Source organism: Sciurus carolinensis, chromosome 8 (genome assembly GCF_902686445.1).
Source record: "Sciurus carolinensis chromosome 8, mSciCar1.2, whole genome shotgun sequence".
Classification (NCBI taxonomy): Eukaryota; Metazoa; Chordata; class Mammalia; order Rodentia; family Sciuridae; genus Sciurus; species Sciurus carolinensis.
The window spans coordinates 6,888,144-6,960,232 of record NC_062220.1 but is presented as its reverse complement, the minus strand read 5'-3'; the positions used below and the strand labels follow the sequence as shown (position 1 = coordinate 6,960,232).

Below are 72,089 nucleotides of genomic sequence, written 5' to 3'. Positions count from 1 at the left end.
AATCAGCACCATTCACTGAGTCGAGAGAGAATAACACTGGAGCTCAACCTGCAAAGACCCCACGTAGGAAACTATTAGATAAGTCAGAGTATTTTACATGAGTGTGAACTACAATCACGTGTATGAAGTACAGTCAAGTGTATAAGTCTTTATGTACAACTTGATGGATTTTCACACATGCACACTTGTGACCACCTGAATGAAGACACCTTCCTTCTCTAGCACTCAGGGGCTCCTTGAACTCCCTCCTATTACTTTGTCCTCCCAGGACCACCCCCATGGATGAATTGCCCTGCTCTGCAGCTGCATCTCCGTGGAGTCAGACACTAGTGGTTCTTCTGAGTCTGGCTTCTTTCACCCAACATCATGTCAACAAGAGCCGTCCACCCTTATCCTCTCTGGCAATGATCTGTTATTTAGATTCCTGTTTAGTACTCTGTGTTATGATCAAGCATTATTGATTTATCTATCCTGCTGTAGATGGAAATTTCATCTCTGTCCAGTGTGGAGCTGTTTCAGTCAGCTTTTCCTCTCTTTGACCAACAGATCCAACAAGAAGAATTTAGAGGAGGGAAAGTTATTTTGGCTCAGTTTTCAGAGGATCACTCCATGGTCAGACCACTCCATTCCTCTGCACCCAACATGAGGCAGAACATCCTAGGTATGGTGTAGTAGAAGGAAGCAGCGTTGGACATCACACTCAGGAAGAAGAGAGGGAATCCACTCTCCAGGGGCAAAATAAAAACCCCAAAGGCACCCTACCAGTGACTGACTTCCTTCATTCACACCCTACCTGCCCAGAGTTACCACCCAATTAATCCATATAGCAGATTAATCCACTGACTAGTTAGTGCTCTCACAATCTCATCCTTCACTTCTCAACATTCTTTCATTGTCTTACACGTGAGCTTTTGGGGACACCTCTTAGCTATACTGTAACAGGGGCTATTGAGAAAGTCCTGCTATGAACATTCTTGTATGCACACCGATACCCTCTGAGGTCTACACATAGAGATATAGGAAGGAATAGGGTATCCATATTGCTAAGTAGTAGGGTTCTCATATTGCTAAGTAGTAGGTTCTCATATTCCTTAGTACGGTACTCACATGGCTAAGTAAGAGGTACTCATATTTTACATTGAAAATGCCAGACAGGTGTCTAAAGTGGTTACACCAGATTTCATTACCATCAGTAGGGTCAGTGTTGCTGTGGTCCTGCATCCTCACCAACATTGCGGAACACTGAGTTTTTCCCATTTTTACTTTTCTGCTAAGAATATGGTGACATCTTCCTGGCAAGGAATGCATTGTGGGCATTCTTTCACTTGCTTAATAGAGAAAAAGGTTATTTTGGCTCATTTCTTCATAGGTTCAGTCCATGGTGCACTAATTCCTTTGCTCTGAACCCAAGGTGAGGCAGAACATCATGGTGGAAGAGTGTGGAGGAGGAACGCTGCTCCATACGTGGAAGTCAGGGAGCAAAGTCAGAGGAGGAAGGGACCAGAGGGAAGATGAACCCTTCAGAGTGTCCCCACAGAGATCCACCTCCTCCTGCCTGACCCATCTGCCTACAGCTACCACCAGGCAGTCCATTCACCCAAGGATGGACTGATTAGGTTATAGTTCCTATGATCTAATCATTTTATTTCCTGACCTAACTCAGGAGCTTGCAGGGGATACCTCATACCTAACCCAAAACAATCCACTTCTTGCCCACAAAAACTTATGACCACCTCAAAGTGCAAAATGCATTTAGTTCATCTCTAAGGGTCCCCACAGTCTTTTTTTTTCATTTCATACCAGTAATTTTATTTATACAGCAAAAACATACAGGTATCTTTTATAAATATGCCAGAGCTCATCTCCACACTGTAGAAACTTCACACAGTTTAAGGGCAAACCAAGGAAGACTTGCTTTCTTTCCATAAGTTTCTTGCTTCTTTTTTCCGTTACACAAAATGTGTAGTACACTAGCAAGTGCATTACCATAGCATGTTTGTAAAGCTAACATTTTCAGTTTGTAATCTGTGCAACATGATTACAACATAATCTGTGCTGCAGAAAGGTGCATTGTGAATTTTTTTTTCCTTTACAAATTCAAAAGGAAACAATGATAGTCATCTGTCTGGAAAAAAAATCATGGGTGGCTATAATTTCACAACTGATGCTTAATGGTGACAAAAGTGATTTTGGTTTTGAGAGTGCTACTATTTGGGGAGCATGCATCCACTCTCAAGCTGGTGCTGTAAACAGATTGAAAGTAATACCATATGTCATGCTGATTTTAATTGTTATTTTATGTATGTATGACATCCATCAGTTACAAGACTGTTGTTTCTCAGAAAATGGGTGCAATAAGTTAACATACCATATCTTTCCTGCCAGTAAATCCTTCATAACCTGAAAAGAAAGTTTAATATTTGCAGTGTAAGTTTTACTTACTGTGTTTATCTGTTAGATGGAACAAGAGGTTAAGAATTTCTACATATCTTGAAATTTTTAATGTTGTAGTTCACACCAAGAGTCATCTGGCCAATTTTCACAAAATATATTGTGAACCTCACTCTCATGCCCTGAATGCATATATTCTATATGCTTTTAGTAGTCTGTGTGTCTGTGTATTTTTTTTAAAATAACAAAGTTCCATCAGCATTTTCATATTACTATTCTAATGTATTTTGTTGGTATTGGACCAAAAGTACCTATTACCAACAAATTTAAGTGGGGCTTTAAAAATCAGTCTATTTTAAGCAAATCTTGGATCCTGATGTCAGTGTCCCATTTTAGAGACGTATCTGAATTACTACTACTTTATTTGCAAAATAAGGGGAATTTAATTGTCATTGGCTCTTCTAAATCTGAAAGGAACTGGCCATCATTACTAAGTCTATGAAGTAATTCTAGTCCACAAGGTTTCAATGCAGAAAATTATTTTTCAGGTCTAAGTTTAATAGTTAATGCATTGGGTAGTGTGGACCCAGAAGTGGAAAGGCTATGTAACTACACAATATGTACCCTGCATCTTTATCACTACTCCAGATTCTCTTATGCATTCAGCTTTCTTATTAACACAGTGAAGGCTGCATAGATATTTAAAAACTAAATTGAAGGACAGGTGGAATACAGTGACTACGTGAGGAATTTGCCAACCCACATCTTTCAAAGCCAGGTCAGTTTATACAGCGCATGCATTATAAGTCTCACGAAATGTCTTCGTGTTTTCTTCTTGAAGGACTATTGCAGCAGCTTTAAGACTACTAACAGAGACTACACAGGTCATCTCTACGCACAGGCAAACTGCTTTGTACAACTAGAACACCAACAGTTCTTTAAATGAAACTGTCATGAGAAAGAGAGAGATTATATATATAATATATATATATATACACACTGTGAAACTTTAGAAACAGTCATTTATTATTTGAATTAAATGTGTGATTTGTTCTGTAATGCAGAGTATAGTTTTCAGTGTGTAGCCAATCTTTACATGAGCAGATTCATACCATTGCAATACACAGGAGTTCATAAATAAAATACACAGCCAACATCATCCTCCCGCAATTACCCTTTTTCTCAACCTCACAGAACAGGCTGAGACACCCACATTCACTGCAGGATCACATAGGTCATGCAGTCATGTGTACATGAGGTAATATGCCTGATTGCTATTTAAGACAAAAAAATTTCACTATGGTTTCAATTTCAATTTCAGTCTTCAACAGTTGTTGGATTATTCATGAGTTCCATTTCTTCTTGAGTTGATTTTGTAAAACTAAGCCACGGTGTAGACAAACATCAAAGATTAGGTATAAATAGAATTTGTTAGGGAGCAGTTGCAAACTGCATCATGGCACCTACACTTCCATAAATCATCCTTTATTTAAAGGAAACATTTCTTGGGCTGGACACAGCTGGACATATCCTAACAAGTCTACCAGAAGATACATCCCACCTCATGTACTTACAGTCAAGCTCGGAGGGACCACACAACAGTGGAAGACTTCTGGGGAAGGAAAGGCCTATCAATAGACAAGACAGTGTGAAGCTGGACCATCAACTGCTCAGGAAGTAGCTGTGCTAGGACCTCTGTCAGCTCAGATAGTGTATTTTCCATTGAACAAGATCAGTCCTACTAAACTAAAACGGATTAGTGAGAAGGGAGAGAGAAGCAAGATCTTCAAGCCAAGAATTTCTCTGTCTTCATGCAAATTATATTTTTCTAGAAATGTTTCTATGCCATCTAATATCATATTTCATAGTCAAAAGTGGCTTGTAATATCATGGTACAAGCATTTCAATGTCTTTGGAAATTATACTAATGTATCCTTTCTAAAGAAATGTCATGTTAGCTATGAGGGTTTCTGTTTTCACTTTGTTAATCTTGCCTGAATTATCAGTTTTATTGTTTGTTTCAAAGAACAACTTTTGCTTCATTAATCCTGTTTATTTTCCATTTATCTTTAATCCTTATTTTTCCTTGGTATTATTTTTATCATTCCATTTGTACCTTTGTTGAGATAAATGCTTAGTTTGTTTATTTTCACTTTTTCTATGTACATTATTGTAGGTGAATTAAGGCTATAAATTGCCCTCTAAGTAGTGCTGTTGCTGCAACTCACAAGTTTTAATATCTAGTGTTTTCATCACCTTCGTTAGTTCAAAATATTTCCTAATGCCTATTATAATTTCTTCTTTGATCCACAGTTGTTTAGAAGTACAATTTTTAGTTTTTAAACATATGAGAATTTAATAAATCTCATTTTTTCTAGTTATTCGATGTTACTCATTTCCAGGTTAATGCTATTTTTTTCTTTTCTTAAAGTTGGAGATAGACACAATGCTTTTATTTCCTTTATTTTTTCATGTGATACTGAGGATAAAACCCAGTGCCTCACATATGCTAAGCAAGTGCTCTACCACTGAGCTACAACCCTGGCCTCTAATTTTATTTTGTTCAGAAAATAATCTTTATGATTTTATTACTTTGGATATTCTAAAGCTGCCTTATCGTTCAGTAGAGTCATTTTGTCAATATTGCGTGTGCACTTGAAAAATGCATATTTTGCCTTTAAGCAAAAGAATAGTTATATTTTAATTAGGACAAGTTTACTAATCATGTTTAAGTCTTTGGTATCACCTCACAAGACAGGTATTTAATTAAGACCTCTCCTTAAGGGATCCAAATGAAATTTGTCCATTTCTCCCTTTTAGTTTGATTAACCTGTGTTCTGTGTGTTTTTTTTTAATTAATTTATTTATTTTTTATTATTGTACACAAATGGGATACATGTTGTTTCTCTATTTGTACATGGCGTAAAGGCATACCATTTGTGTAATCATAAATTTACATAGGGTAATGTTTGATTCATTCTGTTATTTTTTTCCCTTCCCCCCACCCCTCCCACCCCTCTTTTCCCTCTATACAGTCCTTCCTTCCTCCATTCTTGCCCCCCTCCCTAAACCTAACTCTAACCCTAACACTAACTCTTCCCACTCCCCATTATGTGTCCTCATCCACTTATCAGTGAGATCATTCTTCCTTTGGTTTTTTGAGATTGGCTTATCTCACTTAGCATGATATTCTCCAGTTTCATCCATTTGCCTGCAAATGCCATAATTTTATCATTCTTTATGACAGAGTAATATTCCATTGTATATATATACCACAGTTTCTTTATCCATTCATCAATTGAAGGACATCTAGGTTGGTTCCACAATCTGGCTATTGTTAACTGAGAAGCTATGAACATTGATGTGGCTGTATCTCTATAATATGCTGATTTTAAATCCTTTGGGTATAGACCAAGGAGAGGGATAGCTGGGTCAAATGGTGGTTCCATTCCAAGTTTTCTAAGGAATCTCCACACTGCTTTCCAGAGTGGCTGCACTAATTTGCAGCCCCACCAGCAATGTATGAGTGTACCTTTCTCCCCACATCCTCGCCAACACCTGTTGTTGCTTGTATTCTTGATAATCGCCATTCTAATTGGGGTGAGATGGAATCTTAGGGTGGTTTTGATTTGCATTTCTCTTATTACTAGAGATGTTGAACATTTTTCCATATGTTTGTTGATTGCTTGTAGATCTTCTTCTGTGAAGTGTCTATTCATTTCCTTAGCCCATTTGTCGATTGGATTATTTGTACTCTTGGTGTAGAGTTTTTTGAGTTCTTTGTAGATTCTGGAGATTAGTGCTCTATCTGAAGTATGATTGGCAAAGATTTTCTCCCACTCTGTAGGCTCTTTCTTCGCATTGCTGATAGTTTCCTTTGCTGAGAGAAAGCTTTTTAGTTTGAATCTATCCCAGTTATTAATTCTTGCTTTTATTTCTTGTGCTATGGGAGTCCTGTTGAGGAAGTCTGGTCCTAAGCCGACATGTTGAAGCTCTGGACCTACTTTTTCTTCTATAAGATGCAAGGTCTCTGGTCTGATTCCGAGATCCTTAATCCATTTTGAGTTTAGTTTCGTGCATGGTGAGAGATATGGGTTTAGTTTCATTCTGTTGCATATGGATTTCCAATTCTCCCAGCACCATTTGTTGAAGAGGCTATCTTTTCTCCATTGCATATTTTTGGCCCCTTTGTCTAGTATGAGAAAATTGTATTTATTTGGGTTTGTGTCCGTGTCCTCTATTCTGTACCATTGATCCACCTTTCTATTTTGGTACCAATACCATACCGTTTTTGTTACTATTGCTTTGTAGTAGAGTTGAAGATCTGGTATTGCGATACCCCCTGCTTCACTCTTTCTGCCAAGGATTGCTTTAGCTATTCTGGGTTTTTTATTCTTCCAGATGAATTTCATAATTTCTTGCTCTATTTCTGTAAGGTACATCATTGGGATTTTAATTGGAATTGCATTGAATCTGTATAGCACTTTTGGTAGTATGGCCATTTTGACAATATTAATTCTGCCTATCCAAGAACATGGGAGATCTTTCCATCTTCTAAGATTTTCTTGAATTTCTTTCTTTAGTGTTCTGTAGTTCTCATTGTAGAGGTCTTTCACCTCTTTTGTGAGATTGATTCCCAAGTATTTTATTTTTTTCGAAGCTATTGTGAATGGGGTAGTTTTCCTAATTTCTCTTTCTGAAGATTCATCGCTTATGTATAGAAATGCCTTAGATTTATGTGCATTGATCTTATATACTGCTACTTTACTGAATTCACTTATGAGATCTAAAAGTTTTCTGGTGGAATTTCCTGGTTCCTCTAAGTATACAATCATATCATCAGCAAATAGGGATAGTTTGAGTTCTTATTTGCCTATTCGTATCCCTTTAATTTCTTTGGTCTGTCTAATTGCTCTGGCTAGAGTTTCAAGGACGATATTGAATAGAAGTGGTGAAAGAGGGCATCCCTGCCTTGTTCCAGTTTTTATAGGGAATGCTTTCAGTTTTTCACCATTTAGAACAATATTAGCCATGGGCTTAGCGTAGATGGCCTTTATAATGCTAAGGAATGTTCCCACTATCCCTACTATTTCTAGTGTTTTGAGCATGAAGGGGTGCTGTATTTTATCAAATGCTTTTTCTGCATCTATCGAAATAATCATGTGATTCTTGACTTTAAGTCTATTGATATGGTGAATTACATTTATTGATTTCCTGATGTTGAACCAACCTTGCATCCCTGGGATGAAACCCACTTGATCATGGTGCACTATCTTTTAATATGTTTTTGTATGCGATTTGCTAAAATTTTGTTGAGAATTTTTGCGTCGATGTTCATTAAGGATATTGGTCTGAAATTTTCTTTCCTCGATGTATCTCTGTCTGGTTTAGGTATCAGGGTGATATTGGCTTCATAGAATGAGTTTGGGAGGGTTCCCTCCTCTTCTATTTTATGGAATACTTTGAGAAGTATTGGAATGAGCTCTTCTTTAAAAGTTTTGTAGAACTCGGCCGAGAACCCATCTGGTCCTGGACTTTTCTTTGTTGGTAGGCTTTTGATGACTTCTTCTATTTCATTACTTGAAATTGGTCTATTTAAATTGTGTATGTCCTCCTCATTCCGTTTAGGCAATTCATATGTCTCTAGAAACCTGTTGATGTCTTCGAAATTTTCTATTTTGTTGGAGTATAGATTTTCAAAATAGCTTCTAATTATGTTTTGTATTTCAGTAGTGTCTGTTGTGATATTTCCTTGTTCATTCCGAATTTTAGTGATTTGGGTTTTCTCTCGTCTTCTCTTTGTTAGTGTGGCTAAAGGTTTATCAATTTTGTTTATTTTTTCGAAGAACCAACTATTTATTTTGTCGATTTTTTGTATTGTTTCTTTTGTTTCAATTTCGTTGATTTCATCTCTGAATTTAACTATTTCCTGTCTTCTACTACTTTTGGTGTTGGTCTGTTCTTCTTTTTCTAGGGCTTTGAGCTGTAGTGTTAGGTCATTTATTTTTTGAGTTTTACTTCTTTTATTAAATGCGCTCCATGAAATAATTTTCCTCTAAGTACTGCTTTCATAGTGTCCCAGAGATTTTGATATGATGTTTCTTTGTTCTCGTTTACCTCTAAGAATTTTTTATTTCCTTCCTAATATCTTCTGTTATCCATTCATCATATAATAGCATATTGTTTAATCTCCAGGTGTTGGAGTAGTTTCTGTTTTTTACTCTTTCATTAATTTGTAACTTCAATCCATTATGATCTGATAGAATACAAGGTAGTGTCTCTATCTTCTTGTATTTGCTGACATTAGCTTTGTGGCATAATATATGGTCTATTTTAGAGAAGGATCCATGTGCTACTGAGAAGAAAGTGTATTCGCTCTTGGTTGGATGGTATATTCTATAAATGTCTGTTAAGTCTAAATTATTGATTGTGTTATTGAGATCTATGGTTTCTTTGTTCAATTTTTGTTTGGAAGATCTGTCCAGTGGTGAGAGAGGCGTGTTAAAATCACCTAGTATTATTGTGTTATGGTCTATTTGGTTTCTAAAATTAAGAAGAATTTGTTTCACATACATGGATGAGCCACTATTTGGGGCATAGATATTTATGATTGTTATATCTTGCTGATTTATGCTTCCCTTAAGCAGTATGAAATGTCCTTCCTTATCCCTTCTGACTAACATTGGCTTGAAGTCCACATTATCTGAAATGAGTATGGATACTCCAGCTTTTTTGCTGAGTCCATGTGCATGGTATGTTTTTCCCCATCCTTTCACCTTTAGTCTATGGGTATCTCTTTCTATGAGGTGAGTCTCTTGCAGGCAACATATTGTTGGATCTTTCTTTTTAATCCAATCTGCCAGTCTATGTCTTTTGATTGATGAATTCAGGCCATTAACATTCAGGGTTATTATTGAGATATGATTTGTATTCCCGGTCATTTGGTTCATATTTAAAATTTTATTTATTTATTTATTTTTTGACACATCTTGGTTCCTCCTTTATTTGACAGTTCCTTTAGGATAATTCCTCCCTTTGCTGATTTGCTTCTTTGTTTTTTATTTCTTCCTCATGAAATATTTTGCTGAGAATGTTCTGTAATGCTGGCTTTCTTTTTGTAAATTCTTTTAGCTTTTGTTTATCATGGAAAGATTTTATTTCATCGTCAAATTTGAAGGTAAGTTTTGCTGGGTATAAGATTCTTGGTTGGCATCCATTTTCTTTCAGAGCTTGAAAAATGTTGTTCCAGGCCCTTCTAGCTTTTAGGATCTGGATTGAAAAATCTGCTGATATCCATATTGGTTTCCCCCTGAATGTAATTTGGTTCTTTTCTCTCACAGCCTTTAAAATTCTGTCTTTATTTTGTATGTTAGGTATTTTCATTGTAATGTGCCTTGGTGTGGGTCTGTTGTAATTTTGTGTATTTGGAGTCCTATAAGCCTCTTGGACTTGATTTTCTATTTCATTCTTCAGATTTGGGAAATTTTCTGATATTATTTCATTGAATAGATTGTTCATTCCTTTGGTTTGTTTCTCTAAGCCTTCCTCAATCCCAATAATTCTCAAATTTGGCCTTTTCATGATATCCCATAGTTCTTGGAGATTCTGTTCATGATTTCTTACCATCTTCTCTGTTTGTTCAACTTTGTTTTCGAGGTTAAATATTTTGTCTTCAATATCTGAAGTTCTGTCTTCCAGGTGTTCTATCCTATTGGTTATGCTTTCTATGGAGTTCTTAATTTGGTTTATTGTTTCCTTCATTTCAAGGATTTCTGTTTGTTTTTTTTCAGTATCTCTAACTCTTTATTGAAATGATCTTTTGCTTCCTGAATTTGCTCTGTTAACTGTCGATTGGTGCGATCATTCAATGCCTGCATTTGCTCTTTCATCTCATTGTTTGCTTCCCTGATCATTTTAATTATGTACATTTTGAACTCCCTTTCTGTCATTTCTTCTGCCATGTTGTCATTGGATTCTATTGATGTAACATCTACATTTGTTTGGGGCATTTTCTTCCCTTGTTTTCTCATATTGTTCAGGAATCAGTGGGTCATTAAGATATTGCAGATTTCCTCTATCAACTTATAATGTCCCTGAAGATTGCTAGTATATCCCCACTTATCCTTCAGTAGCCTGAAGTCTTGGAGGAAGGTGATAATGCAGATCTCCACGAAGAACCTGCCTCTCTAGGGTGGTGACCCTCAGGTGGCGTATATTCCCTGCTAGTGGGCAGAGGTGCCTCCACTTGTTGACCAATGGTCATCCAACGGGGAACTAGGTTGCAGGCTGAGGCAAGGCCTGTTTGTGCCTGTGTCTCTGGTTTTACCGTCCCTGTGGGAAAACCTCTCCCGGCAGGGAAGACTCACTCGGTGGGGACGTCTCACTGGTCAGTTCCCCTCCTAGAGGTTCCCCTCAATCTACAACTACCACCTGGGCTGGGCTGTCTTCCTCTGCAACGTTCCCAGGGGCCTGGACCTACCTCCTGGGCCTGGGAGCCTCACCCTCTGCAGGCGAGTCTCCTTAGGCTGCCTCTCCCAGAGAATCTGCCCGCAGTCCTGGAAACTTCGCTCCGCCCCTAGGCGTGTCTCTGTGCGGCTCTTCCAGCAGGAAGCCACCTAACTCCTGGGACCCTGCTCTACACCTAATCACCTGGCTATGCGGCCCCTCCTCTGAGCCGCCACCTGGAGCCCCGTACAATACCTCCGATACCCAGAGACCCGCCACACACCTCCTCCTCCAGACAGCCGCCCGGTTTCCGACGCAGTCACTAGGAGTCCAAGCAACTCACTTCGTGTCTCCTCTTCCCGCCAACCGCCCGTAGCCCTAGGCAGTCACTCCAAGCCCAAGTGACCCGCCCTGTTCCTCCTCCTCCTCCTCGGGGCAGCCCCCCAGGTGTTCAGGAGCGGTGGCTCCAAGACCAAGTGACCCACCGCGCTCCTCCTCCAGGCAGGCCACCGGTGTTCAAGAGCGGTCGCTTTGAGGGCAATCAACTCACCACTCGCCTCCTCCTCTGGCAACCGCCTGTGGCTCTGATGCAGTCACTCCTAGACCAAGTGACCCACTGTGCTTCTCCTCTTCCTCCGGGCAGCCCCCCGGGTGTTCAGAAGCGGTCGTTCTGAGTCCAAACAGCTCGCCACGCAGCTCCTCCTCAGGCAGCCGCCCGGAGCCCCAGTGGTTGCTCCGAGACCAAGCGCTGTGCTGAGCCGCCTCCTCTACGACGATCCCAGTTGTCCGTGTTTACCGCTCCAGCGGGGGGAGGGGCGTCTCGCCGAGCAACTCTACTTCACAAAGTTCCCTGCGTTCCGGGGCTACCGCTCCATCCGGGACGCCTCCCCAACGGGAGAGACTCACCCGGCGGCCTTGAGCTGGTCCCAAGTCTCTCACTATCTCCTCTTTTGAATCCTGTGTCCTGGAGCAACATGAAATGCAGCCGCCCTCTAGGCCGCCATCTTGAAACCCCTGTTCTGTGTGTTTTGATGCTGTTATTAAATTCACCAAATTCAGAATTGCTCTTCCTTCATGGTTAGTTGACCTTTTCAACAATACAGAATGACTCTCTCTATTCTTAGTGTTAGTCAGTTTTCTGATACTGTAACAAATGCCTGAGATCAATTTTGTAAAGAAAAAATGTATTCATTCTCATAGTTTTGGAGTTTCTGCCCCTGGCAACTTGGTATTTTTGTTTTAGGCCCATGACAAGGCAACTCCTCATAGCAAGGAACACATAGCAGAGGGAAATCATTCATTTTATGGATGGGATGTGATGAATGAGAGGAAGAGGAAGGGGCTGGGGACACAACATCCCCTCAAAGACATACCCCATTACAGGAAACCTCAGGCTAAGCCTCTCCTATTAAGTTTCTACCACCTTCCCATAGCACCAATCTCAGGACTAGGACTTTAATGTGTGGTTTTCAGGGATACTCCAGATTCAATCTACAGCACTTAGTAATGCTTTTTGCCTCAAGAAGCTATGTTTCTAGTAATAATGGACTACACCGCGTGGTACATGTATCTGTCTTTTTATTTTTAACATGTTTGTATCCTTGATGCAGATGCGTTTTCAGTGAGGAACATACACTTTGTTGGATTTATTTTTTTAATATAGCAAAATTCTTTTAACTGGGACATTTAACATGTGTGTTATAGTATTTGGCATTGTTCTCAGTGCTTTCAATTCACACACACACACACACACACACACACACACACTATAAAGCAGTACTAATATTAGCAACTCCTATTGTAATTATTCATAAAACAGGACACTATAGAAGTTGGGCAACTTATCAGAAGAGATTAAACTCATTCACCCCAGTGACCATCTTGGTAGTTCTGCCACTTGGGTTCAAAATCAGACACCCCAAGGGAATCTTGGCAACATTCCTCTAACTGACAGAAGTGGACAAGGTGCAACTCATTCTCATAATCCTGAGCACTACACAAGGTTGGCACCTGCTCAGCAGATGACATTCAGTGAGTTTTGATTGTAACAGGAGGTGACTCTGCGGACATGCACATCCTCCTTGAGGTCTTCACCTCAAGCTGGTGCTTGTCCTTTAGCATGGCTCAGCACCATTCCCCAACATAAACCTGATGATTGGGGATCTGGGAATTCATAAATGCATCCCATCACTCAGTAGCCAGCTCTGGGCCAACCCATGCACCATTTCTCCCTGTGAGCATGGGATGAAGGTGGGGTGTGGAGCACTGAAAGTAAGAGTGGAGGTCCAGGGAGGTGGGAAGGGCTCTCCAGGTGGCTTCTGAGACCTACTGTGTGTGCACTGTTCTCATGAGTTGGAGGACTCCAAGTTGAGCTGGCTTTGGGTCTCTTGGGGATGATAGTGGGGTTGAAGAGGGGATCCTATACTAAAATGTATGTCAGTGTGGTCCCATGTCATGCAGCTCTGAGAGGGAGGCTCTTTGGTTTCCAAAATCCCCAATCCATTAATGGAGATCTTCCAACATCACACCTGGCTAGGGCAGCCAGGATGTTGACCACAAACACACTTTCACCATTCAGGTTTGAACTCCAGATTCAGAGGGATCTTGCTTGCAAAATTGTTCCTGGTTGGGTCCTAAAAGACAATGGATATTTAGGGCTTTATTTTTGACCCTTGATTCTTACTCTCCCTTCCCTATTTTTTCAGTATTTTATCCAGTAAATCTTCCTGCTAGAAATTGCTCTGTGATTTCTGTCTCTTGGTTGCAGGGACTGAGACATCTGGATGAACACAGTGCACAGGGAATGGAGAGTGCTGTTGCTTGTGGAGAGGTACAGAAACGTCTCCAAGCTCAAGGAGAGCACAAGCTATAGACACAGAGGTGATACACTGTGGAGAGGAGTGAGCATACCTCCTCCACATGCAGAGGAGGCACAACTGAAAAGCCAGCACAGTCTGGGGACAGTGGGGAAGATGACCAAAGATCTTTCTAGGAAGGAGACTGCTAAATCAGGAAGGTGGAAGGAGATACCATCAGGAGGCACCTGGATTTGAACCAGGGACCTCTTGATCTGCAGTCAAATTCTCTATCCCTGATACAAAACCCCCATTCTGAAAAAAAAAATGATAACATTGATAGCAAGTTCTGTCTCTCTGACCTCTGTACTCTCCTGTCACAAATGCCCCTCCATTAGGAAGTTTTCCTTGGTCCTTTGCATGTGTGGAACCCAATCCATGTGATGAAGTCAAATCCCAGGTAAAGCAGGAAGTAGAGCAGAAACACAACATGTGCTCTGGGGAAGAGGGGACAGATTATTTCTCTTTGTAGAGAGGAAGAAAGAGGTAAAGACAGAACAGCATGAGCATGCTGAGGGCCTCACATCACGTGGCCTTGGTCTCCCAAGAGAGTAAAGAGAGCAAAGAAGTAGGGTGATGCTCACCACCTGGAACAAAGAAAAAACTATCAGCCTGGCTCAGTGGGAAATACAGAAGCGGTGAATTGGAAAGGAATCAAAGATTTCTCATTAACAGAGGGTGCTGTGTGAGGACACACTGCCACAGATTTGCATGACACCACTTATCTGACTCTATCCTTTACTCCAGGAAAACGGGTGACCCCAGAAGGAAGACCACAATGGAAGAAATATTCACTGGCATTTCATCCATAGAAGGAGAAGGGAGCTGTGAGGGTGGCAGAGAGGCCACATGCAAGGGCTCCACAGGAGCCAGATTCATGACTATGAGGGAACTATAGGGTCCATAATGGGTTCACAAACAGGGGAGCCACAGGGTTGCCTACCATCATAGCCCAGACAGATATGGAGGAGATGAGGGTAAACACGAGGATAATGAATAGGTTTAGTAACAGCAAAAAGAAGAATAGGAAGAACTGAGGAGTCAGAAAAGACTTTGTTGGTTCTAAGATTGTGAGCGGGAACAGCTGTGAGTATGGATCCAGTGGGGGTTTGTGTAAGATTAGACTTGACTGTGCATGCTGAACACCCAAAGAGCCAAGAATCTACACAACACACTAACAAGAAATTAAGCTGGAAGTTTCCTTTTCTCCCACACAGAAGTTCAATCAGGTGGTCCAGATTTGGAATGGATAGCATAGGGTACAGGGCCATATTCCCTCTCTCCAGTTATTCTACCTCACATAGTTTCAGTAGAAAGACTCCTACAATGTCCAATGTGGTGCCTCCAAATTTAGCATCTCACTACCTTCCATGGAACAAAAAAAGAAGACAATAGACAAACCTGTCCCCGTAAGATGTTCTGCTAAAATGGATCTGGAGTGGGGCCTGGGAAATTTCACTTTGCTAGACTGTTTAGGTGATTCTGATTCATACTTGGGGCTCAAATAACCACAGTAAAATCTCAGCATGGACTGCTTGTGGCAAAAATAGTGTTTATTCTGGTGTGTACTAAAGAAGAGGAAAGTGAGGCATCTGTGTAGGAGAGGAGGTCAAAAGTAAGCATGAGTAGGGGTCACCTGGATTTGAACCAGGGACCTCTTGATCTGCAGTCAAATGCCCTACCCCTGAGCTATACTCCCCACTGCATAAGACTATGTAATAAGCACCTTAAACTTGGATGGCCACACCCAGGATGCTCCTCCTGGAGACGTCACTCCCTAGTGCTCTCCCATCATAAGCTTCCTTCCTGCGTGGGCATACCCCTTCCTGTCTACACACCTCTAGGGATAACAAGCACCCTCCTCCTCCTTAGAACCTGGCTCAGTGTGAGGCTTAAAAGTCATGGTTGTCTGCAGCAGGAACCTCCCTCACACTCAACTAGAGGAGCCAGAACACAAGAGCTGTCTGCTCAACAGACCCTTTGGAAGTGAGGGTGGGGCCTGGGATGGGCAAGAGCAAAGCCTCTTGCTTTCCCCTGGAGAACTCCTAACCTGACCCTCTGGGAAGGGACCCAGGGATCCCCTGTACCTCTAGCAGCTAACAGGTTTGGGCTATGGCTTTAATCTGGGCCTGTGTTAGTTATCTTCTCACTACTGTGACTGTTTTAGTCAGTTTTTCATCACTGAGACCAAAAGACCTGAGGAGAAAGATTTTAAGGAGAAGTTTATTTGACGTTCATGGTTTCAGAGGTCTCATTTCAACACCAGCTGGCTCCATTCTGCAGGGCCTGAGGCGAGGCAGAGCATCATGGCAGAAGGGTGTGGTGGAGGACAGTGGGTCAGGACATCACTGTAGGAAGCAGAGAGAGTCCCCCACCACAGGCAAAATATACACCCCCAAGGCAGGTCCCCAGCCACCCACCTCCTTCAGCCACACACCACCCGCTTACAGCCACCACCAGTTAAGCACTATCAGGGGATCAAGGCACTGATCATGCTAAGGCTCCCATAACCCAGTCATTTCACCTCTAAACTGTCTTGCATTTCCTCACACAGGAGCTGAGGGAGACACCTCATATCTAAATCATAATGGTGACCAAAATATCTGACCAGAGTCACTTAGAGGAAGAGAAGTTCATCTCAGACTCATGAATTCAGAGGATCAGTCCATGGCCACCTGACTCCAATATCCTGGGTAAAAGGTGAGGCAGAACATCTTTCAGGAAGAGTGTGGCAAAGGAAATATGTTCAGTTCATGGGAGGCAAGATGAAGAGACAGTGGTTGAGCCTCCAGGAATTAGACTTAAACCCCAGTGATGTCCCCAGTGGCCTACTCCTCCAGCTCCACCCCAGCTGCTTACAGCTACCACCCAGTTAGTCCATGCAATGCTTAATCCATCAACCCAGACCTCCTGTGACCTGTGAGTTGCTGCTTAAGGGTGGGAGCTCTTGGCAGCTACCAGGCCTGGGTCAGAGGAAACTCATCACTGTGCTAACAACAGACAGGCTCCCTCCTCAAATGCCCATAGCCTACCTCTTCCCAGTCTCAGAGACTGGTGCAGTCAGCAGCCTGGAGAACCATTGGCTCCTAGAATGGCTATCACAGCCCAATGCTGTGACCACCATGGTGGGTCCCCACTAAAACACGTTCCAGTGATTGATGTCCATTCTAACACACCTGGTGACAAACCAACCCTCTCCTCCTGACCAAATACTCAGTTCAAGGAACTTGCTCAAAATTAAAAGTTACAACAATGCTACTCCTTCTAGCTTCTTCCTTAGCTAATACACATAGAGAATGATGCTGAATGATCCCCTCCAAGAATTTCAGGAACATTGAGGAATCTCTAAATATTGACTGACCAACACCAACACAGCTCAAGGACCAGGACATGCTCCCAGTGGCTTGGCAGGAGCAGGTGACACAGATGCTGACAGCTTGGACCCTAAAGCCACACAGTATGGGTTCAAGTCCCAGGGATAGGTCAGGTCCCCTCCTTGTGCATCAGCTGCAAATCTGTAAAATGGGGAGAACAAGAGAACACACTTGATGGGCTGCTGTGGAGACTAGATGACTTAATCCAGTTAAAATTTCAAACAGCACTGGCACATACTAAGTTCTACACACTGTTTGCTGAACAAATGGACTCACCAGGAATTGACTCAGTTCACTGAGTCAAGAGAGGGAATAAACTTTAGAATTCAACCTGCAGAGATCACACATATGAAATTATTAGAATAAATCAGAGTCTTTCATTAGAGAGGAAATGGAAACTAAATTAAGAAACAAAAGCTATCAAAATGAACAAACATATATTTTGAATGAATCAGATGAGACATTCAAGAAATGAAAATTTAATTAACCTGTTTTCATTTATATTCACTTTTACTGAAATGCAGCTTATATAGTACAGTACATAAGTCTTATGTATAGGTTGATGGATTTTTACCTACATACCTACACATGTAACCACCTGAATCAAGACACAGGAAGTCTCTAGCACTCAGAGACTTCTTTGAATTCCCCACTATTTCTTTCCTGCAGGACCTAACCACTCACCATCCCTGTGGATGTGTTGGCCTACTCTGGAACTGCATCTACATGGACTCACACACTACGTAGTCTTTTGACTCTGACTTCTTTCTCCCTCCTCATGTCTATAAGGTCCATCCACATTTATCCACTATGGAAATGATTCATTATTTTTAATTCCTGATTCATGTTCCATGGTCTGACTATACCATGATTTATTTATCTATCCTACTAACAATAGACATTTCATTTATTTCTAGTGTCAGAATATTTTGTCACCTTTTTTAACTGTGAACAAAAGATCCAACAAGGACAATTTAGAGAAGAAAATTTTTATTTTGGATCATGGTTTCAGAGGTTCAGTCTAGGACTGAACAACTCCATTGTGCTGGGCGGAAATGTTGCAGAAGATCATGGTGGACAGGTGTGAAGAGGGGAGCAGCTCAAGATATGGCAACCAGAAAGGAGAGAGAGAGAGAGAGAGAGAGAGAGAGAGAGAGAGAGAGAGAGAGAGAGATTGCTCTGCTCACCTGAGACACAATGTAAATCCCACAGGCATGCCCCTAGTGACCGACTTTCTCCAAATGGAGGTGACTCTTTTCACATCCACAGCCCCCTTCAGGTCTTCAACTCCAGCTGGTGCTAGTACTTTAGCAAGGTCTCGGCCTCTGTCCCCCAACCTAAAACTGAGGATTAGGGATCTGGGAATTCAGAAACGTATCTCATCTACCCTTAGCCAGCTCTGGGCCAACCCATGCACCATTTCTCACTGTGAGCCCGGGATGAAGGTGGGGTGGAGCAGTGAAAGTAAGAAGGGAGGCCCAGGGAGTGGGAAGGGTTCTCCAGGTGGCTTCTGAGACCAACTTTGTGTGCACTGTTCTCATGAGGTGGGGAATTCCCTAGTAGAGGTAGCCTTTGGGTTCTTGGGGATAATAGTGGGGTTGAGGAGGTTGACCCTATGCATAAAATGGATATCAGTGTGGCCCCATGTCATGCAGCTCTGAGAGAGAGGCACTTTGGTTTCCAAAATCCCCAGTCCATTAATGGAGGTCTTCCAACATCAACTGGGGCCCTCCTAACAGGAACTGCTTAAGGCAGCTACCAAAACAGAACAGTAGGTAAATAAGGGGGCACCTGGATTTGAACCAGGGACCTCTTGATCTGCAGTCAAACGCTCTACCCCTGAGCTATACCCCCACCTACATGGAACCTCTCATTAGCACCTTTTCATCCAGGGCACCACACCCAGGCTACCTGTGATTTATATTGCAAGTTTCTCTGCATGTTCTAGCATCTGACAGCTTTCTCCACTGGAGTCTGCCCTACCCTCTTTCATCCCAACCTTAACTAGTCACGCCAGCTCCCCTCCCTCCTCACACTGTGCTGGGGGAACCATCTTTGCACCTGGAAAGCACACCTAACTCCAGCATTTCCCTAAGTCCACACACAGTGTTCAGACGGGAGATGCTGCTCCTGGTCTTCAATGAACCTCACACACAGCCCTGGGAGAGCCTTCTCCATACTCCAAGACCTCAAGGAGGGGGCTAATTATTTCACTCCATCACTCATTCCCTCATCAAACAATCATGGAGCCAGTTAGGTAGTGGACCTTGTCATCCATGTTGCAGTCAGAGAGACAGGGAAGATACAGTCCCAATTTCTCAAGGAGTCTTGATTCAAACAGTAGAACAACACAGGAACAAAATGTTTCCATAAATGTGACAGAAGCTAAGTAGAGGCCTGAGGGAGCAGAGAGAAAGGAGCCCTGCTCAGGCATCAGGAGGGTCTTCCTGGAGAAGTGACAAGGAGAATTTGCCTAAGGAAAATCTGGGGTCCTCAGCTCCACAGACCTCAGAAGGCTGAGAGTCCATGCAGTGAGGGAGCCTCATGTTCATCGCCTTGGAGGATAACCTGTGACACAGATGACCAGCCATGACCTGGAAGAGCCTCACAGCCTGCCTTCTCCTGTCTTCTTGTACAGAGGATGACACAGTTATGGCCTGAGAGAATCCAGAGCACAGTTTAACAACAGCTGTTCATGACTAGGATGGGACTGGGGGTTAAGTGTCACTATGGATGAAATGGTCATTATGTGACTCCTTGTTATTTACTATTTTAAATTTTTTTTCTTTGGCATCTAAAAGAGATCCTTGCAAGGGGGCACCTGGATTTGAATCACCTGGATTTGACTGCACCTCTTGATCTGCAATCAAATGCTCTACCCCTGAGCTAAACCCCCTGCTGCTAAGTATGTGTAATAAGCACTCTATACCTGCAGGGCCACACCCTGGATGCTCTATAAGGAGATGTACACTTGACAAGGTCATATGCTTCCTTCATCATACACTTCCTTCCTGCCAGGCCACGCCCCTTCCTCTCTACACACCTGCCAGCCACTTCTACTTATGGCCAGCAGCCTTCCCTCCCTAGTTTCCAGGTGAGTCAGTGACAATAAAATCATGGATGTTTGCAGCTGGACCCCTTCAGAAGCAAATAGAGCTGCTGAAGTCAGACCTGCTGCTCAACAGACACTTTGGTGGTCAGGGTGGGGCTAACTATAGGCATATGCAAAACTTCTATTTCTCCCTTGGGAACTCTTAAACCTAGGCAGCATGCGTGGCTCTGAGAAGTACCCTGGATGACGCTGACTTACCCTTTGGAGCTATTTATTTAATTTGTGCATATTCATGTGCAGATCTGGAAGAAAATTACAGAAGTTACAATTACACCAGAAAAAAAGATGTCTCATAGCTGAGGAGTCATGACTGGAGTCCACATCTAGGCCTCTTGGCACCAAATGCTCTGGGCAGGCCATGAACTGCCCCTTTGTCTCTCCTATTCCTCCCCTCATTTTCTTCATCTGCAGAATCCCTAAGTGCTTCAGACAGAAGAAACCTGAAGTCAGGACTCAGTCCTCAGAGGTGGGAGTCAGAGAGATCTCCGGTCTCTAGAGCTGTACAGAGATGGCCAATGTATGGTCAGTGTGAAAGGAAGGGGCAGCCATTTCCTCACAAGCTCACAGCATGGAGATCTTCAACATGTGCACAGAGGCTTCATCTCTCTCAACGAAATAACATTTTAAAAGGAAACCAACCCCAGAGAAATATCCACTCAAGAAAAGTGATGGGAGACCAGATCAGGTCTGAAGGGCTATGTGGGAGGGCTATGTCCCCAGGATCTGGTGGACAGAACAAACTCACCTACTCACCCTGTGGTCCCTCCTTGCAGGAAGATTGAGAATTAGGGGACCCTGGAGGGGTCAGGAAACTGTTTTCTAATATCATGTTCAGAGATCAAAATGAAGGGTATGTAGGAAGAATCTGAATTGAATCAGGAAACTGTGATCAGTCAAATGCTTTTCTAAAAGGATCTGTTATTGCTATGTCTTCCTTAAGGAAAGGAAAGTAGTACAACGCCATGTTCCTAAAATGCGCCTTTCCGGTCCCAAAAACCTAGCCAAGTTAAGAGAACAATGGGAGTTAACTTCCACCGGAATGTCCAGACCATATCATCTTGGAGGCACAGGTTTTCCTCAAGTTGATGAGGATTAGGGCAAGTGAGGGTTATTTGCAGGCAGCAGCTCTCTTGCACACACCTCAATTTCCTTGGGGTGCCTGGCACAGTGGGACCAGGCCAGCCAAGCTGAGGGTGCTTCTGTACCCAGCCTATAAACCCCCTGCCTGCAGTAACTGGTAGAGCAGAGCACCATGGGGAGGGAAGTGCTGGTGCAGGTGACTGCCCCTGGACAAAGCATCAGGAGGGACGGAGGCACTGCCTTCTGGTGAAGCTCCAGAAGCACCAGGCGCAACAGAGGTGCACCTGCCCAGCCCCTCCCCAGTGGGCCTTCCCTCAGGCATTTCCTATGACCCTCATATCTCATGTCTCTTCTACCAGTGTCGTCCTTGGTCTTTGAAACCTATACCACTGCCCTACAACAACTGGGCTGTGGATGTTACCTTTGCCTAATGAGCGAGTTCCAGTGCTGAGCTTCACTGCAGGGAGTCCAGGCCTCCCTATGGCCTCCACCACCCACAGTGCTCTTCCTGGAGATCTGGTCATCCTCTCCTTCTCCTCACCCACAGCTCATCCAACCTGCCACACTCCCACACTCGACCTCCCCCACCCACCTGGCCACTGTGTGTGGGGCAGCCCCGCCCCATCTGTCCCTCACTCAGGGTCTGAAGGCACCAACTGCACATCGATGTTGCTCACCCCTGGAATGTCCTTTATCTACATCATGGTGCAAGTCACAACATAATTTTCTCACACTTAGAATCATTGGATCTTATAGTGGGTGTTAGTAGGAGATTGGGCCCCCAAAATTAAAGTTCCTACTTTCCTCCTAAGTGCTACTAATCAGAATTACTAGGGGTGATCCAGAGTCTGAACAAGATCAGCCAGTAATTCAGATGCAACTCAGTCTGGGTGATACTGAGGCAGTGTGTTACTCTATTGTAAACTTCACAGAGCAAATAATTAAGATCTTCAAAAAGACACACAGGTCACTAACAATAGGACCCTGACTGGTGCCCAACAAGAGATTTCACTGGAAAACTGTGACATAGTCCTAAAAGGGTTGTGATAAGGTTGACTGCTAAGCAAAATTCCAACTCAGATTTCAAAATAAAGTATTAGCTTCCAGGAGGCACCCGGATTTTAACCAAGGATTTAATCCACTCAAATTTTCTACCCATGACTGCCCCCTCACCTGACTGGGTCCCTCCTGAGCATCTTTCACCCGGGTTACCACATCCAAGAATTTCCTAGAGTGCTGTTTTACCCATTCATAGTCAACTGTGAACACCACAGATACACCACACGCTGCCTGGAGGCCCCTCTTTAAGCCGCGAGGTCACCTTCATCACCCAGAGGACACTCAGCTGCCTGATAGGCTCTTCTCTATCCTGATCCCCCAAATCTGAATTTCTACAATTCGCTGGAGTTTCCTCTTTCCTCATTCATTAGATGGTGGGTGCTGGGGTGGCAGGTGTAGGAATCATGGCTGTTAGGAAGCTACTTCACACGCCACCAGCTCCGTGGTGATACAAGTTCCAGATGTGAGCCCAAACTCCAGGGCAGGCAGGCTGGCAGGTCCTCTGTATAATGGAAGATCTGAAAGGTCGCATGGCAGAAGGCCACATGCAGGAATGAGCAAGGAACTGACCTCACATTCACCTGCCACAATCTGCCCTCTCCATCAGACTCAGGCAAAATTCACTCACCTCTATCCGAAGCCCCAGAGCCTCATCCCATAAAGTTCAAGATCTTGTGATTTACATTGAATCCAAGGGAGGCTGCCCTGATCCACAGGTCTATGAGCTTAAAAGGCCAGATTACTGTCCCTCGCCCACCCCAAACAGAAGTACAGGAACAGACTTCCTGCAACAAACTTTTGGTTTGAATATCGGACAAGATGGGAAGCACATGGTCATAGAAACTGGCTCAAGGACATTCAAATTTCAGGAAGAATTGGTCATGCCCCTCTGTCTCCTTTTGGTTTTGCTGGGGGTAGCTCCCAATTAATTGTTCTAGGGAACCCTCAGCCCTGCCTCTGGGAATCTGTCTTTTCCATCAACTTCTTCTCACAAGGTGAGACTCCAAGTCAAGGTAGACTTTGGGCCCTTGGTGATTACACTGGGGTTGAAGAGGAGGTAAGTCCTACATTAAAAAAGGGACTTCAGTGTGGCCCCATGTTTTACAGCTCTGTGGGTGAAGCTCTAGGATTGTTCCTAGAATTCCAACTAATGGAGACTCCTAACTTCACTCTGGGCCACCTGAGTCAGGTACCAAAATCACATGTAAATAGCGGGCACCTGGATTTGAACCAGTCAAATGCTCTACCCCTGAGCTATACCCCCTGTTACACCAGTGTCACCTAGTTAATACCTTTTATTTGTGTGTTAATACTCAGCTTTGCAAGGTTAAATTATAGTCACCCTCACTACTGACTTTCCAGAAGATGCCAAACCTGATTTGCAAGATACCTTCCCACAACCATCCAGCTTTCCAGGCCTATCCTTGAGTGGGATCACCAGGCAAAGAAGATATGCTGCCTGCAGATCCCCCAGCCCATTTCCCATTGATTTTCTGGTTTAGCCCACAAGTTGGACAACTGTCTTCAAAACTATCCACGCCCTCCTGCTGTCCCCAGCTTGTCCTCCTTCAGTGAAGACAGAAGGAGGTAATGCTGTCACGGAGCTCTGACAGTTGGCGTTTGCAGCAACACAGCAGAATCCCCCTCTTCCCTGTTAGAGCACCGTCATGGTTTGGATATGAGATGTATCCTGAAAATCTCAAGCAGCAATGCAGGAATGTTCAGAGGTGAAATTATTAGATTATTAGAGCTATACCTCACCAGTGTATTAATCCATCTGATGGATTAATAATTTGGATTACTGGGCGGTAACTGTGTTCAAGTGAGGCATGACTGGAAGAAGTAGTTCGCTTGGGGAGAGCCTTGAGAATCCTATGCTGTCCCTGGCTCCTCCTCCTAGTGCAGTCCCCGCCCCCTTCCTGGCTGTCATAAGCTGAGCAGCTGTCCTCTGCCTCCCTCTTCCACCATGATGTTCTCCCTCACCTCAGGCCCAGAGCAATGGAGTTGGCAGATCTTGGACTGAAACTTAGAAACCATGAACCAAGACAAACTTTTCCTCCTCTAAGTTATTCTTGTGAGGACTTTTGGTCACAGTCATGAAAGGTGACTAACACAGCATACAATCCAGGGTTTTGTCTTTTGAGTTTCCAACAAGTCTATGGTAGACCCAAGCACTGGAGAGATCAGTTTATTAAAGGGAAATGTCTGCCCTACATAGAGAACCTGGATGCTGTGATTTGTCTCTCCAGGTCTGACCCCGAAGCTACTGCACCAAACTGCTAATGTGGGCAGGAGGAGGGAAGGAGACAGCTTGGGGTTACTCTCTGTCCCTAGGAAGTCTGCCCTGGAGAAGCCCCAAAGAATTCTGCAGGGTAGTCCCTGCCTTCTTTCTGAGGATCCAATAGGGTTGGAGGAATCAGGAAATGCAGGGAGGGAGCAGGATGTGTAGAACATGAGGGACACCAGAGTGCAGGGCGGGTCGGGAGACAGTGACCCGTCCCCACTGCAGCTGGGCAGGGGCTGACCTGCAGCTTCCAGTCCTTGGAGGATCCCAGCTGGAATGAATGACAGGGAAGTAGGTGGGAGATGAGCAGTGGGTCCTGCCAGTGGAGGAGCCCGCGGGGCCCTCCCACTTGAGCAGGCGCCCTCTGGCTCTGCTGTCGCAGCTCTGGCCTGAATCACACCCCTGCTGTTGCCAGTGTCCAGTCAGCACCCTCTCCCTTCTCTTCACTCCCAGCTTTCCGACAACGTGTGGGAAGTTCCTACTTATCTCTAGAGCTGGAGAGACCATCAACCAGCTCCTGCACAGCCCCACCTCAGGAAGGTCCTCTCCAGTCCCAGGGTCCTGCACCCATTGCTGCTTCCATGTCTGCAAGCACACGCGCACACGCAGCTGCTCCTCAGTCTGTGGGACAGCAGCAGCCGGGAGAAGCAGCGACAGAGCTTTAGGATGGACACATCTGAGTTCCTCACCTTACACATGACAAAACCTCAACTCGAAGGGATCCTGACTAACCATTTCTGAGACACTCGCAGTACCTGCATCTGGAGACGTTTCTCCAGCCTGTGGATCTATGCATCCAACCCTAAGCGTGGCAGTCGGTGAACTTCTCAGTCTGACTTGGACCATGGAGAAGTTCCAAGAAACATCATAGAGACAACACAGTGGAGGGCAAACAGGGTCTATTGAACTGGCCAGTAAACTCTGGAACCCTAGAAGAAGTTTCTACTCCGCCATCCCCCCTAGCTATGTCACATGGAGTTTTTTTCTTTCAAAGTATCTTGTGCAATTATTTTAAGTCACATGTTGTTTGTGAAGCTTGAAATAAAAACCCCTCAAATCTTCATATTTTTCTCCTGCTACCCAGAAACACTCATAATCCACTCTTTAGGCTGTTTCTTCTAATGTGTTTGTCCCTGCAAGTATCAATAAAATAAACTTAATACACTATGTCTAATTTCCCCTGGTTTGGATATCATTGACAACTCCTGAAGATGAGGATACAACTCACTTGCCTTCTTCCATTCTCACTTTCCCAATGTATTTGTATCTCGACTTTTGGTTACATGATCTCACATGTTGTTATTATGACGATTATTAATAGTGTTCATGTAGTGCTTAGCAGAACTAAGAATTCGGGTAGAACTTTTTATTTATTCTGAGGTTAGTGGTAGCCTGATGTTTTCAATTCCTTAGTGATCTGTAAACATCTAGGATTTCCCACAACCTCTGATTTCTCTATAAACGCCCTTCAAAACAACATTCCACACTGTGAAAGTGTCAGATCATTCACATTTCCACTTCCTGTTTGCTAGGAGCCATACAGCTTTGCCTGATTGCTCTGTAGAGTCTCATCAAGGTCCCTGGGGCTTCCTTCACCCTTACCAGGACTTTCTTCCTTTTCATTTCTCTCCTGTGCAGGACTCCCTCTTTCCAGGACTTAAGTCTCAAATGCCTCTTAATTTACTTCCTTATTTTGGCCAATGATCTCTTACAATTTCTTTCTGTGAAAAGTGGAAGCAAATTTTTTAAGACCATGTAGAATGTCTTGAGGATCACTTATGTAAGAGTCTGGATGGGCTTAGATCTGTAGTTACAAATCAGAGAACTTGGTACTGTGAGAGATTTTTCTTCTTCTCTAGGATCTAGTGTTGCTGTTAAAAGTCAAGTGCCATCGTGATTCCCTGCCCTGTGTGTATACCAGGTTCTTTTCCTCCTCAAGTTTTTAAGATCTTCCTTCTAGTCCTGGGCTTCTGTGAGTACTCTGTGATGTACTTGGGTGGGTCACTTTTTATTCCTTGTGCTGAGTACTCAGAGATATTTTCTCATGGGAACCCACATCCTTTCATTTTGGGTAATTTTCTTGAATAATGTGCTCCCAGATCGGAGCTCTAGGCAACGCCATGTTTTCAATTGTGAGTTGAAACCATATATGTTCAATGTTATTATAGAGAGGTGTTTATTAACTCATGCCAGTTTTATTTATTTCTAATGTTGAATTTGTTCCTGTTATCATTTTTAAACTAGTCTTCTAATGAGATTTTTTCATTTCTTAGCTCTGAGGTTTGTTTTTTATGTTTTCTGTGTGGAGAATTTCTTTAAAATTTTTCTGTTGTTGGCTTACAATTCTTTTAGTTTCTGCCTATCTTGAAAGGTTTTTATTTCTGCTTTAATTCTGCAGGATAGTGATCTTGATTCACTGTTGTTTGGTTGAAACCTATTTTCTTGTAGGGTTTGGAATACATTATTCTAAGTCTTCCTGATATTATAGTCTATATTGAGAAAACAGAAGTAATTCTAGTTGCTGGATCCCAAATATGACCTGACATTTTTCTCTTGAGGCTTTTAAAATTCTATTCTCCTTCTTTTAGTTACTCATTTTCACCACAACGTGTCATGGAGAAGATCTTTTATGATCTTATCTATATGGGATTCTGAATGCCCCCTGTATCTGGATGTCCATCTCATTTTTAAGGTTTGGAAATTTTCTATTATTTCCCTAAAGAAATACTATCTATACCACTAGCCTGCATCTCACAATACTCTTCAATTCCAATGCTTCTTAATTTTAAAATCTTAATGTTGCTCAGGGTGCTTGAATATTATCATACTGTTTATTGCCCTTATTTTCTTTAATATGATTTGAATGTTCAAGGCTAACCATTTTGTTTTCCAGCTCTCAGACTCTGTCTTCAGCATGGTCTACTTTATTATACTTGCTACTGGCCTTTTTTAAAAAATCATTTCTCATTGTCAAGATTGCTGTTTGATTCTTGTTCATATCTGTCTCCTTATTGAATTTCTCATTTATGTCTTATTTTGATTTCCTTAATTCATTCAGTAGTTTCTCTCTATTCACTTCGAATTCATTGATCATCTATATAAACATTCTTTTGAATTCTTTATCTGGTATTTCATCAACTTTGGCATTTTTGCTGGTAAATGGTGAAGTTTAGGAAGCTACATGTTAGCTTCTTTTTTCATATTTCTTGTACTCCTGTATAGGGTTTCATGCATCTATTGCAATGAATTTTTCTTACACTCTTCTTTGTTGACCCTTTTAGGGCCCCATCCTCTCTTGCCAAAATGTTCTGGAATATAATGTTGATGTGAATTTTTCCATTACCAAATGGGTTTTGTAGTAAACTTCCACTGCAAGTTCCTTGGTGATGATTAGTATATTTTGATACAGTGTATGTTGTGTCAGAGTTTGAGGATTCCATTTTCCTCATAGGTCTGAAAAGAGTGGGGTTCTTCTTGTAGATCTTTGAGTTGTGTTGCATACAGCAGGGTATGTGAGGTACACCCTGTATGATTGATCTTCTTCATTTAACACCTCTATATGTATAAAGGGCAATGGAAGTTATCTAAATTGAAATCCTTCATAGGTCAGATTTCCACAGATTTTGTGTTCATTCTCTAATTTGGTTAGAAGAGTGAATAACTATGAGTGGGACCTGTGCGTCCCCCATAGCCATTTCCACTCGATGTCTAGTCATTAGTTTGAAGTTTTTGTCTCTTTTATTTTTATTTTAAAGTATCACTGAAGTTTGACCATGGTTAGTTTATTTGGGAAACAAGGATTTTTGCCTCCTGGCTGTGTGCAGCTCAGCAGGAGAACCTCTCCTCTGTGAATTTGTAGTGTGCCAGTAGAATCCCAGGACCTCACAGAAAAGGGGAAAACAAACACAATCAAAAGAAGCAAACAATATAAAGCATTAAAATACGTGCCCAGTGTCTATGGAATCTACAACACCAACGATTACAAAAACAATAATGGTGGTGACAGCAATTGCCAAAAGCAAAAATAATAAATACCATGAACTAGATTTGGCACTAAAGTAAACGGCAATTGTCACCTACACCATCCATAGTACTAACAATTGCAGCAGCATCAATGGTGTTGGCAAAAGTTAAATAAACAAAGATTTCTGAAAGGTGGTAAAACTCCAGAACCTACCAGCTTTCTCCACTGAAATGTGACTTCACGTATTTCGTCTCCAACTTTAATGAGTCCCCCTCAACCTCCTCTCTCAGAGTGTGCTGGAGGCACCACATGTGCATTTCAAGAGCACACCTGGCTCCAGTGTTTCCTGCAAGTGTACATGTGGCGATCAGACTGTGGTATTGATCTTCAATGGACCTTGCACCAAGCCCAGGGAGAGCCTCCTCCATATTCTCCATACTGAGAGCCTCAAGGAGGGAACTCATTATTTCACTGCATTGCTCCTTCCCTCAGCAAATGATCATGGAGCCTCTTAGGTGCTGGACCCTCTTGAAGTCACAGAGAAAAAAAAGGTATTGTCCTTGATCTTCATGACAATATTATATTATTTCCATAATATTTCCACAGAAGCAACAGGAGACTAAGCAGAGTCCTGTGAGTAGGGAATAAGGAGCCCCTGCCCAGGGGTTAGGAGAAGCTACCCACAGAACCTACACAGAAGACTTCTGACTATGTAGGAAGCTGTGCTGCTCATCCCCACAGATCTCTTAGAAGGCTGGACATTCATGCAGTGACGGAGTGGCATTGTCATTGCCTTATAGCACAGTCTGTGTCAGAGCATGACCACATGTGACCTGGAGGAGACTCACATCCAGCCCTTTGCTGTCTCCTTCTACAGAGGACAACAGAGGTGTCACCTGAGCAGAATCCAGAGTACAAATGAGCACACTGCATCTCCTGCCTAGGACGTGGCTACGGGATTAGGGTCAATATAGATGACATGGTCCATGTTGACTCATTATTTGCTACTCAGAAATTTTCCTCTTTGGCATGGAAAAGAGACTCTAGCAAGGGGGCACCTGGATTTGAACCAGGGACCTCTTGATCTGCAGTCAAATGCTCTACCCCTGAGCTATACCCCCTGCTGCTTATGAGCGTGTAACAAGCACCTTAAACCTGGATGGTCACACCCTGGATTTCTCCACCCTCAGATGTGCACTGACTAGCACTCTGCCATCATGTACATCCTTCCTACGAGGCCACACACCATCTTCTGGTTCTTCTAGCCTGCATGGATTTCATAACAAAGTCCCCACAATCCATGATCTAAAATGTTGTCCCCACCTTAGAATCATGTCTTCCTTCCATGGTGTAGAAAAGAGGAAGAGAAGAGACAAGCCTCTCCCTGTAAGATGTTCTGATTTAATTTGTCTGGGGTGGGGCCTGGGAAATGGCACTTTAATAGACACTTCAAGTGATTCTAATTCATATTTGGGATTAAGTACAACCCATAGTGAAGCCTCAGCCTATGCTGGTTGTGGTAAAAATGTTTATCCTGGTGAACACTAAAGAGGATATTAAAAATTTGGAGGGTTGTTTAAATTAGTCAAAAACAGGAGTAAGAAGGGGGAAACCTGGGTTTGAAACAGGGACCACCTGATCTACATTCAGATACTATAACCCTGAGCTATGCCCCCACCTATCCTGGTGAGGCTTCATTATTTCATTCACTCCTACACCCAGCCCACCTGTGACCCATGAGGTGCAACTTCAGGACAGGAACTGCCAAGCCTGGGTCACAGGAAACTCATTACCCTGCTGCCTAACCACATACAGACTCCGTCCTCAAATGCCCTCAGCCTCTGTCCTCCCAGCCTCAAGTCCAGGTGCAGGCTGCAGCCTGAGAGGCACTGGGTGCTAGAAGGAGCCTCACAGCTAAATGCTGGGCCCTCTTTGAGGTCCCCACAAACACAAACTCCAGTGACTGAGTGTCCCCCTCACACACTCAGGGCCCTCCCAGCGGGCCTAACCCTCCTGGCCCCATACTCAGTTCAGAGCCCTTTCCACAAAACCACAACCTAGGAAAAGGTTCAGGTGGCACAGATGGAGAATGATGCAGAATGAGCCCATCCAGAATTAATCAGAGTAGAGTCAGGAATCCTGGCACATCAAAGAACCGACACCAGGACAGCTCAAGTCCAGGACATGCTCCCAGCAGCTGCCAGTAGCAGGGTGACAGTGACTCTGAGGCCAGACAGCTGGGTTCAAGTCCCAGGGGCAGGTCACGCCCCCTCCTGTGCCTCCACTGCAAACCTGTAAAATGGAGATAGTAGGAGTCCACCCCTGAGGGGCTGTTGTGCAGGATAGATGACTTAATCCTCGTGCAGCACTCCAAACAGCACTGGCACGAACTCAGTTCTACCCACTGTCTGCAGAACAAACAGACTCACCAGGAATCAGCACCATCCACTGAGTCGAGAGAGAATAACACTGGAGCTCAACCTGCAAAGACCCCACATAGGAAACTACTAGATAAGTCAGAGTATTTTACATGAGAGTGAACTACAATCACGTGTATGAAGTACAGTCAAGTGTATAAGTCTTTATGTACAACTTGATGGATTTTATCGCATGCACACTTGTGACCACCTGAATCAAAACACCTTCCTTCTCTAGCACTCCGAGGCTCCTTGGATTCCCTCCTATTACTTTGTCCTCCCAGGACCATCCCCTGGATGAGTTGACCTGCTCCGGAGCTGTATCTCTGTGGAGTCAGATCCTAGTGGTTCTTCTGAGTCTGGCGTCTTTCACCCAACCTCATGTCAACGAGAGCCATCCACACTTTTCCTCTCTGGCAATGATCTATTATTAAGATTCCTGTTTAGTACTCTGTGTTATGATCAAGCACTATTGATTTATCTATCCTGCTGTAGATGGAAATTTCATTTGTGTCCAGTGTGGAGCTGGTTCTGTCAGCTTTTCCTCTCTTTGACCAACAGATCCAACAAGAAGAATTTAGAGGACAGAAAGTTATTTTGGCTTCAGTTTTTAGAGGATCACTCCCTGGTCAGTCAACTCCATTCCTCTGTACCCAACATGAGGCAGAACATCCTAGGTATGGTGTAGTAGAGGGAAGCAGCTCAGGACATCACACTCAGGAAGCAGAGAGAGAATCCACTCTCCAGGGGCAAAATAAAAACCCCAAAGTCACACTACCAGTGACTGACTTCCTTCATTCACACCCTACCTGCCCAGAGTTACCACCCAATTAATCCATATAGCAGATTAATCCACTGACTAGTTAGTGCTCTCACAATCTCATCCTTCACTTCTCAACATTCTTTCATTGTCTTACACGTGAGCTTTTGGGGACACCTCTTAGCTATACTGTAACAGGGGCTATTGAGAAAGTCCTGCTATGAACATTCTTGTATGCACACCGATACCCTCTGAGGTCTACATGTAGAGATATAGGAAGGAATAGAGTATCCATATTGCTAAGTAGTAGGGTTCTCATATTGCTAAGTAGTAGGTTCTCATATTCCTTAGTACGGTACTCATATGGCTAAGTAAGAGGTACTCATATTTTACATTGAAAATGCCAGACAGGTGTCTAAAGTGGTTACACTAGATTTCATTACCATCAGTAGGGTCAGTGTTGCTGTGGTCCTGCATCCTCACCAACATTGCGGAACGCTGAGTTTTTCCCATTTTTACTTTTCTGCTAAGAATATGGTGACATCTTCCTGGCGAGCAATGAGATGTGGACATTCTTTCACTTGCTTAATAGAGAAAAAGGTTATTTTGGCTCATTTCTTCATAGGTTCAGTCCATGGTGCACTAATTCCATTGCTCTGAACCCAAGGTGAGGCAGAAGATCCTGGTGGAAGAGTGTGGAGGAGGAGCGCTGCTCCATACGTGGAAGCCAGGGAGCAAAAACAGAGGGGACGGGACCAGAGGGAAGAGGAACCCTTCAGAGTGTCCCCACAGAGATCCACCTCCTCCTGCCTGACCCATCTGCCCACAGCTACCACCAAGTCAGTCCATTCACCCCAGGATGGACTGATTAGGTTACAGCTTCTACAAACTAATCATTTTATTTCCTGACCTAACTCAGGAGCTTGCAGGGGATATCTCATACCTAACCCAAAACAATCCACTTCTTGCCTCAAAAAACTTATGACCACCTCAAAGTGCAAAATGCATTTAGTTCATCTCTAAGGGTCCCCACAGTTTTTTTTTTTCATTTCATACCAGTAATTTTATTTATACAGCAAAAACATACAGGTATCTTTTATAAATATGCCAGAGCTCATCTCCACACTGTAGAAATTTCACTCAGTTTAAGGGCAAACCAAGGAAGACTTGCTTTCTTTCCATAAGTTTCTTGCTTCTTTTTTCCGTTACACAAAATGTGTAGTATACCAGCAAGTGCATTACCATAGCATGTTTGTAAAGCTAACATTTTCAGTTTTTAATCTGTGCTGCAGAAAGGTGCATTGTAAATTTTTTTTTCCTTTACAAATTCAAAAGGAAACAATGATAGTCATCTGTCTGGAAAAAAAAATCATGGGTGGCTATAATTTCACAACTGATGCTTAATGGTGACAAAAGTGATTTTGGTTTTGAGAGTGCTACCATTTTGGGAGCATGCATCCACTCTCAAGCTGGTACTGTAAACAGATTGAAAGTAGTACCATATGTCATGCTGATTTTAATTGTTATTTTATGTATGTATGGCATCCATCAGTTATAAGCCTGTTGTTTCTCAGTAAATGGGTACCATAAGTTTCCTGCCAGTAAATCCTTCATAACCTGAAAATAAAGTTTAATATTTGCAATGTAAGTTTTACTTACTGTGTTTATCTGTTAGATGGAGCAAGAGGTTAAGAATTTCTACATATCTTGAAATTTTTAATGTTGTAGTTCACACCAAGAGTCACCTGGCCAATTTTCACAAGATATGTTGTGAACCTCACTCTCATGCCCTGAATGCATATATCCAATATGCTTTTAGTAGTCTGTGTGTCTGTGTATTTTTCTTTAAATAACAAAGTTCCATCAGCATTTTCATATTACTATTCTAATGTATTTTGTTGGTATTGGACCAAAAGTACCTATTACCAACAAATAAAAGTGAAGCTTAAAAATCAGTCTATTTTAAGCAAATCTTGGATCCTGATGTCAGTGTCCCATTTTAGAGATGTATCTGAATTACTACTACTTTATTTGCAAAGTAAGGGGAATTTAATTGTCATTGGCTCTTCTAAAACTGAAAGGAACTGGCCATCATTACTAAGTCTATGAAGTAATTCTAGTCCACAAGGTTTCAATGCAGAAAATTATTTTTCAGGTCTAAGTTTAATAGTTAATGCATTGGGTAGTGTGGACCCAGAAGTGGAAAGGCTATGTAACTACACAATATGTACCCTGCATCTTTATCACTACTCCAGATTCTCTTATGCATTCAACTTTCTTATTAACACAGTGAAGGCTGCATAGATATTTAAAAACTAAATTGAAGGACAGGTGGAATACAGTGACTACGTGAGGAATTTGCCAACCCACATCTTTCAAAGCCAGGTCAGTTTATACAGCGCATGCATTATAAGTCTCACGAAATGTCTTCGTGTTTTCTTCTTGAAGGACTATTGCAGCAGCTTTAAGACTACTAACAGAGACTACACAGGTTATCTCTACGCACAGGCAAACTGCTTTGTATGACTAGAACACCAACAGTTCTTTAAATGAAACTGTCATGAGAAAGAGAGAGATTATATATATATAATATATATATATATATATATATACTGTGAAACTTTAGAAACAGCCATTTATTATTTGAATTAAATGTGTGATTTTTTCTGTAATGCAGAGTATAGTTTTCAGTGTGTAGCCAATCTTCACATGAGCAGATTCGTACCATTGCAATACACAGGAGTTCATAAATAAAATTCTACTCAAGTAGGCAGTAACTAGCAGGTTTTGAGTCAGGAGTCTCAGTGTTACATAGTTCTTTTCACCAGAGATGTCTCTCAGATTTCAGCAATAATTTGACTGGCTCCTTGTAATGCCTTTAGCATATCAGCTACTTCTTTCCTACGCTGTGCCATATCCTCAGATTTAGTCAGAAGATCATCCAAGAAGGATGATTTATACAGTTGTCCTACTAACTCACTCTAAAGAGTGTCCACATGATTAACCAAAAAAATGCATTACTGCCTTTGGCACAATGTCTGTCTTTCTGACAATTGAAAAATATGATTTGATGAGTCGTTCAATAACTTCACAGTCTCGCTGTTCCTGGGCAGATAGATTTTGTGCAGCAGGAACCAGCACATCCAGCAGATTGACAGCATGGGCTTTTTGTGGACTGACTGGCATAATTGGAATTGGTTTTGATTTTTCTTCAGCTAATAAGTCTTCTGCCTTTGAAGTTTTCAGCATTCCTTGCCATTTGCCTGTTGTTGGTTCTTGACCACCATCTCCAACCCCACCGCTTCCAGATGCAACCTTGCCATCAGCCTCAGCAGAAGCAGCAGGGGAGGGCTCCTGGGATGCAGGTGCCAAAGCACATGGAACTTTAGAAGACTTGTCTCGTGATACAGCTGAAGGTAATTCTCTTGCTAGCCTGTTTCTCCTTTGTTCCTCTATATTATTGTTCATTAGCCCACAAGCATCAGCAAAATCAGGATGTTTTGTGTTGATATAAGCCAATCCAATTGCCACTAAGTCATGAACCACTTCGTTTGTAACAGGCAACCTTCTCCAAAGAAGACAAGACACTACTTCACCTATGGCATCATGAAGTTTAGGACCGTAGGACCGTAGCAGTTCCTATGTCCTGTAATTGCTACAGTGCTGAATGATCCTTTGCATTTCCTCATGAACCAGTTCCACACAACGGAGGTTGGGCTCTTCTAAACATTTGATTTGTCATTTGACCAATAACTCAAATGAAACCTCAGGCACAAAGCAGGACGAGGACCAGTAGCATCTCCAATGGCAGTCAAAATGTCAATAGTGTTAAGCCACCTAATGGGTTAACAGAAATTAAGGTTCTTCCAAAAGTCTCATGGAAAAAATAAATTCTAGCACCACCACACAGCTCTGAACTTTCGATATATTTTGCAGTTCCTTCAATAGGGTTACAATATTCTGTGACAAACTTGGTAATAAGCTGGAGTAAAGTAGCACATTTATCATCTACAGGTTCACCATAGCTATTTAGAAGAGACTGATATTGAGCAGCTAGAACATTTATTCTTATTTTCAACACAGGTAAGCAATCTCTGATGTGATGCATCAGTAACCTGTTTAGAGTCCTAGCAAGATACTTTGTTCCATTTCTATTGGCCAGAGATGGGTATTTCTTTTGAAGAAAAGAATATTCATCACGGATTGAATCAGTTACGCTCTTCTTATTGTTAATATCTAGCTGGCTCCTGTCAACTACTCCAATTATTCCAAGTTTGACTGTAATAACCCTTCCCATCAATACATCCAGGGCATCAGTACCCGCATCCATGAGATCAAGTTTAGCGATCACATCTAGGGTTCTGCGACCATCTGGATCTACCTTTCTAGAAATTTTAAGTGCCTCTGATGTTGCCATATCTGTATTAGCAGCAGTGACAGCGAGGATAATGGAACTGGGATTACTGAAAACCGAAGAATGAACTCTCTGATTTGAAGCTCAATATCCTTAGGTTGATCTCCTACAGGCACCTTGGTCATTCCTGGCAAATCCAAAAGTGTCAAATTGACAATGTTGGGTGAAAAAAATCTTAAGATGGATTGGTTCAGGGCTTACTCCCTTATTATTTCCTGATCTTTGTTTCATTTTCAATTTCTTGTCGAATTTCATCAAAATCTGTGTAAAGCTTATTTTTGGTGTGAAGAAATTTACCACATTCTTCTGCTTCTACCCTATCTTCTTCTCCTATTGTTTTTCTTTTATCTTCTGGTGAAACAGGACCAGTTGCAGAATGAGTGGTCTCCGAGTGACAATAGTACCTCTGGGAAGCAGGTCCCTCCCCACTAGGCTTTCTAGCACTGAACTCTTTCCACTGCTCTGCGTTCCTACTACGACAACACGAAGCAGCTGGATGATGTTGGCGCCCACCGTGTTGAAGACATCCTGAAGCTCCTTCCTCTTCTCCTCTGCCCACTTCTCGGGAGCCCGCACCCATTGGACCCCGGTCCCCACAGTCTTAACAGTTCCAGAATCATCAGAAGTCCAAATTCAATGTCTCCTCTGAGACTCAAAGAAAACTCTTGGCTACGAGCCTCTTTAAAATTAAAATCAAGTAAAAGATACAATGGCCCAGAGTAAACATCTCATTCCAAGAGGAAGGAATAGGAACATACAAAGAAAGACTGGGACCAAAATCAGACCAAAATCTATCTACCCAGGATTTTGGGTTACTTTTATTTTCACAAAGTTTTGTTTAAGACCTGCACTATTTCTTTCTGAAATGCTTAGTGTAATACGAGTTGAAACTACAATGGAGAGTTTGCTGTTTTTTTCTTTTTTCATTTTTTTATTTATTTATGTTAATTAGTAGTACATGACAGTAGAATGCATTTACACATTTTGATAGATCATGCATAAATAGAGTGTAATCTCTCATTTTTCTGATTATACATGTGGGAAGCCATCCTTATCTAGCAGAATCTGGCTAGTTTGAGCCATGGGATGCTGATGTCTGGCTTCTAGGAACAGCCAGGAAGGTGTCTGGGTGTGGCTCCTGTCTCCTTCTGGAATAGTCCCCCTAAGAAATTGGCTCCCCAACTCCACCTTATCCCGTCCATCACAGAAGAAGCTTCTTGCAGTCTTGGCCTCCTTTACCTGTGTGTCTGTAAATAAGATAGTTGGGCGACTGCATGTATTAGATGCCAGAACTGGCATGGCCAGACCCATCAGGCCCCCTCTCATTTAAAAAGAGTATTGGTCTTGTGTGTTTATTGAGTAGATAAGTTTATGAATAATTGATTTATAAACAGCCAACATCATCCTCCAGCAATTACCCTTTTTCTCAACCTCGTGAAACAGGGCTGAGACACCCACATTCACTGCAGGTTCACATAGGTCATGCAGTCATGTGTTCATGAGGTATATGCCTGATTGCTATTTAAGACAAAAAAATTTCACTATGGTTTCAATTTCAATTTCAGTCTTCCACAGTTGTTGGATTATTCATGAGTTCCATTTCTTCTGGAGTTGATTTTGGAAAACAAAGCCACAGGTGCAGACAAACATCAAAGATTAGGAGTAAATAGAATTTATTGGGGAGCAGTTGAAAACTGCATCATGGCACCTACACTTCCATAAATCATCCTTTATTTAAAGGAAACATTTCTTGGGCTGGACACAGTTGGACACATCCTAGCAAGTCTGCCAGAAGATACATCCCACCTCATGTACTTACAGGTAAGCTCGGAGGGACCACACAACAGTGGAAGACTTCTGGGGAAGGAAAGGCCTATCAATAGACAAGACAGTGTGAAGCTGGACCATCAACTGCTTAGGAAGTAGCTATGCTAGGACCTCTGTCAGCTCAGATAGTATATTTTCCATTGAACAAGATCAGTCCTACTAAACTAAAATGGATTAGTGAGAAGGGAGAGAGAAGCAAGATCATCAAGCAAAGAATTTCTCCATCTTCATGCAAATTATATTTTTCTAGAAATGTTTCTATGCCATCTAATATCATATTTCATAGTCAAAAGCAGGTTGTAATATCATGGTACAAGCATTTCAATGTCTTTGGAAATTATGCTACTGTATCCTTTCTAAAGAAATGTCATGTTAGCTATGAGGGTTTTCTGTTTTCACTTTGTTAATCTTGCCTGAATTATCAATTTTATTATTTGTTTCAAAGAACAACTTTTGCTTCATTGATCCTGTTTATTTTCTATTTATCTTTAGTTCTTTCTTATTTTTCCTTGGATTTATTTTTACCATTCCATTTGTACCTTTGTTGAGATAAGTGCTTAGTTTGTTTATTTTCACTTTTTCTATGTACATTATTGTAGGTGAATTAAGGCTATAAATTGTCCTCTTAAGTAGTGCTGTTGCTGCAATTGACAATTTTAATATCTAGTATTTTCATCAATATCAGTTAGTACAAAATATTTCCTAATGCCTATTATAATTTGTTCTCTGATTCACAGTTGTTTAGAAGTACTATTTTTAGTTTTTAAACATATGAGAATTTTATAAATCTCAATTTTTCTACTTGTTTGATGTTACTGATTTCCAGTTGAATTTTATTTTTTTCCTTACTTTAAAGTTGGAGATAGACACTATGCCTTAATTTAATTTATTTTTTCACATGATGCTGAGGATAAAACCCAGTGCCTCACAGGAGTTAAGCAAGTGCTCTTCCACTGAACTACAAGCCAGGTCTCTAATTTTATTCTGATCAGAAAATAATCTTTATGATTTAAATACTGTGGATATTCTAAAGCTGCCTTATACTTCAGTATAGTCATTTGGTCAATATTGCTTGTGTACTTGAAAAATGCATATTTTGCCTTTAAGTGAAAGAATATTTACATTTTAATTAGGTAAAGTTAATTAATCATGTTAAAATCTTTGGTATCACTTCACAAGACAGAGTGTTTAAAACCTCTCATTAAGGGATCCAATGGAAATTTGTCCATTTCTTCTTTTCAGTTTGATTAAACTGTGTTCTGTGTGTTTTGAAGCTGATATGAAATTCATCAAATTCAGAATTGCTTTTCATTCATGGTTAGTTGACCTTTTCAACAATACAGAATGACTCTCTCTATTCTTAGTGTTAGTCAGTTTTCTGATACTATAACAAATGCCTGAGATCAATTTTAAAAAGAAAAAATATTTTCAGTCTCATTGTTTTGAAGTTTCTGTTCCTGCCAACTTGGTGTCTTTGGTTTGGGGCCTGTGACCAGGTAGCACCTCATAGGAAGAAACACATAGCAGAGGGAATTCATTCACTTAATGGATGGGATGTGATGAATGAGAGGAAGAGGAAGGAGCTGGGGACACAATATCCCCTCAAAGACATACCCCACTACAGGAAACCTCATGCTAAGCCTCTCCTCTTAAGTTTCCAGCACCTTCCCATAGCACCAATCTGAGGACTAGGACTTTAATGTGTGGTTTTCAGAGACATTCCAGATTCAATCTATAGCACTTAGTAATGCTTTTTGCCTCAAAAATGATGCTGTCTAGTAATAATGAAGCTACACTGTGTGGTACATGTATCTGTCTTTTTATTTTTAACATGTATGTATCCTTGATGCAGATGTGTTTTCAGTGAGGAAGATACAGTTTGTTGGTTTTATGTTTTTAATCTAGTAAAATTATTTTAACTATGACATTTAATACATGTGTGTTGGGGTATTTGGCATTGTTCTCAGTGCTTTCAATTCACACACGCACACACACACACACACACTATAAAGCAGTACTACTACCAACAGTACCCATTGTGCTGATTCATACAGTAAGACACTGCAGAAGTTCGGCAACTTATCAGGGAGAGTAAACTCATTCACCCCAGTGACCATCCTGGAGGTTCTGCCACGTGGAGTCAATATCAGACACGCCAAGGGAACCTTGGCAATCTTCCTACAGCTGACAGAAGTGGACAAGGTGCAACTCATCCTCTTAACCCTGAGCACTACACATGACTGATACCTGCTCAGCGGATGACATCCACTGAGTTTTGTGGAACAGGTGACTCTGCTGACATGCACAGCCGCCTTCAGGTCTTCACTTGAAGCTGGTGCTTGTCCTTTTGCAACGTCTCAGCCTCTATCCCTCAACCTAAACCTGATGATAAGGGATCTGGGAATTCAAAAATGCATCTCATCACCCAGTGGCCAGCTCTGGGACAATATGCACCATTTCTCCCTGTGAGCATGGGATGGAGGTGGGTGTAGAGAAGTGAAAATAAGAGGGGAGGTCCAAAGCAGGAAGGGCTCTCCAGGTAGCTTCTGAGACCTACTGTGTGTGCACTATTCTCATGAGGTGGGGCATTCCCAAGACAAGGAGGCCCTTGGGCTCTTGGGGAGGATAGTGGGGTTGAGGAGGTTGGCCCTATGCATGAAATGGATATCAGTGTGGCCTATGTCATGCAGCTCTGAGAGGGAGGCTCTTTGCTTTCCAAAATCCCTAGTTGATTAATGGAGGTCTTCCAATGTCAATTGGGGCCCTCCTAAGAGGAAGAGTTTAAGGTAGCTACCATAAAAGGACAGTAGGTAAATAAGGGGGCACCTGGATTTGAACCAGGGACCTCTTGATCTGCAGTCAAATGCTCTACCCCTGAGCTATACCCCCACTTACATGGAACCTCTCATTAGCACCTTTTCATCCAGAGCACCACACCCAGGCTACCTGTGATTTATATTGCAGGTTTCTCTGCATGTTCTAGCATCTGACAGCTTTCTCCACTGAAGTCTGCCCTACCCTCTTTCATCCCAACCTTAACTAGTCACCCCAGCTCCCCTCCCTCCTCACACTGTGCTGGGGGAACCATCTTTGCACCTGGAAAGCACACCTGACTCCAGCATTTCCCTAAGTCCACACACAGTGATCAGACAAGAGCTGCTTATCCTGGTCTTCAATGAACGTCACACACAGGACTGGGAGAGCCTGCTCCATACTCCAAGGCCTCAAGGAGGGGGCTCATTATTTCACTCCATCAATCGTTTCCTCAACAAACATTCATAGAGTTTGTTAGGTAGTGGATATGTCATTCATGTTAAGGTCAGAGAGACAGGGAAGATACAGTCCATGTTCCTCAAGGAGTCTTGGTCCAAACAGGAGAACAACACAGGAACAAAATATTTTCACAAGTGTGACAGAAGCTAAGTATAGGCGTTGGGGAGCAGGGAGAAAGGAGCCCTGCTCAGGCATCAAGAGGATCTTCCTGGAGAAGTGACAAGGAAAATTTGCCTAAGGGAAAATCTGGGCTCCTCAGCTCCACAGACCTCAGAAGGCTGGGAGTCCATGCAATGAGGGAACCTCATGGTCATTGCCTTGGATGATAACCTGTGACACAGGTGACCTGTCATGACCTGGAAGAGCCTCACACTGTACCCTCTGCTGTCTCCTTGTGCAGAGGATGACACAGATATGGTGAGAGAATCCAGAGCACAGGTGAACACACAGCTAACTGTTTATGCCTAGGACACGTTTGGGTGTTCAATGTCAATATGGTTGACATGGTCATTGTGTGACTCCTTGTTATTTTCTACTTTAAAATTTTTTCTCTTTGGCATGTAAAAGAGATTCTTGCAAGGGGGCACCTGGATTTGAACCAGGGACCTCTTGATCTGCAGTCAAATGCTCTACCCCTGAGCTATACCCCCTGCTGTGATGTGTAGGTAATAAGCACTCTATACCTGGATTGCCACACCCTGGATCCTCCACCGGGAGATGTGCACTTGACAGTGTCATATACTTCCTTCATCATACACTTCCTTCCTGCTAGGCCATGCCCCTTCCTGTCTACACACCTGCCTGTCACCTCTACTTACGGCCAGCAGCCTTCCCTCCCTTGTTCCGAGGTGAGTCAGTGACAATAAAATCATGGATGTTTGTGGCTGGAACAAATAAAGAAGCAAATAAAGTCAGAGCTGGTTGCTCAACAGACGCTTTGGTGGTCAGGGTGGGGCTAGTTCTAGGCATATGCAAAACTTCTAGTTTCTCCTTTGGGAACTCTTAAACCTCGGCATCATGTGTGGATCTGAGAAGTGACCTGGATGATGCTGACTTACCTTTTGGAGCTATTGATTTAATTTGTGCCTTTTCATGTACAGATCTGTAAGAAAATGACAGAAGTTGCAATTATGCCAGAAAAAAGAATATCTGATAAGTGAAGAGTCATAACTGGAGTCCACATCAGGGCCTCTTGACAAAAAATGCTCTGGGCAGGCCATGAACTGCCCCTTTGTCTCTTCTACTCCCCTCATTTTCCTCATCTGCAGAATCACTAAGCACTTCAGACAGAAGAAACCTGAAGTCAGGACACAGTCCTCAGAGGTGGGTGTCAGAGAGATCTCCAGTCTCTAGAATCACACAGAGATGGCCAATGTATGGTCAGTGTGAAAGGAAGGGGCAGCCATTTCCTCACAAGCTCACGGCATGGAAATCTTCAACATGTGCACAGAGGCTTCATCCTCTCAAAGAAATAACATTTTAAAAGGAAACCAACACAAAATAAATGGCCACCCAAGAAATTTGATAGGAGACCAGATCAGGTCTGAAGAGTTTGTGGGGGGTCCCTCCCCAGGATCTGGGAGGGCAGAACAAACTCACCAACTCACACTGTGGTGCCCACTTGCAAGAAGATTAAGAATTAGGGGACCCTGAAGAATTCAGAAAACACTCTCCCTCTCTCTCTCTTCCTTTTTTTTTTAGTTGTGATGGACATCTTTATTTTTAGGTGTTGTTGAGGATCCAACCCAGTGCTTCACATGCACTAGGTGAGCACTCTATTGCTGAACCATAACCACAGCTCCAAGGAAGAAGTCTTCTAATGCCATATTCAGAGATCAAAAATAAGCATAGGTTGGAAGAATCTGAATTTGATTCAGGGACCTGTGATCAGTCAAATGCTTTTCTCAAAGGATCTGCTGTTGCTATGTCATCCTTAAGGAAAAGAAAGAGAGTAAAACAGCATATTCCTAAAATGCCCATTCCTATTCCCAAAAACCTAGCCAAGTGTAAGTTCCAATACCATTTTCCAGTCAATTGGAATTGTTGGATGTTAGGATGGACACTAGCAAGGGATTGTGATCCCTCACCGCAAAATTAAAGTTCTAAGATTCCAAATTAAACTAATCAGAAAGATGAAGGGAGATCTCTCTCTTTAGCAAGGTCAGCTGGTACTTCTGATGTAAATTCAGTTGGGTAACTGTCATTCAGCAATGATGTCCTTCCACACTGTCAACCTTGCAGATCAACTAAGGACGATCTTCAGAGACCCCTGACAACAGCAGCCTGCCTTCTGCCAGGTAACTGACGGCCCAGACAAAGCTGACATGAGTCTTAGGAAGGGTGGTGCTGAGGGTGAACGGCAAGGAGCACACTAACAAGAGGAGATGCCAGGGAGCATAGCCACAGAAGAACATACCAGAGGGGTCACCTGGAATCACACCAGGGACCTTGATCAGCAGTGACATGTTCCACCCTGAGTTACGCCCCCTTGACTGACTGGGTTCCCCACTAGCATGGGTCACCTGTGTCCCCACACCTCAGGACTCCATGGTACTCTGAGAGTGTTATTCCTTCCTACCTGATGGTAACTGCCCATGAACCACAACCAGACTAGGGATGCCCTACAGGCCAGGAGTTCACCTTACAGGGCCCAGAGGGCTCTTTCCTCCCAGTCTTGCTGTGAGCTCATTCTCCATTCCTTCAGTAAGTGGAATTCTGAGCCCTCCCCTCACTCAGAAGGTGGGATACACTGAAGGGAGGAAGGCAGGGTCAGGGCTGTGTCAGCCACTCCTGCGACACTGCCTCACAACACGTGGGATCTGCCAATGAGATCCAAGAATCTGTGTAGATCCAGGTGAAGTTTCTCTGTATCAGAGATCTGTGAACTTAAAGACAATATTTTTATCCATAGCAAATCCCAAACACAGTGGAAGTGCTAAAACAGACTTTCTTCAATGAAAATTCCAGCACAGAGATTGGAAAGACTAGAATTACAAAAACCTCACAGAAATTCATATTACCAGGAAAGGTGGACTTGCCATTTTTAAATCTGGTGGTACAACTGGAACTCCTTTCAGAAACCAATTTCAGTATTTTCAAGCACATTCCCAATGGTAATACATAAATAACCACTTCAAACTCAGCAACACCGATAACACTCATCCAGGATTAGGAAGGTTCCCTGACTAGGCCCTAATTTGTTAATGGGGAGTCGCTCCAATTCAGAAATTCTGTATAAAAGCCTGCTTGGCTCCACCTTCAGAGAACCCTCCTTTCCCTCATTCTCCTTTGCACTTTCTGAAGAAGTCAATGGTAAATATCTGCCTTGGTGGCTGAGCAGCAACCAAGCTCAGCTTGCTTCCCCCGTGGAGAGGAGAGAAGCCCAGAGATCTTTTCAGTGCTCACACAGTCCCAGGGTCTTTTACTTCCAGTTGCTAATGCTTTTGTCAATACAAGTCTCTTAAAAAAACAGGCAGGTTTCCTATGTACTTAATTCCATTTTCCAAAAGCCATGATCACAAATCATTTTGACATCACTTTCACATCTCAGTTATAAGTATTTCGGCACATTACGTTCCTGTTCCTGTCCTAGGAACACTTTGATCAAACTGAGAAAACATACTTGGCACCACCTTAATGATTTTAGTGGTCTTAAGAAAGGGCATTCAACACATACTACAGTGACACAGCCACATCAATGTTTATAGCACCTCAATTCACAATAGCTAGACTGTGGAAACCTAGATGCCCTTCAATAGATGAAGGGAAAAAGAACATGTGGTATGTATACACAATGGAATATTACTCAGCCATAGAGAAGAATGAAATTATGACATTTGCAGGTAAACGGATGGAGTTGAAGAATATCATTATAAGTGAAATAAACTCAACCCAAAAAACCAAAGGTGGAATGTTTTATAAAGAACGCTGGATTGTGTAGACAGAAATGAAGGGAGAGGAGGAGGTGGGGGAAGGAAAGATTGTGGAATGAGATAAACATCATTACCCTATATGCTTGTATGATCACACAGATGGTGTGACTCTATATCTTGTACATCCAGAGAAATGAAAATTTGTATTTCATTTGTGTACAATGAATCAAATTTTTTTTTTTTTTTTTTTTTTTTTTTTTTTTGCGGTGCTGGGGATTGAACTCAGGGCCTTGTGATTGCAAGGCAAGCACTCTACCAACTGAGCTATCTCCCCAGCCCCAAAATTTTTTTAAATAAAAAAAAAAAGAAAGGGCATTCAAGCCACAGCTGATTTGGTCTGTGTTGGGGCTCATGCTTTACTGGAAAGCTCTGGAGTTTCTCATTTTTCCTCAACTGGTTCTTGCTGTGGGGCTCCTTCCCATGAGCAGCATGTTGATAGCTGTGATTAGAGGGGCACTGAAGGGTGTTTCAGGAGAGGGCCCTCTACTCCACTGCCCCGTGTGCTTTGCTTTCCTGCCTCCTGCCGCTGGATATTCCGTGTCACACACACATGGCTGCTGCTCTTCCCAGGCACATACCCAGGGAATGAAGACCCTCACTGCCCTCAAAGTCCCAGCCAGACCCATGATCATCACCCCCTGCCCACCAGCCTAATCTACCTCCCCAGAAGCTTGGTTCCCATGCCCTTCAGGGACATTGCATTTCAGGTCTCATTTGCTAGTTCCTCACCACATCCCCAAAGCATGTGCTCTGCTTGCTTGGTGGCTGTGCCCACGAGTGGCTAGGGCAGCCAGAATGCTCACCACAGGGACACTTTCCTCATTCAGGGCTGAACCCCAGATTCGGGGGGGGGGGGGGGTCCTGCTTGCAAAATTGTTCCTGATTGGGTCCCAAAAGCCAGCAGATATTTAGAGGTTTATTTTTGACCCTTGATTCTTACCTTCAATTCCCTATTTTTTCAGTATTCTCTCTAGAATACGTCCCTGCTAGAAATTGCCCTGTGATTTCTGTCTCTTGGTTGCAGGGACTGAGACATTTGGACGAGCACAGTGCACAGGGAGTGGAGAGTGCTGTTGCTGGTGAAGAGGTACAGAAACGTCTCCAAGCTCAAGGTGAGCACTAGCTACGGACACAGGTGATACACTGTGGAGAGGAGTGAGCATAACTCCCCAACATGCAGAGGAGGCACACCTGAGAAGCCAGCACAGTCTGGCGACAGTGGGGAAGATGACCAGAGACATTTCTAGGAAGGAGACTGCTAAATCAGGAAGGTAGAAGGACATAACAGCAGGGGGCACCTGGATATGAACCAGGGACCTCTTGATCTGCAGTCAAATTCTTTACCCCTGATACATAACCCCCATTCTGAAAAAAAAAGATGAAAAATTCATACCTTTTACATAAGTTGACACACACTGACTGGCACAGCCCAGCAAGCTCTGTCTCTCTGACCTGTGTACTCTCCTGTCACCAATGCACCTCCATTAGAAAGATTTCCTTGGTCCTTCACATGTGTGGAACCCAATCCATGTCATGAAGTCAAATCCCAGGTAAAGCAGAGGATAGAGCAGAAACACAACATGTGCTCTGGGGAGGAGGAGACAGATTATTTCTCTTTGTAGAGAGGCAGGAAGAGGCAGGAAGACAGAACAGCATGAGCATGCTGAGGGCCTCTAATCACATGACCTTGGTGTTCCCAACTAAGAAGAAACAAGGTCTCCTAGAGAAAGCAAAGAAGTAGAGTGATGCTTGTGACCTGAAACAAAGACAAACTATGAACCTGGCTCGGTGGAAAATACAGAAGAGGTGAACTGGAAAGGAATCAAAGATTGCTCGTTAACAGAGGAGTGATAGTTGAGGTCACATTGCCAAAGATTTGCATGACATCATTTATCTGACTCTATCCTTTACTCCAGCAAAGACTGGCAACCCCAGAGAAAAGGAAGAAATAGCCACTGGCATTTGCATCCATAGAAAGAGAAGGGAGCTGTGAGGAAGGTAGAGAGGCCACAGGCAAAGACCCCACAGCAGCCAGATTCATGACTGAGAGGCAACTGTAGGGTCCATAATGGGTACACAAACAGGAGAGCCACAGGTTTGCCTACCACCATGGCCTAGAGAGAGATGGAAGAGATGAGGGTCAACACGAGGATAATGAATAAGTTCAGTAACAGCAAGAAGGAGAAGAGGAAGAATTGAGGAGAGGAGTCAGAAAAGACTTTTCAGGTTCTAAGATCGTGAGAGGAAACAGCTATGAGTGTGGGTCCAGTTGGGGTTGGTGTAGGATTAGACTTGACTGTGCATGCTGAACACCCAAAGAGCCAAGAATCAGCACAACACACTAACAAGAAATTAAGCCAGAAATTTCCTTTTCTACCACACAGAAGTTCCATCGGGGGTCCAGTTTTGGCATGGATAGCATAGGGTCCAGGGCCATATTCCCTCTCTCCAGTTATTCTAACCCACATGGCTTCCATTACAAAACCTCTTCCAATGTCCAACGTGTTCTCTCCCACTTAAGATTTCACTACCTTCCATGGAACAGAAAAAGAGGACAAAGAGACAAACCTCTCCCTGTAAGATGTTCTGCTAAAATGGGAGTAGAGTGGGCCTGGGAAATGGCACTTTGCTAGACTGTTCAGGTGATTCTGATTCATACTTGGGGTTCAAATAACCACAGTAAAGCCTCAGCATGGACTGCTTGTGACAAAGATAGCATTTATCCTGTTGTGTACTAAAGAAGAAGTGAAAACTGAGGCTTCCTGTAGGAGAGAAAGTCAAAATTAAGCATGAGTAGGGGGCACCTGGATTTGAACCAGGGACCTCTTGATCTGCAGTCAAATGCTCTACCCCTGAGCTATACCCCCCACTGCATAAGACTATGTAATAAGCACCTTAAACCTGCATGGCCACACCCAGGATGCTCCACCTGGAGAAGTCACTAGCTAGTGCTCTCCCATCAAACACTTCCTTCCTGCTTGACCACGACCCTTCCTGTCTACACACCTCTAGGGATAACAAGCACCCTTCCTCCTCCCTAGAACCTAGCTGAGTGTGGGAGCTAAATATCAGGGATGTCTGCAGCAGGAACCTCCTTCACACTCAACTAGAGGAGCCAGAATACAAGAGCTGTCTGCTCAACAGACCCTTTGGAAGTGAGAGTGGGGCCTCTGATGGACAAGAGCAAAGCCTCTTGCTTTCCCCCTGAGAACTCCTAACCCGACACTCTGGGAAGGGACCCAGGGATCCCATGTGCCCTTAGCAGCTCCCTGCAGGATCTGACTCACATACAGGTTTGGGCTATGGCTTTAATCTGGGCCTGTGTTAGTCAGCTTCTCACTACTGTGACTGTTTTAGACACTTTTTCATCACTGAGATCAAAAGACCTGAAGAGAAAGATTTTAAGGAGAAGTTTATTTGGCGTTCATGGTTTCAGAGGTCTCATTTCATCACCAGCTGGCTCCATTCTGCAGGGCCTGAGGTGAGGCAGAGCATCATGGCAGAAGGGTGTGGTGGAGGACAGTGGGTCAGGACATCACTCCAGGAAGCAGAGAGATTCCCCCACCACACGCAAAATATATACCCCCAAGGCAGGTCCCCAGCCACCCACCTCCTCCAGCCACACACCACCTGCTTACAGCCACCACCCAGTTAAGCCCTATCAAGGGATCAAGGCACTGATCATGCTAAGGCTCCCATAACTCAGTCATTTCACCTCTAAACTGTCTTGCATTTCCTCACACAGGAGCTGAGAGAGACACCTCATACCTAAATCATAATGGTGACCAAAATATCTGACCAGAGTCACTTAGAGGAAGAAAAGTTCATCTCAGACTCATGAATTCAGAGGGTCAGTCCATGGCCACCTGACTCCAATATCCTGGGTAAAAGGTGAGGCAGAACATCTTTCAGGAAGAGTGTGGCAAAGGAAATATGTCCAGTTCATGGGAGGCAGGACGCAGAGACAGTGGTTGAGCCTCCAGGAAATAAATTTAAACCCCAGTGATGTCCCCAGTGGCCTACTCCTCCAGCTCCACCCCAGCTGCTTACAGCTACCACCCAGTTAGTCCATGCAATGCTTAGTCTATCAACCTAGACCTCCTGTGACCTGTGAGTTGCTGCTTAAGGGTGGGAGCCATCGTCAACTACCAGACCTGGGTCAGAGGAAACTCATCACTGTACTAACAACAGACAGGCTCCCTCCTCAAATGCCCATAGCCCATGTCTTCCCAGCCTCAGGGACTGGTGCAGTCAGCAGCCTGGAGAACCATTGGCTCCTAGAATGGCCCTCACAGTCAAATACTGTGGTCACCATGGTGGGTCCCCACTAAAACACGTTCCAGTGACTGAGATCTATTCTAACACACCTGGTGACAAACCAACCCTGTCCTTCTGACCCAGTACTCAGTTCAAGGAACTTGCTCAAAATTAAAAGCTACAACAAATGCTACTCCTTCTAGCTTCTTCCTTAGCTAATACACCTCAAGAATGATGCTGAATGATCCCTTCCAAGAATTTCAGGAACATTGAGGAATCTCTAAATATTGACTGACCAATACCAACACAGCTCAAGGACCAGGACGTGCTCCCAGCGACTTGGCAGGAGCAGGTGACACAGATGCTGAGAGCTTGGACTGTAAAGTCACACAGCCTGTGTTCAAGTCCCAGGGACAAGTCATGTCCCCTCCTTGTGGGTCAGCTGCAAATCTGTAAAATGGGGAGAACAAGAGAACACACTTGATGGGCTGCTGTGGAGACTAGATGACTTAATCCATTTAAAACATGAAACAGCACTGGTACATAGAAAGTTAGCTCTGTTCACTGAGTCAAGAGAAAGAATAAACATTAGAATTCAACCTGTAGAGACCACACATATGAAATTACTAGAATAAATCAGAGTCTTTCATTAGAGAGGAAATGGAAGCTGAATTAAAGAACAAAAGTTATCAAAATGAACAAATACATATTTTGAGTGAATCAGATAAGACATTCAAGAAATGAAAATTTAATTAACATGTTTTCATTTATATTTACTTTTATTGAAATACAGCTTATATAGTACAGTGCATAAGTTTTATGTATAGATTGATGGATTTTTACCTACATGCCTACACATGTAACCACCTGAATCAAGACACAGGAAGTCTCTAGCACTCAGAGGTTTCTTTGAACTACCCATTATTTCCTCCCTCCAGGACCTAACCACTCACCATCCCTGTGGATGTGTTGGCATTACATGGACTCACACACTACATATTCTTTTGACTCTGGTTTCTTTCACCCATCCTCCTGTCAGTAAGATCCATCCACATTTATCCACATGGAAATGATTCATTATTTTTAATTCCTGCTTCATGTTCCATGGTCTGACTATACCACGATTTACTTATCTATCCTACTAACAATAGACATTTCATTTATTTCTAGTGTGGGATATTTTTGTCAGCTTTTTTCACTGTGAACAAAAGATCCAACAAGGACAATTTAGAGAAGAATAATTTTATTTTGGATCATGGTTTCAGAGGTTCAGTCTATGACTGGTCAACTCCATCATGCTGGGCAGAGATGTGGTAGAACTTCATGGTGGAAAGGTGTGACAGAGGAGAGCAGCTCAAGACATGGCCAGGAAGGAGAGAGAGCAAGAGAGGGAGAGGGAGAGAGGGGGGGGGGAGGGAGAGAGAGAGAAAGAGAGAGAGAGAGAGAGAGAGAGAGAGAGAGAGAGAGAGAGAGAGAGAGAGAGAACTCTGTTCACCAGGGACAAAATATAAATCCCAAAGGCATACCCCAGTGACCTACTTCCTCCAACCACAGCCTACCTGCCTACAGTTACCACCCAGTTAATCCACACAATAGATTTATCAACAGATTAGATTACAGCCCTCATAATTGAATCAAATCAAATTTCACTCTTCAACATTCATGCATTGTCTCATATTCTGAGGACATCATGGCCACACTGTAACAGGGGCTAGTGAGAGAAATGCTGCTATGAGCATTCTTATATGCATGCATAGACCATCTGCCTTCTATATCAGGAATATAGTTGCTGAGTAATAGGGTATTCATATTTTCAACTTTAACTGATAATGCCAGACCGGATTCTAAAGTTGTCACACCAGATGACACTGCCACCAGCAGGGTGAGTGCTCCTGTGGCTGTACATCCTCGCCAACACTTAGAATCCTCCATGTTTTCTACTCAACCATCCTGCTGAGAATATAGTGACATCTCATTGCGGTTTAATTTCTATTTCCCTGAAAACCAATGAGACTTGAGCATCACTTCATAAGCTTGGAAGAGAATAAGGTATTTTGGCTCATATTTTGAAATGTTTGATCCATAGTGGGCCAACTTCATTGCTCTGAGCCCAAGGTGAGGCAGATCATCACAGCAGGGTGTGGTAGAGGAGTTCTGCTCCATTAATAGTTACCAGGAAGCAGAAAGAGAGGGTAAGCCACAGGGATGACGAACCCTTCCAGGACACACCCCTAGTGACCCATTCCCTCCAGCCAAACTAAATTAATTAAATGATTATTTTGTTATTTTTCAGATTTTTTTACATTATTATAGCTGAATTAAGGCTATAAATTGTCCTCTAACTACTGCTGTTGCTGCAACTGACAAGTTTCAATATGTAGTATTTTCATCATCATCAAACAAAAATATTGGGGCTGGGGAGATAGCTCTGTTGGTAGAGTGCTTGCCTTGTACGCACAAGACCCTGGGTTTGATCCCCAGCACCCAAAAAAAAAAAAAAAAAAAAAAAAAAAAAAATTTCTAATTCCTATTACATCATTTTTTGACCCATGGGTTATTTAGAAATATAATTTTTAGTTTCTAAACATAAGAGGATTTTTCTAAATATTATTGGATTTTCTAATAACTTGATGCTATTGATTTCTAGTTTAATTTTATTTGGTCAGAAAACATAATCTTTATGATCAATACTTCAAAATTTCTAAAACTGCTTTATGGTTCAGTACATGTTTATTAATATTTCATGTGCACTTGAAAAAGTGTATATTCTTCAGTTAAGTGCAAGAGTCTACATTTAAATTAGGTCAAGTTTGTTTAAATCTTTTGTATCAATTCACAAGACAGAGTTTTTAAGATATCCCATATAAGAGATCCAATGGAGATTTGTCCACTTCTCCTTTTTAGTTTGATTAACACTTTTTCAGTGTGTTTTGAGGCTGTTATTAGGTGCACCCAATTCAGAATTGCTCTTCCTTCATGGTGAGTTGACTTTTTTTAACAATACAAAATGACTCTCTCTATTCTTAGTATTAGCTTTCTGCTACTATGAGAAATACCTGAGATCATCAATTTTATAACAATAAAAGGTTTATTCAGGCTCATAGTTTTTAGGTTTCAGTCCCTGGCCACTTGGCTGCTTTACTTTTAAACCCATAGCCAGGTAGCAGAGCATAGCAAGGAATGCATAGAAGAAAACCAGGCTAGGATATGATGAAAAAAAAGGAAGAGGAAGGGGCTGGGGTCACACTATCCCCTTCAAGGACATACCCCACTGACAGGAAAGCCTCACCATAGGCCCCACCTCTTAAAGTTTCTACCACCTTCCAATAGCACCAATATGGGGACATGTGGGTTTCAGGGATACTCCAGATTCAAAATATAGTACTTAGTAATGCTTTTTGCCTCAAAAATATTTCTTCCTGGCATTAATGAAATGCATACTAATGCTTATTCTCTCTCAATATATATATATTCATCATAGGTATGTGTTTCTTTGTTCTCTTTTTTGTGTGTGCGAAGTGCTAGGAATTGAACCCAGACCCTGTACTTCCAAGGCAAGCACTCTACCAACTGAGCTACATCTCCAGCCCCGTCCTTTTGTTTTTAACATGTCTATATCCTTGTTGTAGATGTGTTTTCAATTAACAAGATACAGTTGGTTGGTTCTATTTTTTGCATCCAGCTAAAGTCTTTGTCTTTTAACTAGGACATGTCATACATTATGGTTAATATTAATACTGATAACATTTTTGTTTAAATTTTCCCTCTTCTTTGTCCTGCAAGTTCTACTTCTCTTTCTTCTCCTTTATTGCCTTGTTTGGTTTTGGAGACTATAGGAAGAGACCCTCAAGAGTTGAGGGGTGAGATCTACCACAGCCTGGATACAACTGAGAAAACTCCACGGGTCCACTGACCTACTGAGGGTAGGCTTGCAAACACTCACACACGTGCGGGGGAGATCACCCAAGTCGGTTGGTGTGTGGCTGGCAGACGTGTGGACAGCACGCAAGGGAACCAGTGGGCTTCTCTACTCTTGAAAACAACCTGGACTCCCTGGAACAAAGAAAATACGGCCAGGGAACCAATCCTCAGCTCTCCCTGTGCTGGCCTGGGCAGGGACAACGCATCTAGGGACAGCTGTGCTCAGTGCCCGCAGGAGGTGGGCTTCAGAGAGGAGCCCCAGCTCACAGCTGCAATAAAGAGCACACCTCCTCTTTGCTAGATGCCAGGCCTGTCAGACGGGCTTCTTGCCTCCCCTCCGTCCTCCCTCTCCAGGGCTTCCTTCCTGCCTCCACTCTGTCCTCCCTCTGCAGGGCTTCCTGCCTCCACTCCATCCTCCCTCTCCAGGGCTTCCTTCCTGCCTCCACTCTGTCCTCCCTCTCCAGGGCTTCCTGCCTCCACTCTGTCCTCGCTCTCCAGCACAAGCCAGAGACATGGCTTCTCCGCCCTTCTGAACCCCTTCCCCCATCTCAGGAAAAACATTCCCTTAATCCCTTCCCAAGCACACCACTCCGTCTGTACTCTTGCCCCAGTGAGTGAATTGATTCAGGTCTCTCTCCGTAGTGTTCCTCAGCTGAAAGCACACTCAAGTCTCCGTCCTCAGTGAGGCTAGGTTTCCCACCTGCCCTGCAGCTACTGCAGGGTTTCTCTCTGGAAGGAAGGGATTCTCGTGATCCCACTCGACTTCCTCACGTTTGTCTCCCGCCTATACCTCTGATCCACTCGGTGTCCACAAGGCATTCATGCAAACTTTAGTCCAATCAAAATATTGATCAGGCATTTTTCCCTTCTCTGGAATTTCCTTCGGCTCTGCTTGCATTTCCTTCCTTCTTCCTTTCATTATCTGACAAGCTGTTTAGCTCTGTTAAGTTTCAGTTTCCTCATCTTAAACAGAGATAAGTTTCTCATGACAAATGTGGTAACTTAGGATAAGTTGCCCAGCACGGTTCTGCACATAGTAGGGACTCTAAAATGGGACAGCCCCTTGTACTTGTCTTTCGGCAAACTCCAAGCCGTCCTCTGTGACGCCTCCTGAGAGAGGAATGAAGTGCCTGAACTTCTTGCTTCAGTGCAGCATACAGGACTCACTGCAGCCCAGGCAACCGATCCAAATCCCAGAACGCCCCTCCCCAGAGAGCTCGCCAGTGTAACTGTAGCTCAGAGTGGGGGGTGGGTCCTTTGTCTCAGGAATTTGAGGTATAAAATCCATGGACACAAGAGTGAAAGCAAAGTAATTTATTAGAGTAATAGAAAGAAAACAGCGCTCCCAAAGAGGGAGGGTCACAAGAGAGGGACACCAAAGGGTGGCTTGTCTAGGGGTTTACGTAGATCTAGAGTCTTCAGGAAGTCAGCCCCCGTCATGTAGGTCCTGATTTTAAAACAGCCTTTTTGTAAGTTTTCCAGCAAATCTCTGCACCTGCTGTTTGTGCACTGCTGCCCAGGGAGTGACCCAGGGCCCATCTCCCTATCTGCCAGTCTTAGCTCTTCCTCCTGACTTCACAACCCGCCACCTCCAATCCTCAGGCTGAGCACACTCCACCCACCGCCCGGGCACGCTCATCACACACTGCATCCCTACCTACTCCAGATGCATGTGTGTAACACACCTATAGGCGTGACTATGCGTGTGTGCTCACACACCCAGGCTTGCAGACACTCACCTGCCTTTCAGACCCACGGTACACTCCAAAACATGGTTCCTTGGTTGCTTTGCACAGTCTCTCTGGCAGGCCCCTCCTGCACACAGCCCACGCCTTGCCTTCAGACTCATAATGAAGGTCTTTCGACACCTGGGGCCCATCTAAGAGGTACTGGTTAGGTTAGCTGCCAAAACAGTAGGTAAATAAGGGGGCACCTGGATTTGAACCAGGGACCTCTTGATCTGCAGTCAAATGCTCTACCCCTGAGCTATACCCCCTGCTGCTATCTGTGTGTAATAAGCACCCTAACCCTCCATGGCCACTCTCTGGATCCTCCACCTGGAGACGTCACTTGACAGGGTCATATACTTCCTTCATCATACACTTCTTCCTGCTAGGCCACACCCCTTCCTTCTACACCATGCCTGCCACCTCTACTTATGGCCAGCACCCTTTCCTCCCTCCCTAGATCCCAGATGACATTAAAATCACGGTCTGCAACTAGAACCTCCTTCAGACTCAACTAGAAGAGCCAGACTCACAGAGCTGGCTGCTCAACAGACCTTGAAGGTGGAACAGGGTTGGGCAAAAGCAAAACTTCCTGGTTCTCCCTGAGAACTCCCAAACCAGATCTTCTGGGAACAGAAACTAGAAACAATGTGTTTTTGTAACAAGCTTAATGATCACTTCTTTTTTTTTTTTTTTAATTTTTATTTTTTGGTATGGAAGATTGAACCCAGGGGTGCTTAACCACTGAGCCACATCCTTAGCCCTTTTTTATATTTTAGTTAGAGATAGGGTCTCTCTGAGTTGCTGAGGGCCTCACTAAGTGGTTGAGGCTGGCTTTGAACCTACAATCCTCCTGCTTTATCCTCCGGAGCTGCTGGGATTACAGGCATGTGACACTGGGCCCAGATGCTTCCTGAACAATTCTCACAGTTTGGAGATATTAATCTAAACTGAGGGAAATGACAGTAATTCATCCTGGCAAAAAAAAAAAAAAAAAACCATACGTGATTGGAGACAGGGTCATAATGGAGCCCACATTGATGATGAAGGGCTTCTGTTCACCATACACTCTGGGGCAGGGATGAACCTCCTCTGTGTCTCTCCTTCCTCTCTGCTAATTCTGCCTTTTCTTAATCCCTCAAGGCTCACAGAAGGAGCCTGAAGAGAGGATCCAGTCCACTGAAAGGCGGAGAAATGGGAGTCTAGAGACCCACAGTCCCTGGAGCATGAATAGGACAGTGGCTGCAAACATGTGGTCCCTATGAAAGAGGGGCCAGCAGGTGGCAGCGTCTTGAACCAAGGGCTTCCTGCTGTGCACACAGTTGCTTTGCCCTGAGTTATCCCCTGGTCCCTGTTCAGACCTTCCTGATTAACACTGTGTCACAGTCTAAGATCCAGGGTGGACTCTCATAGCTCTTCATCTAGTGAACTAGAGGGCAGTGACTGACCTCACTCAGGCAGACCTCATTCTCACCTTGAGCTGGACCTCTCCTTCCCCAGAGACCTGCCCCAGGACCTCACCCCAGCACCCTCACCTGCTTCTGCTCAGCACCTGTGTGGGGCTACAGTTTGGAGAGTCACCATTCAGAGCTGGAAGCTGGCTCTTTCCTTCTCTCCTGAGTTTTCTCCACTAATCCCCTCCATCAGGACACCCACCTCCTCTCACCCTCTGCCATTGCTGCCCTTAGGGGTTTGTCTTGCATTTCCACTCTCTGCTCTCTTCCCCTGTCATGTTCCAGTCCTGGGGTGGAAAGGGAAATGCTTTTCCATAGAGGCTAGGACCCCAGGCTGGCCCCACACCCTCAGTTCAGCACAGCTGGAGGGACAGGACCTGGCTACTTGAGCACCCAAAGCTCAGGCCTCCCAGATGCACTGAAGTGGGACCAGGGATCTCCTCCTGTGGACCTTTTTCCCTGGGTGCTACTATTATGGGGGTAAAAGAGCTCTTTAGAGTCCAAGGATGTATGGAAGGACCACTGTCCTAAGAGGCACAGCATACAAAGGCAGAACACAGTGGCAAGGTCGTAGGGTGCTGAGGCCCAGAACCCTATGAATGAAAAAGATGGCCAGGGCAATGACACAGCACTTTGCTAACCCTTGGGAGGGTACCGATTAGCTACAAGATACAATTCCAATGCATACGAATCCATAAATTGAAACCTTCCCACAGTAGAAACAACACTACAACAAAACAGGCTCACAGGCTTCACCGGCAAATTCTTCCAAATGCTGTTTAACGAAGAGTTTATGCAGATGCCTTCAGAGAATGGAAAAAGGGGAACACTTCCTAATTCACTCTATGAGTCAGCAGAACCTTCACACTGAATTCTGAGAGATATCGAATGTGTGTGTGTGTGCATGCACCTGAGTTTGATATTTTCAGGAAGCAAGTTTGGAGATTATTAGAAATATAAGATAACATATCAGGCAGAATTTGTCAATAATCTCTCACCCCCCCACCCTGTTCCACACAACCAATCTGGGGAACTCAAAGCTGAGCCTTTCCATCCCGGCACCAACACAAACACCCCAGTGAAGGGCACCCGAAACACAGCAGCTTGTGTTTCCCGTCTGTGAAGGTCTCCTGACACCTCCAAAGCTTCACGGAGTATCACACCCCAAACATGACTGGGCTTAGGGATTTGTCTTGAATTTTCCACTCTCTGTTCTTTGCTCTTCTTGTCTGATTCTGAGTTTGTCGCTAATGAGAGAATTCGTGCAAGAGGTGGGGAAACTGTGAGCCCCACCAGTCACAGTCACCTCCCAGCAGGAGCTGAGCCTGCCCTGCGTTCTGGGGAAGCCTGCACTTCCCTCTGTGCCTGGAGGATTCCACTTATGCCCAGTGCTGTTGGGCTGGGCTGGGCCCTCAGACTACCCTGTAACCACAGCTGCCCTGGAAGTTTTGTGCTCCGGTGGAAACTTTATTCCAAGAAAGAGTGTTCCTTAAAATATGGAGCCAGGGCTGCTACTGGCCAGTCAGAATGGATGCCGTTGTGTACCTCCATTAAAAGCCTGTAAGAGAGATAAGCGGCCCTGAATCCATGTGATCAATGACTCAGCCACTCACTGCTCCCAGTTTCTCAGCCCTGAAGAAGCCACTGGATTTCTATCATCTCCAATCTCAACTATGGCAGAAAAACAGTTGTACATTCACCCCATTTAGCTTAGGGACTTGTCTTCAATCCACTGCAGTGGATTGTTCCAGAAACACGAAGAGTTCTTTCTATTGAAACAGAAAAGACCATCCTTGTCTGGGTTTCAGGAAGCTCATAACATCAAGGACAATGTGGAAGAAGCAGGTGCCTAAAGCATTTGGGATGCAAGGAACCTATGACCAGGCTCAGGCCTGTAAGGGGGCTGAAGGACAATGTCAGAGCTCTGTCAACTCTGGAATGAATTACAAACTGTCTCTGGTCCTAGACTCACTCCTGTACATGCAGTGTGAGTCAGGGACACCTGGGCCAGAAGTTCCAGGGGAACCAAGGAGCCTTTGACTTGGCTTCTGACCTGGAAGCAGGGCCATTTCATCAGTAGGCTGTCAGCACGGAGGTCCCTCAACATATGGACAGACGTTCACAGGCTTGAGTGTAAAAGGAGAAGACAAAAAGCCAGCAGAAAGCATTGTCCAACCCAAAAGGGGTGGGACAGACCACAGCAGGACTGAAGAGCTAGTGGAGGACAGCGACACGGGGCTGCAGGAACACAGGGGTGCAGTGGGAGAAACTCACCCTCCTCTCTCTCCTTGCAGGAAGATTCAGCATTAGGGGACCCAGCAAAGGAAAGGACACCATTTTCTGATACCATGTTCAGTGAGCAAACATAAGTGTAGACAGGGAGCTTCAGGGCCTGTGCTCCTCCATAAACACCTTACTCAAACAACTGGTGTTGCTTAATGAGTGTGTTTCAGTGCTGAGCTTTACTGCAGGGAGTCCAGCCTTCGGTTATGGCCTCCACCACCCCCACAGTCCTCTGCTTCAAGAGCTGGTCACTGTGACGGTTTGACATATTTGACTCCATGGAAATGTTATAGGCCAGGCTATATGGGCAATGACTAAACAGACTCCACTTTGCCTTGAGACTCCATGTTATGTAGGAAATACTTCTCCCATGGGAACATCCCACCTCTGTACCTATCATCAGTTACTTAGCATGACATGTTTGACAACACAAAATGGCAATTCTTGTATAATGAAAAATTGTTCTCTTCTTGATTCCTATTTTCCTAAACAAGGTACCATGTCAACAGTGATGTCAACAGTGATTGTCTAGACGTTAGTAACCATTCTTTAATTTGTACCTAAGTAAGGTCATTTTGACCCACTTCCCCCTCTGCTAATGATTTTAGATCTCATGATGTTAGTTTGTAATTTAAATCACAGCAACAGACACTTATGATTGATGTACTGACTTATGGTATAAAAACCCCTACCACCCTATTGTCAGGGCCATTCACCCATTTTTGGGGTGTTGTGTGAGACAGTCAGTTGACCGGCTAATAAAGACTCTCAAACTTGGACTTTTCAGTGGTGATCAGTCTGTTCTTAAGTTGTGCCCCTCAACAGTCACCTTCTCCTCACCCACAGCCCATCCAACCTGCCACACCTCCCACTGTCTCCATCCTCCGCCCACCTGGCCACTGTCTGTGCTGCCCCCTCTGTCCCTCACTCGGGCTGAAGGCACCACCTGCACATCATTGCTGCTCACCCCTGGAATGTCCTTTACAACTACATGTTGCAAATGCCCACATAATTTTTCTTCCATTTAGACTCATTTGCTATTAGGGTGAACGTAAGCAGCAGATTATGTCCCCAAACTTACAGTTCCGTGATTCCTCCTAAGTGCTACTAATGAGAATCACTAGGGGTGATCTGGGTTTACATAAGGCCAGTCAGTAACTCTGAGGCAGTCAGGCTGGGTAACCCTGAGGCAATACATCCCTCCAGCATTTCACTTTGGGTGACTAAGATCTTCAGAAAGACACAGACACCCTTAACCACAGAAGCCTGACTTGTGCCAGACAAGTGATGTCACTGAAAAACACTGGCAAGAGCTGAGAGGGAGGAGACATGCTGACTTCTAAGGAGAATACTGAATCAGAAAGGAATACTGCAGGCTTGGAAATAAAAGAAAGACCCAGCAGGAGGCACAGGGATTTGAAAGGGGGGACCTCTTGATCTGCTCTACCCCTGGGCTAAGCCCCAGGCACACCTGGGGTTCTTCCTTGGCTTATTTTATCTTGTTTCCACACCCAAGAACACCACAGGCTTCACTCAGTTTTAGTCAACCATGGAAAGTGCAGCTGCTCCACAAACTGACAGAGACCCCTCCCCGCCAAGCCATGGGTCCACCTTTTACTACTCAGAGGACATTCGCTTGTCTCCTAGGCTCTTCTTCTACCTAGACCAATTGCAGACACAATCTGAATTCCTGCACTAGACTGAAGTCCCCTTCTCTCCCCTCATTCAGTAGCTGATGGGTGCTGGGAGGCAGGTGTAGGAATCATGCCTGTTAGTCAGCCACTTCCACTTCACAGCTAACCTCCCGAAGTTCAGTTCATGCAACAGTAAGTGTTTATATAATTCACATAGGTCAGCAGGATGGACGGCAATCAGCTGGTCTGGACTGGACTTAAATGGCTCTGCTTCAAGCTGTGGCTCCTCCTGCACTTGATCTATCTTGTGAGTTAGGTCACATCAGGGCCATGAATGTTCCTTCTGGGGTCCTGGCTGCAGGAGTAGCAGCTGACAGGGGCACTTCCATGACAATGACAGGAATGTAAAAGGCCAACTCCCATTACCTGTTCAAGCAGGTTTTAAGCCTCTGCTTATGTCACCCACAGCTCAAGTCACAGGAATGAGTCCTAACCCAAGGACACGGAAGCAGAGTCCATCTCTCATGCAAGATCTGAAAAGATTCTTAGCACAGGGCCAGATACAGGAATAATGAAGGAACTGAACTAAGAGATCCATCTACCTCGGTCTTTCCTCTGGGTCAGAGTCACATGCAAAATATACTCACCTCTACCCCAGGCCCCAGGGCCTCATCCAATCAATCTGAGTTTTCCAAATGCTCTCAGAAATCCACACTACGCATCTTGAAGCTCCATTCTTCCTTAACCACGGTCTGATTTGAGCCCAGGAGGCAGGGCAGAGTGTTAATGCCCCTACGTGACCGCCAGGCAGCCGCAGGATGGGCCTTTGCCTTCTTGGGCTGGTTCGCTAACTCAGTGACAGGAGGTCAGAGGTGCTCCTGGTACCATCAGAGAACCACATACACAGGGAGACGTTGGAACTTATCATTTGCTCTCTTTGAACAAGTAAAAGCAGCCATCCCTCCTGAAGTCACACAAACTGCTCTCAGAGAACTGCAAGTTGGATCCTGGGGACCACGGGAAAGTCTCACCCAACTTCTTCTACCGTAGGGTCTGGGCTTCCACCTTTCCATCCCCCAGAAAAACCTAGACATGTATTACCCCTGAGTCTAATAAGCCCTGGTTACCAAGCACACCCGCTTCATTGGCCTGGGGCTCTTTTGCCTTTTACCATTTGTGGTCCCAGCCAGGGCACTTTGATTAAAGAGGAGCCGTCTCAGGCTGACAGAATGGGAAGGAGCTCACAGCCCCAGGGAACTAAAGATCCCAGCTCATCAAGTGTGCTGGACCAGGGGAAGCAGGGGGCCAGGATCTCAGGCAGCCTGGTTAGGGAACCATCGGCACCTCCACCATGAACACTGGCCAGAGTCCCTGGCCCAGCACCAATGCTGAGCAATGTCACCTCCAAGGTGAACCCCACATCTAGCCTCCCTCTCTGTGTCATTACTCAGCACTCATAGTCTCACTTGGGTATGCAGTTGACCAAATTTAAGGCATTAGCAATTGTGCTGGATGACTTCATATGTCTACTAAGGTGGGCTGTTGTGGTTAGATGTTCAACTGAACATCAATGGCATGCTGCTGTGAAGGCAGTTTTAACTGACATGCACATGTGATTAACACTTAAATCAGTAGACTTTGGGTAAAGCCCATTACCACTCTAAAAGGACAGGCCTCCTGCAATCAGCTGAGCCTTAAGAGAGAAAAATGGAACCCAATATAAATTAATAGAGGAGTTAAAGGAAGTCAAGTAGAGGAAGGAGAATGGGAGAGGGGAGGAAGGACTGGAGGGAAAAAGGGGGATAATGCACTGAAATAAATTTCTATGCATGTGAATTTGTTGGGACCAATTGAACTGCAATATATAACTGTAAAGCTCTCAAAAAAAAAAAAAAAAAAAAAAAAAAGAACAACTGAGATTCCTGAGGAAGAGGAAACTGTGCTCTGAGCTCTGAGACTGTCTTCAGACTCAAGCTGCCATATCAGTTCTTCCTGGGTGCCCAGATTGTGGGACCTCCATGCAGAAATCAGACTTGTTCACCCCACAACTGTGTGGGTGAGCTCCTTAAAATCTGTCTGCAAGTGAACATGCATACGCACACACACGCACACACACACAGGTTCTGTTTTCTCTGGAGAGCTGTGATTAACACACACACAGCAGGGGACATATCTGCAACTTTGTCATCCTTAACTAGAGACTCAACCCTGTCTTCCACCCTGGGACCTGTGGGCACTGACTGGGTCTTGAAGACACTGGGTTTCTTTGGATTGACAGGTGTCAGAGATTCTTTCTAGTGAACTGACCTACCTCACCTCTCTCTACCTTGAAGGCTGAATCAAGGTGGAAAAAGATGGAAGCACAACTTTGTGTTATTTGAGTGAAATAAGAGGAGAGGGCACCTGGATTTGAACCAGGGACCTCTTGGTCTGCAGTCAAATGCTCTACCCCTGAGCTATACCCCCACTTGTATAAAGCCTCTCATAAGCACCTTGTCATCTATGGCACCACACCCAGGCTACCTGTGATTTACCATCCACCCTGTCTCTGCATGTTCTAGTAATGGCTATCTTTTTCCACTGCTGTCTGTGCTCCCTCTTTCCTCTCCAACCTAACTAGCCCCCATCAGCACCCACCACCTCAGTGTGTGCTGGGGCACCAGCCTTTGCATGTGGAAAGGACAGCTAATTCCAATGTTTCCCTAAATCCACACACAGTGATCAGAAAAGAGCTGCTGGTCCTGGTCTTCAAAGAACTTCACACAGTCCAGAAAGAGCCTCCTCCATACTCTAAGGCCTAAAAGAGGGAGCTCATTATTTCACTCCACCATATATTTAATCAATAAATGATCATGGGGCTTGGAAGGTGCTAAACCTGTCATTCGTGTTGATGGTACAATTATAGGGGAGATTTTGTCCTTGATATTTGCAGTCTTAGCCTAAATATTTCCATATGATTTCTACGAAAGTGGCAGGAGCCTAAGCAAGTCCTTAGGGAGCAGGGAATAAGGATCCCCTGTCTGGGGGTCAGGAGGGGCTTCATAGAGAGGTGACAAAGAAGATTTGCTGAAGGAGGAAGTTGGGCTCCTCAACCCCACAGATCTCTGGAAGGCTGAATGTTTACCCAATGAGGGGGCATGATGATCACTGCCTTGGAGGACAGCCTCTGCCATCACATGACAGTCATGAGGAGTCATGACCCCGGGGACCTTACAACCAGCCCTCTGCTGTGTCCTTTTAGAGAGGAGGGCACAAAAGTGGGCTAAGCAGAACCCAGAGAACAAGGTGAATGCACCACGGTTCATGCATGGGACACCACTAAGTGTCAAGGGCAATATGGATGATATGGCCATTACGTGAATCCTTGTTATTTAGGGCTTTAGGAGTTTTTAAGGCATGTAAAATAGACTCTAGCAAGGGGGCACCCGGATTTGAACCGGGGACCTCTTGATCTGCAGTCAAATGCTCTACCCCTGAGCTATACCCCCTGCTGCCTAAGAGCGTGTAATAAGCACCTTAAACCTGGACAGTGACACCCAGGATGCTCCACCTGGAGATGTCACTTGCTACTCCTCTGCCATCACACACTTCCTTTCTGCTAGGCCACGCCCCTTCCTGTCTACACATCTGTAGGGATAACCAACACTCTTCCTCCTCCCTAGAACCTGAGAGTGAGGCATATCATGGATGTCTGCAGCAGGAACCTCCTTCACATTCAACTAGAGGAGCCAGGATACAAGAGCTGTCTGCTCAACAGACCCTTTGGAGGTGAGGGTGGGGCCTGGGATGGGCAAGAGCAAATGCAGGGTTCTGGTTCAATGGTGGGTCACCGTTCCCTCACCCACAGCTTCGTCCAACCTGCCACACCTTCCCACAGATAACTGATGTCACCAGAGAAAACTGACACCAGTCTTTAAGAAGGGTGATACTGAGGGTATTATGTAGAATACTGACCTAAGACCAGCATCATTCCACCAATAAAAGAAAGTACCAGCAGGGGCACCTGGATTTAACCTGGGGACCCGTTGATCTGCAGTCAAATGCTCTACCCCTCAGTTTTATCTTCTGGTCCAAAAAAACAGTATCATTGATCACTGACACTGTTTACACAGGTTGCCACACCAGATGCAAGACAAGCTTGCTAGTTGGGATCTGTTCTCTGAAGGGGTTGGTGAGGCAGGAAGGACAAACAGGTGTCACCATGGGGGTTTTCTGGGCTGGGAAATGGTCTCCCTGATATTATAATGGTGGATATGGTTCACTATGTATTTCTTAAGATCCATAAGACTGCAACGAATGCAAAGAACAAACCCTGATATACCAGTAAACTTCAGTTAACGATGAAGCATCATTATTCATTCGTCAATTTAAACAAACGTATCACAGTAATGCAAAATGTTAATAGGTGAATCAGGTGTAGGAGGGCTTAAGGGAATTCTGTACGTTTTGCTCCATTTTTCTATAAGCCTAAATGGTTCTAGGAAGTAAAGTCCATTCATTTTTAAAATGATAGCCGGTCAGGGCTATCTGGATTATGAATCAGAAACCACAGGCTCTGTGTTCATAGGATCTCCTTATGGGACATTGCTATCTAAAAAGCAGGTCCCCCAGGAGCACACCCAGAACTCCAGCGTGCAGGTGCCCAAGCCTTTCCCGGTCTTCCTGAAACCTGGGAGGTCTGCTCCTGGCAGACGCACGTCTTTTCTGCGAGTCTCCCTCTGCCTCCCTCTCAGCCCACCTGGCAGCCTTCTCTGCCTGTGGCTCTCAGGTCTCTGACAAGACTCCAGCTCTGCTAATCACTGCAGTTTAGGTAACATGCCCTTTACTCATCAAGTATCATCTTCCCCCAAGGGCATCTGTCCACAGCACGTGGTTGGTGTTGAGTGGGGAGAGGCAGGAGGAAGAGCAAAGGGTGTGCTATTCTAAAACTACAAGTGTCCTGTGCCCTCCTCCAATGACGCCTGCGAGTCTAGAGCTGAGGTCCTGCAACTCTCCACATGCACAGCACTGAAGTGGTTCTGGGGCCCAGACATGCATCCTGCAGGCGGCTCACCCACTTCCTGCCCACATGACTCCCTCGAACAGGGAAACAGCACACATGGGAGCCCACCAGAATCGTCCAAATGGAAACACTCATCGCAGCTCATGATGAACCCCCCACACGGTCATCAGAAGATGACCTTTGATTCTCCTTTCTCTCTTTCTCCCAGGGGAACTCCTCTAGGAAAGAGTGGCCATATCAAACCCACTCCTAGAGGGGCCTTTGGTTGAAGTTCATACGCCACGTTGAATGGAGGAAGGGTATCGGGGGGTCCTGGATTTGAACCTCTTGATCTGCAGGGGAATGCTCTACCCCTGAGCTGCACCCTCATAACCAGCCTATGGTCTCAGCCAGCGGTGAGTCACTCTGCTGCAACGCCCATTGCCCTTCAGAGCACAGGAGCTGCCATCCCAATCAGCACACCCACGGGAACTGCAAGACTGAGCCCCTCATCCTGCCGCAGGGCCCTTCCGACCGGCTGACTCCTCTGCAGGCCACCGTTCAGCTGGTTTGGTTTTCTTTTTTTCTTCCTTCTGTGGGAATCAGTTATTGTTCACCTACCCATCTGCTTTTTGTGGTGTGGATACATAGAATTGTTTAATTTTAATTAGGAAAACATTCTTACAACTTGTACATTTAAGTGAAATGATATACATAACAAAAAAAATTTTAAAGTAGATCTAACAGAACTCTATTTTAGTAGGGAATATTTTTTCCTCAGAAGAAAAAACTCTGACCATATCTCAAATTTCTACAGCCTCAAATTTACTATAGTGTATGCACAGTTACATGTCCAGGCTTAAGAAACACAAATATTCTCAGATGAAATCCAAGATGGTCATAATTACTAAGGATTGTTTAAAATGTATATTTCTCACTGTTTTAAGTAATGTAATTCTTTCCTTAACTATTGGTAGTATTAAAAACAAATAACTTGCAGTTAAAAATATAACCCATAATATTAAGCATTGGTAAACATAACCCTTGGGCTGTATAAACCCTTGAACTGTATTATTTTAAAATCTGTAATGCTTTGATGAGAAATTGAATAATAAAGTTGTCTTCACTGACATTATGTACCATTATAAAATATTTCCTAAGTGCTGAAGAAAAATAACTTACAGTCTAGAATTCTGAAGCCAGGTAAACTAAATATTCAAGCGTGAAGGCAAAATGAAGACACTTCCAGACATACAAAGCCTAAGAGCGTTAGAGCAGAGCCTCCCGAAATGAACAGCTGAAGGAGAAAGGAAGCAAGGCCCTCCCGACAGGGCAGCCCGGACTCTCTCCAGGGCTGGAGGCCGGGACTCCATGTCTTCACCTGGAAATCTAAGGGGCCTCTCAAATCTACACGAGCTGGTCTCCCCACCCACGGCACTCACCTTAGCAAAGGGCACAATATTCTCAGGGACTTGTCCACGCATCTCTCCCCTTGACATCCAAATCTAGCAGCAAATCTTGTTGCCTCCACCCTCAGATGTGTCTGAATCTGAGTGCTTCTAAGCTGCACTGCTGTGCCCTGAGGCCCAGCAGCTCACCTCACCAGAGACACTGTCACACTCCCCTGCAGCTCCCCAGCCTCCATTCCTGCCCCATGTCCATTTTCCAGGACCCCTTTTCCCAGACAGGCCCCGCTCACTCCTCAGCCCACTCAGACTCTGTTCAGGCACAACTCAACTGCAAGACCTTCCAGACAGCTTGACCCATTAGCCCCCGTCTGATCTGATGCCCTGGCACCGTTTTCACGGTCCTTGTTACAGTCTGCATTTTAGTAATTTAGGTTTGGGTTGATTCTCTTCCCCTCGCGCTGATAGAAGCCCATGAAGACACACACTTCATACGTGCCTGGTGCTGCATGAATGGATGGATAAACATTAAACAAAGAGACAGATACATGCAGACAAATTGAAACTGGTGCTAAACTCCACAATAATAATAATGACTAGTTTCTTTGTGTTTAGAAACATGTGACAGTGAAGAAGTTTGATATACTAGGTAAAAAGAGGAGAAATGTGAAAGATGAGACTTCTGAGAGAAAGGAAAATACTCCAAATTCCTATCATATTTAGAAGAGAGAAAATACATTATTAGACAAATTAAGTGTATATGTTAAAAATTACTGAGAATCTACTAAAAACATAATGCAGAACTTTCAAAGGAGTGGAGGAGAGCAGGCATGCATCTTAGTCTGTTTGCATTGTTTTAATGGAATGCCGCAGAATGGTAACGTATAAAGAAAAGATTTCATTTTTCCCAAGGCCGGCAGATGGAAGCCCAGTATCGAGGTGCTAGCATCTGGTGGGGGTCTTTGTGCTACACCATCCCACGGCAGAAGGCCACATGAGAGAGCCAGAGAGAGAGAGACAGAAAGCAGGCAGGACCCATCCTTTTACCAACAGCCTGCCCCTGAGAATGCTACCCCTCGACCTAGGTGATGACATCAATCATTCACAAGAGCAGAGTCCTTGTGACTCAGTCTTCAAGGTCCCACTTCTTAACACTGCTGTGCTGGGGGTTAAGTGTTCAGTGCATGAATTGTGGGGGACCCATTTGGACCACAGCAGAATGGAAGTGGGTTTTAAAAAGCACCCCGATTCACCCAAAAGGAAATAAGAGGAGGAAAGAAGAAAATGGAAAAAGTAAAACAACAGGAATAAGTTTCAGTCTATCAGCAATTACAATGCTAATGAACTAAGCAGAACTGTATCACAGTCGGCTGTTCAGAGATACTCTCAAAACATAAAAATAGAGAAAGGTGAGAAATAGTGACCTACCAGGAGAAGATACCACAAGAAACACTTACATAAGGAAAAAATGTATTTAAGGTAAAAAGATCATTAACCATAATAAAGAAGGAGTTTATATTATAATAAAAGGAAAACTTCTTCAAGGTATAAGAATCATGCTATGCCTTAAAATACCTAAATCAAAACCTTATAATTTTAGAAGACATTATAAATTCATAATTCTTCAGAGATTTTTATGTAACTATTAGAAATGAACAAATCAAATAGATGAAAACATTAATAAAGTTGAAGGATATTTTAATTAACAATAAGAATATATTATATGTGTATAAACATGTAAAAAATCTCTTCCTCTCTTGGAGCATGCTTGAGAGAGAGAGAGAGAAGTACAATAACAAACACACAAACATTCTTTTAAAGCACTCATAGAATACTTAGTAAAAACTGATCAGGTTTTAAGACAGAAGTCTAAAAAAATGTCTGAGGAATCACTACCATGCTGACCACAGTGCAATGGTACCAAGGAAACTCAAACAAAAAAACATGATAAGATCACATTTGCTTACTACCCAATAATTAATAGACTAAGGGGAAAAATCACATTGAAAATGACAATATAATTAAGAGTAAACACAACAAAACACTGTATATGAAAGAATTCTCTAAAGCAGCATCAAATTGTTTAAAGACAAGAACGAAAATTAACGAGCTAATTATTCAACTTAAAATTATAGGAAAATGACAATAAAGTCTAAAAATACTAAGAAAGAAATAAAAAGATAAAAGGGAAAAATGACAAAATAGTAATCAAGAAAAGAGGAGGGAAGAAGAAAACCAAAGTTAGTGTCTTGACATAACTCACAAGTTAGACAAAATTCTGGAAAACTGATCAAGGATAAAAGAGAAAAACATGAGCAGGTATAGAGAGAAAGGATAAAAATATAGATGCTGTGGGGTGTTGGAATCCATGAGCTACCAAACACAGGTCTCTAACAATGATCACGAAATATATATGAATGATGATGAAACCAATTATGAAGCATACTTTTATCTAATCATGAACTTAGAGGAAATGTATATCTTCTGAATAAATTGAATATAAAATTTCATTCAAAAAACAGACAAAATCCGGATGTCTTTATGGATGATTTTTATAAAACTTTTAAGAAGCAAATTATTCTTGTGCCTTCCAGAAGTCAAGAAAGGAATTACCCAATTTATTTTACAGGGTTATTATAACATCATCCCAAAATCAGACAAAAGTGATTCAAGGGAAAAAAATACAGGTGAATTCCACCTACAAAATAAATGCAAAAATATCAAATAAATATTAGCAACTTGAATGTGAGAATGATTTTTTTAAATAACTGATTACCAAGGAGGGTTTATTCTAGGAACATAAGGATGGTTCTTCAGTAGAAAATTGGTTAATGCAAACTACCACATCACTGTAGTACATGATAATAACTATATGATCTCAAAGAGATGAGGATAAAATTGATAGAAATTCAATATCTACTTATGATTTTTTAAAACTCATAGCAAATTAAGAATAGAAGCAAATTCCCTTAACTTGATAGATCTACCAAAAACATAGAGCAAATATGACACTTGAGAAGTAGTCCTGTTAAATTCGGCAGCATTGATGCCGTTATCACTCTTACCATTCAGCACTGAATGGACAGCCTATCCTCCACAATAAAACAAGGAAAAGAAAGAAAGGAAAAAGAAGAATGTGGAGCCATCCTTATTCACAAAGGTCAGGGTTTCCTGCATTGATGGTGGAAGCAAGTGACCAGAACGGCTATGACTTTGGTGTGGCTTGGGCCCCAGGTTTGTGCACTAGAAGCTTGGTTCCCTGTGGCAAAGTGAGAGCTGTTGGAGTCTTTAACAGGCGGGGCCTAGTGAGAGGTCCTTGGGTTATGGAAGGTATTGTCTTTGATCGGTAAGTATCGACTCTCAGGTGACCATGGCTAGTTGTCAAGAGAGTGGGTTGCTATTAGAAAAGCAAGATTTTTTAAAACAGGAGCAAGATTGTCGGTCCTCTAGTCCCTTGCTTCCTGTCTCTCCATGTAATCTCTTCTTGCATTTTCTCCACTGGAATGCCATTCACCATGTTATGTTATAGCCAAGGGACCCTCACAGAAGCCAAACTGAGGAGGCTCCCCCATCTTGGATTTTCACCATCCAAAACTGTGAGCTACATAAACCTCTTTTCTTTACATATTAACCAGTTTCACGTATTTTGTTATAGCAAAAGAAAATGAACTAATATAAAAACAAACAAGACTAGCAGTATCACTCAGTGCAAAAACAGCCTACAACAATGAATATCATTCCTCATATATCAGTAGCAATAAACTAGATAATGAATTAATGTAAAAATCTTATTCATAACAAAAACAAAACCATAAGGTAACCAAAAATATAGTGTTATACATATTATATATATATTCTTTATGAACAAAAATATAAAATATTACTGAGGTGTATAAAAGAAACCTGAATTAATGGAAATGATGCCTTATTCATGGATGAGGAACTCCACATTATAAAAACATAAATCTCCAATTTCATTATTTTGTTCCACGTAATTTCAGCAAAGGCTAAAAAGGTTTTTCAAGTTTTAGTAGAACTTGAAGAAAGATTATTAAGTCAAAAACAGAAGAAGTTTAAGACTAGCCATGACAATTCCAGATATGAGAACAACTAGGTAGAACTTGGGCTGCAGATGGTGAGTCTTAGCAAGTGAAGGTAACCAAACCAAGTGAAGGTAACTAACCAGTGAGCGCAGGAAGAGACAGACGCCAGGATGGCTAGGAGGCGTGGCCCATGCGGAGGTGGGGCCTGAGGAGGAACAGGTGACTGTGTCCTGACCCACCTGGATGCACCGTCCAGTTGGTGCTTGCAGGCCCAGCATGAGCATGACCGGCACCCCCCACCCCCGATGTTTTCCTGGTGGGATGAAAAATAAATGGAAGAATCACATAATGAAAGCAGAGTTCCGGTGGGCGCTGTGGCACACGCCGGTAGTCCCAGCTACGTGGGAGGCTGAGGCAGGAAGACTGCAGGTTCACGACCAGCCTGAACAACTTAGTAAGGCCCTGTCTCAAAACTTTAAAAGGGCGGGGGGGGAGGGGGGGCGGGTAGCTAAGTAGTAGCATGTATGTTCCAGGTGCTGGGTTCAATCCACAGTACCACCAAAAAAAAAAAAAAAATAGGAAAATTACAAACTCATGGGGAAGTCCAAACTGTTCTAAAATGCTACTGAAAATAATTATTTTCTGTATTTAAAAAATTAGAATACTCACCATACTAAAAGTCAGATTCCAGGTGAATTAAAGACCTAAATGTGTAAGGCGGAAATAAATCTTTAAAATTAAACACAAAAGGCACAAACTACTATTAAAAATATAAATAAATCTGTCATTATCAGAATAACAAGTAAAATATCTTATTTTAAAAGGAGTAACAGTTATTTTTCAATGTTGGAGAAGTATAACGTCACATGCAGTCTTTCGTCAAATTATCTTTCTCTGGCTTAATGCCAGCTAGATTGAACAATAGGTCAGATTTCCAAGTGTGGTGATTTCCTTTCATATTCTTCATTTCTTCTAAGCCTAATAATCATAACTTAAAGGTCAGAAAGAAAGTCAGCAAATGCTTGCTGACACTAGCTTATAGTTATGAGTATTCATTTTAAATGAACTCAGATACTGGATTTCTCAGTAAAGACTGCTTTTGGCATTCACTCAGATACTAAGGTGACAAGTTCTCAGATCTGGAGACTTACATATTCTAATGTGGGAGATGGCAGTGAATGGATTTCCAGTCCACT

The 72,089-nt window shown here is 43.5% G+C and overlaps 9 non-coding genes and 1 pseudogene across 9 annotated transcripts; all 10 read right to left on the bottom strand.

The window, feature by feature from the left end:
* Window positions 1-15,318: 15,318 nt before the first annotated feature.
* Trnac-gca (transfer RNA cysteine (anticodon GCA)) lies at window positions 15,319-15,390 on the bottom strand. Its single transcript has one exon. It is a non-coding gene; the product is annotated as a tRNA-Cys (tRNA).
* A 3,457-nt stretch (window positions 15,391-18,847) lies between these two features.
* Trnac-gca (transfer RNA cysteine (anticodon GCA)) lies at window positions 18,848-18,919 on the bottom strand. The gene has a single exon. It is a non-coding gene; the product is annotated as a tRNA-Cys (tRNA).
* Window positions 18,920-29,613: 10,694 nt separating this feature from the next.
* On the bottom strand, window positions 29,614-29,685 carry Trnac-gca (transfer RNA cysteine (anticodon GCA)). The gene has a single exon. It is a non-coding gene; the product is annotated as a tRNA-Cys (tRNA).
* Window positions 29,686-34,548: 4,863 nt separating this feature from the next.
* Window positions 34,549-41,195, bottom strand: LOC124990568 (dynamin-1-like protein; annotated as a pseudogene).
* Window positions 40,800-40,871, bottom strand: Trnac-gca (transfer RNA cysteine (anticodon GCA)). Its single transcript has one exon. It is a non-coding gene; the product is annotated as a tRNA-Cys (tRNA).
* Window positions 41,196-41,833: 638 nt separating the features above from the next.
* Window positions 41,834-41,905, bottom strand: Trnac-gca (transfer RNA cysteine (anticodon GCA)). The gene has a single exon. It is a non-coding gene; the product is annotated as a tRNA-Cys (tRNA).
* A 6,077-nt stretch (window positions 41,906-47,982) lies between these two features.
* Window positions 47,983-48,054, bottom strand: Trnac-gca (transfer RNA cysteine (anticodon GCA)). Its single transcript has one exon. It is a non-coding gene; the product is annotated as a tRNA-Cys (tRNA).
* Window positions 48,055-55,289: 7,235 nt separating this feature from the next.
* Window positions 55,290-55,361, bottom strand: Trnac-gca (transfer RNA cysteine (anticodon GCA)). The gene has a single exon. It is a non-coding gene; the product is annotated as a tRNA-Cys (tRNA).
* Window positions 55,362-62,857: 7,496 nt separating this feature from the next.
* Trnac-gca (transfer RNA cysteine (anticodon GCA)) lies at window positions 62,858-62,929 on the bottom strand. Its single transcript has one exon. It is a non-coding gene; the product is annotated as a tRNA-Cys (tRNA).
* A 950-nt stretch (window positions 62,930-63,879) lies between these two features.
* Trnac-gca (transfer RNA cysteine (anticodon GCA)) lies at window positions 63,880-63,951 on the bottom strand. The gene has a single exon. It is a non-coding gene; the product is annotated as a tRNA-Cys (tRNA).
* Between the last annotated feature and the right edge of the window lie 8,138 nt (window positions 63,952-72,089).